This window comes from Sorghum bicolor, chromosome 3 (assembly GCF_000003195.3).
Source record: "Sorghum bicolor cultivar BTx623 chromosome 3, Sorghum_bicolor_NCBIv3, whole genome shotgun sequence".
In the NCBI taxonomy this organism is placed as follows: Eukaryota; Viridiplantae; Streptophyta; class Magnoliopsida; order Poales; family Poaceae; genus Sorghum; species Sorghum bicolor.
In genome coordinates this window covers 56,274,272-56,344,876 of record NC_012872.2, presented here as the reverse complement: position 1 = coordinate 56,344,876, position 70,605 = coordinate 56,274,272, and the positions used below count along the sequence as shown (strand labels likewise).

The 70,605-nt window shown below is 46.5% G+C and overlaps 5 protein-coding genes across 5 annotated transcripts in view; 2 read left to right on the top strand and 3 right to left on the bottom strand.

Annotated features, from left to right (window-relative positions):
* On the bottom strand, positions 20,884-24,923 carry LOC8054912 (kinesin-like protein KIN-13B). The gene is made up of 12 exons (XM_002455937.2): positions 24,690-24,923; positions 24,420-24,590; positions 23,684-23,869; positions 23,470-23,571; positions 23,319-23,396; positions 23,156-23,237; positions 22,921-23,080; positions 22,526-22,828; positions 22,205-22,423; positions 21,671-22,124; positions 21,531-21,596; positions 20,884-21,458 (listed from the first exon to the last, which is right to left on the bottom strand). Exons 1-12 carry the CDS (start codon positions 24,786-24,788, stop codon positions 21,279-21,281), a joined length of 2,100 nt encoding a protein of 699 aa, XP_002455982.1. The 5' UTR covers positions 24,789-24,923; the 3' UTR covers positions 20,884-21,278.
* LOC8084855 (probable WRKY transcription factor 27) lies at positions 49,443-52,132 on the top strand. Its single transcript, XM_002458145.2, has 3 exons — positions 49,443-50,345; positions 50,575-50,700; positions 51,162-52,132. Exons 1-3 carry the CDS (start codon positions 49,681-49,683, stop codon positions 51,610-51,612), a joined length of 1,242 nt encoding a protein of 413 aa, XP_002458190.1. The 5' UTR covers positions 49,443-49,680; the 3' UTR covers positions 51,613-52,132.
* Positions 52,003-57,647, bottom strand: LOC8084854 (protein SGT1 homolog). The gene is made up of 10 exons (XM_002455936.2): positions 57,376-57,647; positions 56,332-56,401; positions 56,095-56,219; positions 55,673-55,811; positions 55,351-55,447; positions 55,203-55,268; positions 54,154-54,292; positions 52,692-52,774; positions 52,488-52,592; positions 52,003-52,394 (listed from the first exon to the last, which is right to left on the bottom strand). Exons 1-10 carry the CDS (start codon positions 57,536-57,538, stop codon positions 52,287-52,289), a joined length of 1,095 nt encoding a protein of 364 aa, XP_002455981.1. The 5' UTR covers positions 57,539-57,647; the 3' UTR covers positions 52,003-52,286.
* Positions 61,535-62,478, bottom strand: LOC8054910 (late embryogenesis abundant protein Lea14-A). The gene is made up of 2 exons (XM_002455935.2): positions 62,153-62,478; positions 61,535-62,022 (listed from the first exon to the last, which is right to left on the bottom strand). Exons 1-2 carry the CDS (start codon positions 62,443-62,445, stop codon positions 61,770-61,772), a joined length of 546 nt encoding a protein of 181 aa, XP_002455980.1. The 5' UTR covers positions 62,446-62,478; the 3' UTR covers positions 61,535-61,769.
* The window catches only part of LOC8084853 (neutral ceramidase), a 3,741-nt gene continuing 1,664 nt past the window's right edge, over positions 68,529-70,605 (top strand). Inside the window, exons 1-5 of the mRNA XM_021455366.1 lie at positions 68,529-69,141; positions 69,253-69,461; positions 69,551-69,889; positions 69,995-70,253; positions 70,367-70,605. The exon at positions 70,367-70,605 is cut by the window's right edge and continues 35 nt beyond it. Coding sequence (XP_021311041.1) covers positions 68,744-69,141; positions 69,253-69,461; positions 69,551-69,889; positions 69,995-70,253; positions 70,367-70,605 — 1,444 coding nt within the window. The 5' untranslated portion in view covers positions 68,529-68,743. The remainder of the gene's footprint in view (positions 69,142-69,252; positions 69,462-69,550; positions 69,890-69,994; positions 70,254-70,366) is intronic.

Here is a 70,605-nt window from a genome sequence, read left to right as displayed (position 1 = left end):
AAACTACACAATTTGTTACAACTAGCACAAGCTAGGTACACAAAGTAATGCAAGAGAGTTGTAGAGTGATATACCACATCGTAGAGGAATAATCCAATCAATCACAATATGAGTGAATACCAAAGAAGACCAATCACCTCAGAATCAATGATGACACAAATATTCTTTACCGAGGTTCACTTGCTTGCGAGTGTTAACGGTCCTACTACCATAAAGCAACCCGTCAACTAATCATAATAAGGATCAATACAATATAATATCAACATAGCATAGGACGTTATCTAACAGAATTCTACAGTTTTGTAGAATCTGTGTTCTGCAAGGGTGTATCAGGAAATACGAAGGAGATATGAGAATATTGGGCTAAAAATAATATTTCCTGGCAAAACCAAATGGAGAAAAATCTAGAAAACACGAGAAGACACATCAGCGAAGGCGAGACCCCACCTAGAATAGGGCCAGATTGGCCGACCTAGCCCCTAGAGCGGCCGACCCAGGTGGGCCCCACTTGTCAACGCCCTTCTCTCACGATCCTTCACCGCCTCTAAGGATTGATCTCCTCCATCCATTCAAGTCAGTTTGATCCAAGGGCTATGGTTCACTCCACCGACCAATATAAATAGAGCCCCTCCCCTTGGAGAGAGAGACCAAGTCATTTGATTCGAGTCATTAGAACTAGAAACCCTAGTCTCCTTAGAGCTCCACCAATTCTAGAGCCTAGTTACATAGGACAGTAGTAAAGAGGAGGCACTTTCGTTGGATCCGAATCTATCGGGAGTGTTGCTTGGTAATACCTTATAATCTCTCTCTTGTATTACATTATATATATATATACTTTTAGACTATAGTTATGGCTTAGCTCTACTTTATTATATTCCCAATTATATTGTTCTTTGCTTGCTTTGGTTATGTGCTCAATATAGTTAGATTAGTATTATATTTATGTATATGTTCATATAGCGCTCATATAGACGTAGAATGGATGGGTGGTGGGTGCCATGTAGATATGGAGTCTAGATGGTATTTATCTGTGAATGCACCCTATATGCCGGTGTTGACAGTCAATAACATCAACTTTCATTAGAACTTTAGACCCGAAAGAAAACATGAAAACACATAGAGTTTTGCATATTTTGTATTTTCCAAGGTGTATTTCACAGAGAGCTGAAAAGAGGGGTTCTAGTGCATATTTACCATGAAACTCATCTACGACGGAAAACATCATGAGAAGACTCAGGAAGGGTCTAGAAGACACCCGAAGGAACGAGACCCGCAGAGGACAAAAGGTGGGGCCGGTCGGCCCCACCCTGGGGTCGGTCGGCGCCCTAGTTTGCCCGATGGCCGCCGCCTTCTGGAGTCTTCCTCTCACGCCTCCTTGGAAGCCAAGCAAAGTATCCCTCCATCGATTTTAAGTTGGTTTGATCCGACGGTGCACACAAGATGAAGACGTGGATCACTGACGTGGCAATTCCTTGCCCCCTACTCCACCTTGGCCTATATAATGACTCCCAAGGCTCCCCCGAAGAGGCATTCTACATCCTGGTGCTTCATATTCTCTATATAATTAGGGTTAGGGTCCCTCTAGTTGTTCTAGTTCTAGTTCATCTAGTTCTAGTTCATCTAGATGTAGCAATTAGGAGGGACTAATTCTTCTAGATCTAGTCTTGTTTAGAGATTAGAGAGATTAAGTAGAGGAGTAGAGATTCTGGAGGAGTTCCGGCATGTCGGCGCTTCTTCATGGCTGTATTCTTCTGGATTCAGTTCCCTCACTCGGAGCTGCGTTCTGAGGTACTTTTGTACTTACCCTTCTGATTTAAGTAAGAAACTTGGTCTTATTCGTTCTTTGGTTCACAACACATATTGAGTGCTTTGATCTTGGTCATTACTTGGTTGAAGTAGTATTTCGTAGTGTAGGCGTGGTGTCTAGGCTAGGTTTACTTGTGGATATCCCCTAATTAGCCAGGCAGTGGTAGTTCGCGTAGGTGACTTTATAGCTGCGTTGATTCCTCTACAGTCCACTTCCCGTTGATAGGACTCATAGGCTTATATGTGCCTGGTAGGAGATTACTCTGATTCTTCTCCTATTCGGGTTACTTGCCCGATAAGACGATATTATACAAAGTTTACGGCCGGAGTCAGAACCAGAGTGCATTAGCTATTTCCTTTTTCTTGATATGATCTAGCCTAATTGTAGGGTTAAGTCTATATACAAAGTTTAGCGATTTCATCAATTCACCAAAATCAAACTAGAGCTTTCACCATCAGCCACCAAGGAGGAGGCCTGCAAGGGCTAATACATTCGATCAATGTGGAGATCAAGGCAAACCAAGACAAATATATATGGATGATAGCTAGGATCAATATGTTGCTCATATCGTGTAACAAACTAGAAATCCATTCTTTTCATCTGATCGCCGTCACTGTAACCCTACCCTCTCTGCCTATATAAAGAGGGTAGGGACCTCAAGCACAGGATCCATTCTTCTATCGTTCCAATCTACCTCATAGCTAGGAGCAACAACCTTTGTAATTGAGCATACGAATACAAGAGCAGCAGCACCACTGGAGTAGGGTTTAGCATGCCACCGTGCCCCAAACTAGTATAAATCCTTGTGTTTTGTGTGTTACAATCCAATTATGTCTATGCAATCACGTTGCTTTATATTACCAGAGCAAAACAATCCGATACTAAGAATCGTGTGATTTTTGGTGGTTGAATAATACTCCCTCTGTTCTAAATTATAAGATATTCTGATATTTCTAGATATATAGATTTTGCTATGCACTTAAATATACCTTATATCTAGATACATAATAAAAAATAATATATCTAATAAAAGTTAAACGTCTTATAATTTGAAACCGGGGGACTACTAATATGCAAACGAGACTAACATTCTTTGGGAGCTGAAGCCGTAACTCTTCTTTTCTAATTATATAAAAAAACTTCTTGTAAAAAAAGGTCCTAGTAAATCTCAGACATATTAGTGGATAAGAGAAAACACTTGACTGCACTGCATGGTTACTGTTACTTGAGATGGACACGAGGTGCTTGATCTCTCTCTTTTTTTGTAGTTGTCGTTATTTTTTTTCTATCTCATCCTTTTTCATTAAGTTCTTGTTTGAATTTGCCTCTATTATCACAATATCCCACCTTTTAGGGATAAAGCTAGCAATGGTGAATCGAGCATTCACTATCCTTTTTTGTTAGCTTTTTCTAATTTGAATCGAAGAAAAATAATGAACAAGCACAAAATCATCAAACCTGGCGGCTGCTTGCTCTTGATCACTTATTTACCGGCCACTAGATCGATGAAGAATCTCTCAAAAATCCGCTTTTGATCGGTGGTTCACTAGCCACTACATTCTTGATCCCAACTAATCACTATCAATGCATAGTTTTATTCTTTTATTTCATAGACATTTAATTATATGATTCATCCATAGTTCAAAACTGAGCTCTACATGAAACTCATGTTCTCTCACTTCTTAGAAGTTGTGCTACATCATAAAAAATGCTCATGAGCAACCTACTAAATGCATATGAAACTCCCATTTATATTTTGATACAAATTTTTAACGCTTATATATCTTATATTATACTAGCAAACATGCTCATAAATTATGTGAACTGCTTGTTGTGCGGTCACCTAGACAACTTGTGCCTTGAGATTTATCCAATGACCACGTCATGCTTTTCAATTCATTTTTGAATCAGACTCTGTGCCGTGCTTAGACGCCCTGCTCTAACTTGTACATGCACCAAAGACAGTGATGGTGATGAGGACATCACTACTTTGGATAAGCACATCACTTGTTAAATTGCTATGCCAGGTTTAGAGGTCGAGCACAACAATTAAATCTTCAGGTGAACTCTGTTCCTATATATACCTTTTTGTGATTATGGGAACAAATTGCTACCTAATGATATTATTGTTCCCAATAACTATGGAGTGGATCAAGAATAACTTGGAAAGAGCCATGGAGGTAGATGAGACCAGCATGGCCATCCAAACTAAGTTGGAGGCCTAATCCATATCAAGTTCAAGTCCACACAAGACTTCAAGAGCAAGGTGCGCTAAAATAATCACGCATACCATATACAGACTCTATTTTTGATATTTCTATATATGCACAAAACACAAAGGAGATACTGATCACATGCCAAAATTCCTTACGAGTCTATGGTATTCATCAGAACAAGTGAGCATACATAATATAATTTATATATATGCCAAGGTATTATGTTACCGTCTTTTAGGTCATTAGACTATATATCATTTCACAGTTTGTTAGGGATGTATTGAATGGTCCTTGACTAAACTTAAGACATTATACTCTGTACCTATCACCTAAGTTATGGTTTGGATTTTGCTTATATTAATCTATTATTAAGCATATTTGTTGTTATCAGGCTATGAGACCCTAACTTCTCATGCTTTTTTTAGCAAATCTAATTACATTGTTGTTTTTCTTGCTTGTGTTCTTTGATTCATAGACAAGGGTTAGCCTTTGTGCGTGGTTGATAACGAGAAGACGAAGTGCTACAATTGTAGGGTTTGAGTCTTTTATAATGGAAGCTGGATCGCGCGTGTGTGTATTCTCTACCAAATCAACGGTTATCTTTCCACCTTGCGAAAGATTGGGCACCTCCGTTCGTATCAGACGGGCCACGAAAACACTATGCATTTCAATTCGTCTTGGTCGAACTCGCATTATGCCTAATACACTGGTCTAACTCGTATATGCACGAGAGAGTAAAGGATCATGGAAACTCTGTATTTTAATATTAGGGGAGTACTAACCCTAAATAATATAAATCATCTGTGGAGGTAGCTATGTGTCGAAGAAAAAGAATTTTCAATCGTTTTCAGTAGCATTGTTAAACTTTTGTATTTTTTTGATAGCAAAAGCTTGAATTGCTCCGCCTTGGCCAAGTATATGCGCGCATTCATAAAGGTAGTCCCGACACCTTTGCGCATATATGGTACTGCGGCGAGACAAAGATATAGTAGTAATTAATTAACAGTGACCACTAATTTGGGATGGACATGATCAGTAACAGTCGTTCCTTTATTTGGGCCCCTCTCCTCTATTCTCGCTCATGCAAAGTACTATCTTCAGTTTTATGGTCTCCTTCCAATTTTGGTAGGGTCGCATAGTAACAGCACGGCCAGATGTGTCCATGGCTCCATGCACGCGCACGGAATGAGTGCATTCACGTCGAACTGTGATGGCACAGTGGCAAAAGTCATGCCGTATACGTATATATATAGGTGCGAGAATGGGCTATCATTAATTTTTTTTTCTCTGACTTTACAGACAACTGCGTATATACTATATACGAGTAACATAACAGACAAGTGAATATAGATAACAGAGACTCAGAGAGTGCCGGGCAAAGATGAAAGGAGAGATCCGGCTAGCTAGCGGTCAAGGAAGCAAGTAAGAAGCAAGGAACACCTCGCCCGATCGCCATCCAAGAAAAGGATGAGGGAAGGCCCCTCTCACCCGCTAGCTATGTAGGCTGGTCTCCGGAGACATCGCCTCGCGCACGGTCGCCGTGACGAGGAATTGCTGGCCGCATATGCCCTTGTTACGGCTACGAGCCTACGATTCATCAGCGCCCACCGGGCGTTCGTTGCCCAAAAAATAACCAAATCATGAGCATCTTAAGAGATTCTCTGTATCTATACCTAATAATAAATTATGAAAATTTCAGTTCACCATATCTTTATATGTTCACCATATCTTTCATCAGATTTCAGTCTGTCCTAAATTTTTTCGGCCATCCGTACCCGAGTCGGCCCACGCATCCGTGCGAATCGCTTCAAACGCTGGTACCCGAGTTGGTCCCTCGTGGAACGTACCTGGATATGTCTCTGCTCTCTCCTTCCTCCTGTGCGTGGCCATACACCGTGTAGTAGACGATTTGCACACGTATGTGATGGTCAATGCTACTGCCGGCGGCGTGGCTCTTAACGACGACGTATCCCTGCACATGCAAATAAGGGAAACCACGTCCTTGGCCACGTCCACCCCAAAGACAGAGATAGATCCATGGTGTCTGATGTTGCCTGCGGCTGGCTCTGCCTCGCGTCTTTTGGGGTCAGCTGTGGAGGTATTAAGAGGTAATATTAGAGTAAGATAAGGTTTGACTAATTTCTATTATTATTATTATTATTAAATAAATATGTCTCCAAGCTATATATTATTGTAAATATTAACTATCTAATAATAAAATAAATTACGGACTTTAATGTTATAAAAAGATAAATATAAATGTATATGTAATATTATGTCATCACTTTTTATGATCATTTAATGTTTTTCTCCCGTTGCAACGCACGGGCATATTTACTAGTTCTTCCTAAATGTTAGAATAGAGATTTGATAAAAAAAATTACTCTTTAGTAGTTTCTCTAAATAGTCATCCAAATTTAGCTATTGTCTATTCTAGATTTTTCGCTAGCTAAATATAGAAAACGAAAATGACTTTCTAGAATACATATAAGATTTAGCAAAACTGTTATAGAGTAAAAAATATATAAAATAATGTTTATACAAATGACTTTTTAAAAAATAATTTAAAGAGTAAGATTTAAAAAATTTCTCGCACCATGCATGATCAGATTCTACCCCTGGACCTGGATACGGGTTCTGACTTTTTCGTGCCGTTGGGTCTCCGACTCCAGATTCCAGAGAGCTCGCGTACGTGATTGATCGCGTGTGATCCGTGTTTGACAGCGACGACTGACGACCGACCATCATAGATCACTTCGTGGTTTGGCACCGGAACATCAAGGAATCCGCGGCCCGATCCAGGCGGTAGATGGGCAGGCGGCCTACTGCCTGTCACTCGACCCGGAACGGCTGGCGATGGAAGGAAGCGCGGCCTTGCGTTCGCACTTGGAGCCTTCGAGCGTCGAGAAGAGGCAGCGGCACCGCGGGCGGTCGGCAAATCGCGCGCGGCGTGCACGGCGCGTGGGCCGGTACAGAAACACGCTAGACTGTGGGCGCTTTGGACTTTCGTGCTCTCTGAGGCCCATCATCTCCTTAATACGATTCGTGCATCAAAAAAGGCCAGCCAACGTGGCCACGTCATAGGTATTTCTCGGCCGTCGGATCGGGCTCAAGAACGGGGCAGATCGTGCTCTCCCTGGTCGTTTTGCAAAAATGCCCTCAAAATTCAGTGGAATCAAGCCGCAGTCCATGCCTCCTCTCAATTGTTTTAGAAACAGACCCTCAAACTTTATCGAAATCAACCTGCAATCCAGGCCTTATAAATGGGCCGGCCTGACTCCCGCTCAGGCCATACACCGTGAATCTGGGCCTTACTAGGCCGAAATTTGCCTAAAGACGTCATCCTATTTTCGTTCGAATTTATTCTTTATCTAAAATGATTAGAATTTTGTAGAAGACATAATAAAAACAAATAAAAAAATGCCAAACTAAGTTTGTTGAACTGTACACAACTACCACTGCACTGCAAACACATAACATCACATATTTCAATGATTTTTTTGCTATTAATGATAGCTTAACCATACCACTTATAAAATAAAATAATTGAAGATTTTACCAGCTTTATAGGCATAAAATATATAAATTAACTTTCTTCAACAAAATACCATTATGTTTATGTATTGCAAATTTCACGATTCGAGATTAAATTCTCCTCATGTCGCAATTATATTTAGCTTTCGGCTATCATGATCTTCCCTCTTTAATAAATACTTTTAATATTTCTTCCTCCATAATAAATTTAGCCAAAAAAAAGTGATACCTTCGTATCGATAACCAATAAAATATATTATGTCGCAATTACATTTAGCTTTCGGCTATCATGATCTTCCCTCTTTAATAAATACTTTTAATATTTCTTCCTCCATAATAAATTTAGCCAAAAAAGTGATACCTTATAACCAATAAAATATATTATGTCACAATTACATTTAGCTTTCGGCTATCATGATCTTCTCTCCTTAATAAATAGTTTTAATATTTCTTCCTCCATAATAAATTTAGCCAAAAAAGTGATACCTCCATATCCATAACTACACTTGAAAAAACAACTCATATGGAAAAAAAGGGTCCATCAAACATTGCAAATAGTGCACACACTGCATTTCTAGTGAAACATCGATTTCTTTCACAAGCTAACCACGTCCGGCCCTCCGGCGAATGTCCAGAGGTCCATCTGCGTATACAGGCACTCACTCGCTTCCACACGCTTTGGTAGGATCAAGGCGCTCGAATTTGTTTATGTCCTGTTTGCCAGTGATTTAACAGGGCTCACTGTTCAAAGTGTTCTCTTTCCATCTAAAGAAGGGTTTAACAGTGTTAGGTTTGCCACGTGTACTGTTAGACCAATCTCAATGGTAAATTTTACTTCTCAGTTTTCAAGATATAACATTCAAAATGAAACAGAAACAGAGCTTCTCACGTCAGTCTCAATGCATGTTTTATAAGAGTGTCATGTACATTAAATAGGATGCCACATAAGCAAAATTGCTGACTTGACAGGGTCATTAAATGAAGAAGTTTCATCAGATGAGAAAGGAGTTTCATCTCCATAAAACTCCTATGGCTCGGTTACCTAGTTTATAGTCTTGGTAACTATGTCACGAAACTATGCATTGAGACTGGCCTCAGTGCACAGTTTCATCTCACAATTTCATATAGTAGCTTTAGCATTTAATTCATGTATTATACTGTGATCTAATGTGGTATGCAAAATATGTGGCCGTTTTCTCATTTTATGCTGAAGTCAAGAGCTACTAACACTGAGCTTCAGCAATATTCACCAATAGATGGCTACTAACATTGAGCAACTACCGATGAAGTCAAGAGCTACCCAACACTACCTGTTGCTCAAATGAGCAGATACACAAAGCAAAACATGTAGAACGCCAAGGCTCCTGGTACTGTGAGTCTACGACTTGCTGGTGAGCGCGACAGCGCCCATGATCCTACCGTGCAAGCTCCTGCTGAACGCCAAGTGCTTGCAAAGAAGGCACTTTCATGAGCCATTTGGCCAGGTTCACCTACAACACCTCCACGAAGCTGAGAAAAAATGTCGGACGGAGAAATGTGTACAACACATGGTGAGCGTGGGAAACAGAAGGGGACCATGCCCGAAGATGATGCCCGTACGCGAAGACGACGCTCGTACTCGAAGACGGCGTGGGACTGCTTGTAGGTGTCGACGAGGATCCGCGCCTTGTCCTCCATGATGGCCCGGCTCATGGCCAAAAGCTCCCTTCTTCTAGCGCCTGGAGTTGCTCCGCTTGATCTGGCCGAGGCAGAGCCACGCCCGGTGGAGGTCGTGACTGTGGCATCCCTCGCGCCCGTGGCCAGCGGCGCTCTTGACCGCGGCTGCCGTCGCGCCGGCGGCCAGCAGAGCCGTACCCGACGGACCTCGTGACCATGGCTGCCCTCGCGACCGCAGCTGGTGAAGCCTGTCCGCGACTGCCATCGGGATCGAGGCCAGCAGAGCTCGCTTCCGTGGTGGGCAGAGCCGCGCCCAGCGAAGGTCGCGACAACAGCTACCCTCGTGCCGGTGGCGAGGAAAAACTGAAGCACGGGATCGATGAAACGCATCAAGCGCCTCAGTGCGGGATCGATGAAAACTTTTCTCTTCTTTCTCTTTCTAGTTTCGTGCAAAAAGCTGATGTGGTACCCTATTTAATGTGCATGAAACTCTTCATAAAACTTCATTAAAACTAGCCTTATTAGCCAAAACATTAAATAATGCAATTAAGATGTGTGAAAACCATTACATAAAGTAATGCCACATGTATACTAAAAACATTGAGTAATGCAATTATTTCATGATTCTCATAAAGTAATGATATTAATAAATGTACTTAAAAGCAAGGTCGTCGTCTCTAGATACCAAAACCATTACAAATTAAGATATGTGATCTCTTTTTTTCCAAGGGAATAGGAAATTATATTAAAATTCGGCACAACACATCCCTAAATTACATATGATAAAAAATAAAATAAATAATGTATAATAGGATATCTATATTGTTTTCATCGTCTTCTTCCCTAGTGGCTTTTTTCGACTTAGCCGATGCTCCAAATGAATATATTGTTGAACGCCGAAGCCATAGTGCAGTCCTTATGCTGGATCCAACGAACAACACCAAAACATTAGATATGCTACAAGATCCAACGTTCTAGAACTAGTCCAAAACACATCTCAATCGATAAAAGAATATTGACAGTTGCATCATTGGGTACAACATAAGATGTAAATTCATTACCTTCAATCCTTGATTTCCTCTCAATGACCATCGACGACAAGGTTGATGAAAGGTCCTTGTTTGGTTTTGGTAATTGAGTGACAACTTAGGTGGACTAATAGTGTTTATGTGAGATACACAGGAGATTAGTCCACAGGTGATGATATGATGGAGGAGCTCATTGCATATGAGACATGACATGGAGTCATGTGACCAAGGTGGAGAAGATCAAGATGAGGCTTGGCTCGATGGACCGGTTGCAAGAGTGAAGGGCAAGTTGGAGGCTTTGAAGCGAGGGACCGCGTGTGACGGTGAAGCTTGAGCAAGACTTGACGCCGATGGACCGAGGCAACGGTGAAGAGCAAGTGAGGTCAAGATCGATAAACCAATATGGTCACATGATGATATGAAGTGGATCATATCATTTGGTGATTGGTTGGTGCATGTGTTGCATCAACATTGGAGGAGATGGAATGGAAAGCGCAAGGCAAAGGTATAACCTAGGGCATTTCCATTTCACCGGTCATAGGTGTGTAGAGAAGTTTATGACCGGATTTAGGATAGATGGCCGTACTATCAAGAGGGGCAAACTTGTTTGCATATCGGTCATCTAGTGCCACTTGAGCGATCTAACTTTGCATACGTGTTAGGATCAAGTGGCGTGGCAAGTTTGAGAGGCTAACTCCTTTGGGAAAAATGTTTGTGAAAATACTAACACACTTGCACATGGTGGCGTACACTTGTTGGTGTTGGCACACTTTTCAAAGGAGGTGATTCAGCGCTTTTGAGAAAATTAAGTGCATATTTTCTATTGCGCCGGTGGGAAATTTTGGAGAAGTCGCGGGAGTGTTTCTCAGTAGGAAACACTCACCGGACGCTCTGCGCGGAGGCACCGGACGCTGGCCTTTAGCGTCCGGTGTGCTGTCGGGTGCAGCAGAGTGCACCGGACGCACCGGAGAGAGTCCGGTGCTCAGCGTCCGGTGTGCAGGCGGTTTGGCGACCCTCTCTGTGCATGAGTCCAGTGAGCACCGGACACTCAGGGTGCGTCCGGTGGCTTGCGTCCGGTGACCGTGCGAGGGTGCAGGACCTCTCTGCGCACGAGTCCGGTGTGCACCGGACGCGTCCGGTGTGACGCAGTAGAGCGTCCGGTGGTGCTGAGCAGGCGCGCGTGCGAAGTAGCCGTTGGCGGCAACGGCCGAGTTCAAACGGCTAGTGACACGTGGCTGATGCCTGAGCACCGGACGCTGGGGGTTGAGCGTCTGGTGGCTCCCTGTGAGCGTCCGGTGCCCACGTGTTTTGCCCAGTGAAGGGGCAACGACTAGTTTAGCACTTGGGGCTATAAATAGGAGTGGTGGCCGGCCTTGGCCAGTGCTGAGCACCCTTGGGACTTAGTGTCCATGCTTGGGGAGTGCTAGGAAAGTCTCTAACTCAATTGTGCTTGCAAGAGTGCGAATCAATGGCGAGTGAGTGATTCTAGTGCGTTGCATTGAGAGATTGCATCGAGTGGCACTAGGTGTTCGTGTTGCAAGCCGGTGGTGCTTGTTACTCTTGGAGGTTGCCACCTCCTAGACGGCTTGGTGGCTTGTGACTCCGTCGAAGCACGCAAGGAGATTGTGCGGTGCTCCGGAGAAGAGATTGTGAGGGGTACGGTGCTCACTCTGCGGGGATCGCGAAGAGCAACTCTATTGGATCGTGTGTGTCATTGAGCTACCTCACTTGTGGGTAGGTTCTTGCGGTGTCCTAGTGGGGACGAGGTTCGTGTAACACCTCTTAGCCGCCGAACCACCAAGTGTTGGTCGACACAACGGGGACGTAGCTTGGTGGCAACCAAGTGAACCTCGGGAGAAAATCATCGTGTCAACTTTGTTCTTCCCGTTGGTTTGCAAGTCCCTAACACAAGCTTGTTTTTACATTCATATATTTGTGCTTGTGTAGTTGCTCTTGTAACTAGTTAGCTTGTGTAGCTTGCTAGTTACCTTCTTGCTTATGTAGCTAGAAGTAGTTCCCTTGCGTGACTAATTTGGTTTGTGTAACCTTGTTAGTCACATTGCTTAGTTTGTGTAGCTAAGTAAGTTGAGCTCTCTAATTTGGCATTAGTTGCCTTGTTATTGAGCTTGCTAGTGAGCTTAGGCTTTGTGCGCTTTGCCTCACTAGTTTGTGTAGGAGCTCCCCCAGTTTGCAAAGTACTAGTGGCATAGGTTTGTGTGACCTTGCTCCTAGAATTGGTTAGGTGAGCTCTTGCTAAGGTAGCACCTTGCTTGCTTGTTTAGGATCTTTTCAAGGTGCTAGAGAACTTAGATAGAGTGGTGTAGTCTTGGCTAGACCGATAGTTTTAATTCCGCATTTGTTTCGGTTAGCCGGCGTAATAAGTTTTAGAAAGGACTATTCACCCCCCCCTCTAGTCCGCCATCTCGACCCTTCAAGTGGTATCAGAGCTAGGTCTCTCATTTGTGGTCTTTACCGACCCGAGAGGATGGCGTCTAGTGGGATAGATGATTGTGAGACACACATTTTTGATGGTACAAACTTTGCACTTTGGAAAAATCACATGCTTGATCATTTTCGTGCAAAGGGGCCTAAATTTTGGTGGATTGTCACTAATGGTCTCACACACAACTTGGACCATAAGAATCTAACCAAAGCTCAAAAGGTTCTCTTTGAACTTGATTGTGAAGCTTATTGTTATCTAATGAAATCGTTGAGCTTTGAGTTGTTTGATAGGATAAACTCCAAAGGAACCGCATATGAAATGTGGGAGTCTATCAAACACACCTTCGGTGATTCCTTCAATGGGATGATGGCAAGTTCAAAAATGAGGAACCAAAGGTGGAGATACATGAGGATGTTGAGTATGACCACACAAGGTGGTTGTGGAGGATTGCTCCACCTCATGGTCAAGTGAAGATGAAGATGATGGCTATGAGAGTGATGCTTCTACAAGCTCATCCACTTCATCACATTCCTCCATGTCTCACGGTGACGGCAAGGTATCTATTGGAGGTGTGATTGTTGATTGTGATGATCCAAATTTTGAGCTTGTATGTAGACTCACCAAAGCTTTAAGAAATGAGATGGCTAAAACAAGTAAATTGAAAAATGAAAACTCATTTCTAAAGACCACATGTGAACAACAAAAGCATCTACTTTATGTTACTACTTGTTCACATGAGGAGCTAAAATTGGTTCATGAAGAACTTTGTGTTGCTCATGACAACTTGGTTAAAGATCATGCTTTTCTCACTAAGAAGCTTTCTAATGAAGAAACTAAAACTAGTTAGCTTGTGTAGCTTGCTAGTTACCTTCTTGCTTGTGTAGCTAGAAGTAGTTCCCTTGCGTGACTAATTTGGTTTGTGTAACCTTGTTAGTCACATTGCTTTGTTTGTGTAGCTAAGTAAGTTGAGCTCTCTAATTTGGCATTAGTTGCCTTGTTATTGAGCTTGCTAGTGAGCTTAGGCTTTGTGCGCTTTGCCTCACTAGTTTGTGTAGGAGCTCCCCCAGTTTGCAAAATACTAGTGACATAGGTTTGTGTGACCTTGCTCCTAGAATTGGTTAGGTGAGCTCTTGCTAAGGTATCACCTTGCTAGCTTGTTTAGGATCTTTTCAAGGTGCTAGAGAACTTAGATAGAGGGGTGTAGTCTTGGCTAGACCGATAGTTTTAATTCCGCATTTGTTTCGGTTAGCCGGCGTAATAAGTTTTAGAAAGGACTATTCACCCCCCCTCTAGTCCGCCATCTCGACCCTTCAGTTGATGACCTGGAGGAAATGTCCTCGTTGGGAGTGCCTAGGAGCATCCCTTCACCTATAGAAATGGCATAAATTGGATGCCTTCAATGGCGATCTAGTCGTGTCAATCACTAAAGTCATCGTAGGCAACAAGATCCCAACAGAAAATCATTTGATTTCACCAAGTGGATTTATTTGGGATAAATCCTAAACAAACATAATATAAAAACCATGCAAAAAGATAATGAGTCCCCTCTTCTTCACCCTCAGCAGACGCACTAGAGAGGAAGAATGAGAGGGGCCCTAAGTGGAGGCACAGTGACGGTGAGGGCCTAGAAGCAAGGTGAGTGGTGGCATTTTCTTGTTGACGGAGGCTCTAAGATGTAGAACCTCTATTCGCATAGAATTATTAAAACTGAACAAGGTTACCTAAGAGTTCACAAGAAAACTACTTGTCATATCATGAAGAATCGCATACACAATACTGCTTCTTAATACTATCATCACTTCGATTAAAGATTACAAATAAGGTTTGGACGTCTACCATCATACATAATTGTGATCCTAACTCCCCTCCAAGATCCACTTCTAGCTACTTCTCCAACTTGGCATTTGTCGCACGCACCTTGCCTAGTAACCTCAGCCAAAGCAAGCGTTCTGAAACTAAAATCACATGGCCACATAGGGCACGAACATTGATGATGGACCTCCATTTGAAGCTCTTCATGGTGGCATGACAAGTGGCAAGAAATGGCTTGTGGTCGTAGCCATAGAGCTCCTGTGAAACCCTAGCTCGCTTGTGGTGCCATCTTCTTCCCCTACCCCTTCCCCTCCCCCCTGCTCGCCACACCATCGCCAACACCACCATGGACATGGCCATGGCAGCCTCACCCTAACCTAGTCCGACCACCTCCACTGTCGCTAGGGCCCCTAAACCGCATGGCCGGCCTCCCCACTGTGTGGCCAAGCTTCCTCCCAGTCCCAGCTGACAGTGATAATGTCATAATTTCACATAGTCAAAACTCCATCAACATGCCTCTGAATAAAAAAATGAGCATTGCATGCACATATTTTATCCAATAACTAGTTCAGTATGTCTATATAGATATAAGCTAAATGAAGAAGATGAGCAAGTGGACCAATGTAGGAGGGTCGACCGACCATCCCTATGGGCCCACCAACCTTTTAGCTCAGCCATGATCCACGTGAGGCACTCCTAAGGTGCCCTCCACCCTTGGATGCAATGTGTGCTTTCTCTGTATGGCTCACATGTGAAGCACATGTGGATTGGATGGACCACATGTCACCGAACCGACATCAACACATGGTCCTACCACTCCATACCCACACATGGTCAAGAGAAGAGGTTCCACACCAAGGGGAAGGCCCCACCTATCATAGGTGGCTTGGCTGACTGTGGCCCCTATGGTCGACTAACCACCTTTTTGTGATCCGCCACCCTTGTATGCTCTCATGCAAGAAACACAACTTTCTCACATCTCAACCCTTTATGCAATGGTGGTTTGGATCAATGGCTATGAAGGCATGTCACATGGATTGGTGACTGGCCCTTATCCTTCGTCTCAACTATAAATACACTCCTACCCCCTCACTCTCAACACATTGCATGAGAAAGCTCTCGACTCTCAAGATGTAGTACTAGTAGTAGTGTTAGTATAGTTGGGAGTTAGAGTGAGTCTCTAGTCTAGGATCACTTAGCGTCTCTCACCTTCTATGTGTGGATGACTCGCTAATTCCCATGAAAGCCATATTAGAAAATAATGTTACACATTTACAACATATCTGGTAGCTCTACGAGGAATGTTTGGATCAGAATCAATAAGGAGATATTTGCAATCATGTTTAGTAAAATTGGCCTATTGTGGATTGGGCTACTAAATGGCCTCGAGTTATATAAATGTGAAGCTAGATAGAGGGAAGCATGGGAGGAGGCATCAAATACGAACCTCAACTCTAAACTCATCATCTACCTTCGTCTAGTTCCAAGAAGCCCTTGCTATTCTTGTTATTTCTCTCTAATCCTAGCTATTTCTAGTCTAGATACCCTCCTATTCGTCCCAATTTATATCAAATACCCTTGTAATTGCTACTCATTAGTGAAGGATCATTACAAAAAGATTTAGAAAATCACAAAAAGGGGAAGAGGGAGGGTGGCACCTGAACAACCTGGCTACCACAAGAATTGGTATGGGAGGGGACAGACCATCATGGCTTTGTGAGGTAGTCTCAAACTGCTACGGTGACACACGGTGACACACGGTGGTGAGGCTGGTGCAAGCCCATCCAAAACTCAAGCACGCGCTGGTGCAACCTAGACTAGCCTCTGGATCTTGTAGATGCAAGAACAGCGACGAGTGCTGGTGGACACCCCTTTAGAGTACCCTAGCCTGGCATGGCATGCCTGACCAGGCGATGGCACTCGCTTGGGATAGGCAAAAGACATGTTCCCCAAAGGGCGAGTGTGCGAGCGCTAACCCGAGCGAAGCTGATTTAACTAACTGCTAAAGACAATTGCTTCGGGCACGACATCGGTGGGGAAATGATAAAGCCTCAGGCATATAGCGTGATTTGCCTAGGGTGTAGGTGTAGGGTGGATTTGTAGGGTCTAGAGAAAGCCCCTACACCATTTGTGTCATTCATATTACACGTCACTCTAGATTTGTCCCTCTCGTTGTATCTTGACATTTTTCTTAGACAAGAAAGGGTCCTATGGTTGTTCGGAGAAGAGACAAAAATGTGTGACCAAAGAAGGGAGAAGAATCCCTGTGCAACCAGAGAAGAAGCCCCAAGTGAAGGAGCAAAGGCAGCCCCTCCCTCCATGATGAGCTCTTTTGAGTATCAAAATCTAGGGCATATTTAATCCTCAGATTCACACCATATGACAGTCTGATCAACATTATGACTGAGTTTCCTAGTCAACCAAAGACTTGAGGGCTCCAACCGTCGTATACGCTTGCACATACACTCTAGCTCATCAGCGGATGGCTTGGTGGGCCTCCAAGGGCCCTCTCCGAAAGAAGCCCTTAGCACCAGGGAAATGAACAGAGAGGCTAAGTCCACATTCAAGGTATCTGTGCTCGAGGGCTCGACCAGGGCAAAGATCTCAAATCCCTGACTGACACCAAGAATATACCTAAAGAACTTGTTAGGCATTTAGAGCTTGTGAGCAGAGCTATAGGGTGCTAGGCCCTGCAGGCCTCTATTCCCACACTCCAGGGAGGCCACGTCAGCCACTTCCTGCCTAGTGTCATGCTTGGGCATGATGCATGTGACAAGGCCAACCAAGTGCTAGCTACACAAGTGAGCCTAGGCATGTGTGGTGCTGTTGATGGTCAACTAAAACCCATTTTGACCATCATAATTTCACTCAACTAAAGGAAAATCAACATTATCAATGTTAAGCTAGGTTTACAAATGACCTAGTTCCACTTGTACTTATAAAGTATTTGAATGCAAGATAATTTGGTCAAAGTTCATCAAAATCAAGCTTAGGCGACAAGTGGATTTTGCAGAGGGTCAGGCAATGGTGGAGGGAAGGGGGCACGAGGGGCATGGCACCCCCTGATGTGCTACTAATCCCTTAGTATATAGAAGTAGTATATAGTTAATATACATGTATATAATAGTTGTTTGGCGCCTCCCATCCATCACAAACATGAAGTGTATTTGAGGCCCAATAAGAAGAAGCCCATTTAAGCCTATACAGCCGCTCTCTTCACTACAGTTGTGAATATGAAACGTCGAAGCCTTCCTTTGTTTCTCACATGAATTGATCTATTTGTCTTCTCTTCTAATTTGCCAGTTTATCGGACGTTGGTACTATCGGACTAGGAGGCCGGACATGAGATGCCATGCCTCGTCGACGGCTGCCATCCCAAATTGATGCCATTGTCTACCGTCCAAATAGTCTGTTGTCTACTAATTAATCAGGCCACCACCAGCAGTAGTTAATCCCTAACCATCTAGATCTCTTATCTAATCATTAACTATAGTCCAAATTGACTAGAATATTCAACACACACTATCTATCATGTTTTTTATTTTCCAAGAAACCAATTGGAAAATTTGGATCAAATGCATTAATAAATATGTAATTTTTTGGGTTAGGACTTGTGAAACATACCAATATTATATATGTACTTTTTTGGGTTAGGATTGCGATGGACGCCATGGGAAGGTGAACCTAAAAAAGGCACAATGGTAGAAGACAACACTTGATGGTCAGCTCTAGGCGATTGTAGAGGATGTCAAAGGCAATTGGGCAGTGTCCGCGATCACTACAAGACAAAGGAGGGTGCTCGTTGCTGTCACAAAGAGAAGATTAGGACTCAAAGCCCTAGTAAGCCCCTTGAAACCGTGTAATTTCTAGTCATATTGCCCTTCGATATATAAGGCGGGGCATGGGCTCCTATAGAAGGAAACAGACAATCGAACACTCATATTGGATTAGATCCATCGAGCTCTAGGTCACTCAATGAACCCTAAGTTAGATCCAGAGACTAAGCAAACCCTAGAATGGTAGTATAGTGCTCCTCCTAAATCTTTCTCCATTATAAGAACTCGATTTATAGTTATAACAAGAAGAATAGCACCGTTAGATGTAGGGCTTAGATGCCCAAACTAGGATAAACCCTATGTGTTTTGAGTGCTTAAGCCATTGGAGACTCATGCATCAACCCACATCAAACAACTAAATTATTGTTCGGAATTGAACCCACGACAGTTGGTGCGCCAAGTAGGGGCAACATCATGTGTGATCCTCGCTCTTTGGTGGCCCAGGCTACCATCCTCACCCTGAGGGTGGCGTGCACTTCTTTGATGAGATCATCTCTGTCGTCAGCACCTTCACCCTTGGCCAGGCTATTAGCTTTAGGCCTCCTGCATGCCGACTTGGAGGTGCTCTCTGGACAAATCCACCTCGATTTGGGCCCAAGCCGCATCATGGTGGAACACCACCGGATGTTCTATACACTATCCAAAGTTCACCATGAGATCATCACCGAAGAGGGACTACCATCAGCTCCCTGTTTTTGGTGCACCTTTTTGAATCTTCCATGCAGGATATAGAACATTGTTGCCATATTCCTACTTGAGCTAGAGCAACTCACGAGGAGGCAGGTGCCCTGTGACATTTGTTGACTGTCACTAAGAGCTAAGAGCTACCCTTCCTTTGTTCCGGAGAGATTAGGTAACTGCTAATGTCACATATTTGCTTTTGTTTGGATTTTACAAGCTAGGAGATAAATTGAGAAACTTTCTCCCAAGGGTGATTCCTCTGAATTTAAAAGATTATGTCATCCTGAACCTAACACAGGATAGGCAAAATTTTATAATGAATGGTCCAATGGTCTAACTAATTTTTATTGTACAAGGAATATTGCATGCTCAGAGGTAAAATTTTTTATTTGCTAAGTCTGAAACTACTCATGGTGATGGACTCATAAGGACCTCATGCACGGGGAAATGGCTCCAGATCTAAGACTAAGGAAATGGCTGCAGATCTCAAATTGATTATCATCAAGCAATGGGAGGTAAATAAAAAACCAATCATTCTCTACATGATCTTTTGTCCTTTCATTTTTGGCAAAGGAAGACAAGACAAAGCATTGCCTAAAAATTCACACGTGATAGGAATTTTGATATACTGCAACCCTCATATTTCCTAATTAACTACTTCAAATGTTGTTATTTAATGTTTCAAGCCACATGAAACTACCTCCAGCGATAGTTATACCTTTTGATAAGGTTTTCTCTGCAGCTAGTTTTTTTCAGTTTTTGACTACATTGTAGCTTTTGTTTAGCTTTCCACTACAACTATGTTCATTTCCATGTATTACAGTTTCCACCTATCAAATGGATACAAATTATGCTTAGAACATGGACACATTGAGACTAAGATAGTGTTTGGTTGGTATGATGGGGTGGGATGGTTCCTCTTTTGAGTTGTTTGGTTCAAAGATGATGGAGCATGGGATGGTCCCTGCTAGGTATATTCGAAGCATATTTGCGTGACTCCCGAAGGGATAGGGTTGCCCTCAATACGTGAGCGAGAAGACAGGGACGAAGTCGTGTGGGCAAGGCAAGGAGTCAACAGCGAGCTGCACGAGCGAGGTAGGGTGTTGCTGGAGCGGCTTCGACAACAACGCTTGTTGCCATGGCTACTAGGCCACGGACCGCCTTCGGCTAGGCCAAGTCCATCTACGGCGTGGCCTGCCGCCGCTAGGCTGTGCTTCCACTCCCCATGCAGCCAGCGACCATCCCCCGACCGAATCGAGGCTACCTATATAGCCTCTGTTTTTGCCTCGTCCCCTGTCCGTAGGTTGAAGAAGGGTGAAAATGGATTGGAAAGTTTTCCAATTTTCAGATGCAAAACCTGTGACTCATATGAAGTGTCGCACAATATTTTAGGCCACCGTTTAGTTCCTTAAAACCCCAGGGTTCCTGGTGAAAAATGGTTTTCCTTTATGTTATCTTTTTCTTTTATGCAGAAAATAGGACAAAATTTCTAAAAAAAAATAAAATACCAAACTCAGTTTTGTTGAACTCATGACATCAAATTCACCGTCCATCTCATTCCTATTTATCCCTTCAACCAAATATAAAATGGGTCGATCCAATGTCATGTCAACCAAAGAAAATGAAGTGCTCCCATCCCGTCCGGTCCTAAAAATCAGAGAGACTGGACCGTCCCATTCTACTACTCCCAACCAAATGCTACCTAAATACTGCTCATCCGAAACGGTCTGGACATAAACTTTAGCAGTAACTCCCATGCCACTGAATCAAGTTATGGCCATTTATGTGGTTTATGGCTCCGTTTCATGGGCCCATCTATTGATGTATCCCCACTAATAAGTAAATGTTTTAATTTTTATATACAATACACTTTAGAAAGGGGATGATACCATTCACTCCGGAAAACTTCATACATCAGAAAGGGGAGAAAATTGTATTTGTTGAGCTACAAATAATATAGCATTCATGTGACACGGAAAAAAATATAAGATATACACAATGGATGGAGCGCGGGAACACAAGGATGGAGCAACTCTAGTAGAAAATAGGTTGCCCGGCCGGCCATGCCAAAGACCATGGCAACAGGCTGTGAACTAGCCATCTAGTTCTGCGTTTCACTGCCACCTATGGGTAACAATTGCAGCATCAAGGCCACAGCAAGCAACACCGCATAGGTTGCCGCCACCTGAGACTCTGGGTAGAAATCACCAGTGCCCACATTTTCCGGTGGCACCAAGGCAACAGATGAATCCGACGGAACTACGATCAAGGGCTCTGATCATATAGCAGCACGTTGTTCTCATTCAAAAGCCTCTGGAACTGCTCCAACCGAGCCTGTAGGTCCACAATTCCAGCCGCCTTCTGGGAGAGTATACTGCTTAGTCTTCCGAGGTAGTCGTCAAGTTGGAAGCCAGGCTGATCCGCTTCGCCTAATATGTTCATTTCCTGATCAAGGCAAAGCTGTTAGATCAAAATAATTCAACACAATGAGGCAATTTAGATCCATAGGGTACTAACCTCTTTGAGGATGTCTAGAGTCTCTTCAACCTGCTTCCTATGAGCACTAACCAAGTCTTCCTCTTCCTGCAGCAATTATTCCAAGTCAATGTTCACCTCAGTCATGTTGTGACAAGAAAATCTCATAAAGATAGCACTACCTGGAGAAGATTATTTAGATGCTCATCTTCATCTGGCTCAACCCTTCTAGTTGGGTAAGTAACGGAATTTCTCATATCCTTCCCAAAAGTGGTATCTCTAGCCTTCCTTGTTGGTTGCCTTCCCTGCTGGTACATTATATCTGGTACTTCAGCCATGTTTGGTGCCACAAAGCCCTTGCTTCTTTGTTGCTTCGAATAAGCACCATATGATGATGTGAACTCCACCGAATCCTTCACCTTGGGCATTCGTTCAGCGAATGTTGGAGCAGGCTGTTCTTTAACATACTGCTGCTTGGGCCAACCAAAATTACTTCTCTCGGTGATATCATTCATCACCTCAGATGCAGAGAATGAAGGTACAACTGAAGTCAGTGGGGAAGGACTCGACTCTCTCATAGGCACTGCCAAAGATACATCTTTCTTGGCATTGCTTCCCTTTGACAAACTCTTCACTCTGAAAAATGAGAATGTGTTGTGCATATTATGATAATATGAGCAGTTATAGCAACAGAAACAATGGAGGTAAGTAATCACCTATCAGCATATCTCAATGTGTTCAGAGTATGCTCGCAAGAGCCAGAACTAGGAGAAATGCATGATATCATGACAGTGCGTGAGTCTCCAATGAACGAGTCCCGCAAGACTTCAGTTAATTTGCTACCTCGGAAAGGAATGTGAGTCTGATCATTGTCGAGTGCTCTAATGCACTCCTTTAAGGCAAGCAAACTTTTATTGATCTCAGCACCCTCGATTCTGCATTGCGTTTCAGAAAGGACAGTTCGATAAACAAAATGCCAATACATTCAAAAGGTACTGCAAACTAGAATAAAGGGGGTGGAAATTGTGAAAGGTGACCTTGTTTGTTTATCATTGTCAGTTGTATCAGCACCACGCTCACTGCCAGCAAGGTCAATAAATGACAACTTGCCGACTGGTCTGGGTGGTTTGGAGTCATTGCCATCCACACGGCATTTAATAGCAAGCTGAAGAATGGCATGAGACCTCGATGACTCTTCATTTGCACCGGTTGTGCCAGTACTTCTGGTAGCACTGCCTTTTTCAATCAACTCCTTGATAGTCTCAACATCAGAGACTCTATACTCTTGCAAACCAACAATACAAACCTTTTGCTTGCCATCCTCTCTCATGCAAAGTTTGCTGCATGAAGAAATTCAGATTCAAAATGTGAGGTATAGCAGGCACATAGATATACACAATCTGTTAACATCACAGATTTTGTGGTAACTCACCTCCTATCATTGAGAAGGTCAAACAATTTACCACCATATATCTCAAAGAAGCTAACATACAACTGAAATCCTTGGTTTCGATACGTATGGTGCATTAACCTCAAGATATCTTGGGAAGCCTTGAGTGGAAGGGGACGCATGGTATACGTCTTTCCACTACCTGAGTGGAGAATATTAGTTCAAATGGTATCAAGTGTTCTGTGGATATAGGATCTAGAGAAGATTGGACGTGTACCAGTTTGTCCATAAGCAAAACAAGTTGCTTTTGTTCGATTAAAAATTGCAGGAACCACAGGCTCCACTGTTTCACGATAAACCTGTAGGTTGGATAGAAACAGGACTGAGAATAGATGTACAATATTACCACTAATAGCAAAGAGTTTTGAGTATGTACGCACCTCATCATTTGAAACATCTTCATCTAAGACAGCATCAAATACAAACTCATGCTTTTCGACATATTCAGTAAGGTCAACCTGTGAATAAATGTGTCAGATATTAAGATTCTCAAGATTGTCATAAGGAATGGCAGTAGAAGAAAATGCAAACCTTAAGTTTAGTCTCATGGACAGTCAGAGAGTTTTGTTCAATGTCTATGATATCTTCTTCCTTCTTTGACACTTCCTTTTTGTTAAGTGGTCTTTTGCGCACCTGCATTTTATATGTCACATCAAAACTATTAGAAATGGACAGATTATGACATAACACCTAAGGCAACAAGAACTATTTATCAGCAAGTGTGTGACAAAACGAAAGAACGTACCACCACTTTGATTTTTGCGACAGGTGCTGCCTTTTCTTTCTCAGTGAAGGCCTTCAGATAGTTACCATCAGGAAAAACAGTAGACTTGCTCATCAGCTTGTTTGCTGTGAATCTCATATCAGATTCATCTAAACCTCCTCCATAGCCAAACTTTTGGGCACCATCATACATCCCTGGTACTTGAAACTATATACATGAAATACGAATTTTAGATTAAGTTGTTAAGAACTGTCAGTGGGGAAATTATAATGTTCTTTTTCTACATCACCATATGTTCTGGGCACAAGATTAGGATTAAAGAAAGAATGAAGAATCATCAATGAATAAAAGTTGATGCATGTTCTGAACTAAAGGACCAGATTAAGTTTAACAATTCAAACAGACTGATAAATCAACATATGTACTAATGTGGTGTCCCCTCTCAACAACCGACCATGATTCCACCAACAAAATATAAGTTTAGCATTCCAGTTTCTGTACATAAAAATCAGCACGCCTAGAAGACCGAGAAGAATGTGTGTTATCGAAGCCGATGGCCAATTCAGAAACGAAACTAAAGCGACGTTTTCCCCGATCCCATGACCCTCCCCGTTCACTTCAGCAACATCAGATCCAGCACGCCGACAGCATTCTCGAACAATAAGATTTATCCCAAACAAGCGAGGTCAGCAAAACAGAAGCAGCAACTGATGATGAAAAAAAATAAAAAAAAAAGAGTGCAGATGACGGGCCTCACATCGGGGATTAGCTCGGTGTCGAACGCATGGAGATCGAGCAACCCGGGACTGAGCTGCTGCCTCTGTCCCGGCGAATCCCCAGCTGCAGCGTCCCCTCCGCGCAGCCGCGCCGGCGTCGCGGGCTCCACCGACACGAAGATCTCCCCGTCCCCGCGCCGCACCCCGCCGCGCTGCACACCACAAAGCGACCCTCCGATGAGCTCGTCCCAGACGAAACCGAAAAACCAGGACCCCGCGCAGATCTCGGTGCAGCGCTAAGCCGTCCGTACCTGCTGCGCCCACCGGGCGGCGGCACCGGCATTGGTGGGGACGTCGAAGAGGAGCTGCTCCGAGGAGTACCGCCGCCGCCCGCCGCCGCCTCCGTTCATCGTCGGCGCCGGCGAAAGAGGGGAGGGGAGCGGGCGACGCCGTGTGGAGGGGAGAAGGCCGAGGGGGACTGAGACAGTCAGGTGGAGGGAGGGGGACAACGGGAGGCGGAGGAGCGGCTCCTAGTGGACTAGAGTAAAAGACCTCTGTTCTGTTTCGGAGAGCCGGGGGGGGGGGGGGCGATTTTACAGGTTGCGCCCTGGGATTTGCGAGACGTTGCGTCGACGCCCTCGAGTTTGAATTTGGAGTGGAGTTCAAGACTGTGTGCTGCAGGTAGGGACGAAAAAAGTGGGGGTGCATTCGTTCGGTCGTCATTTTGAAGCGAGGGGACCTTTTGTTCAGCTGCTTTTTGGGGATTTTGTTAGGCAGCGCCTGTCTCGACCGCCGACCGGGCGGGGGGGCTGGTTGGTGGAGCGGGCATTTCGTTACCCCTTCTTTTCGAAAACTTTCATCAATTTTAGTATGGAGAGGTATCGTTGTCGTCCGTTTAAAATGTAGCCAATAAGGGACACGTCAAAAAGTGAACTCATTTTCAGTATCTACGAAATTCGAATCTCGTTAAGATGCATGGTTGGCTGGTACTATGCTGCTACTGACACCCACTGGTGGAAACCGGCAATTATGACTAAGGAGGTCGGAAAAATATGATGATAATTCTAAGTGTGATAAATATATACATAAGTTTATTTGTCAAAGAAAAAGCTAATGCTTTTATGTAGTTAATATTTATAACGAAAAATCACAAAAAAATATAATAAAAATGAGTGAATTGATATCTTGGTGTTCTGTAAATTAAAATGTTTAGATGGATATTAAAAAAATCAGTGCGTGGGGGGCATGGCCCCGGCTATCAAACAAGAACAAAAATAAACACCCTCTTTACCCCATGTTATCAAGATCAAGTTCATAATTGATAGTATCATTCATTAGTCTATTGCCACATTGGCCATAGACTGTTTTGACGACCATGGAACTTGCACCACATATTGTAGTTCTTCAATAGGTTTACGAACACGTCATCCGACATATTTTGATCCATCTGCAACAAGAATTTTTATTTGTAATGACTGAAATGGAAGCCTTCTATGGAAACAAAAAAGGAATATAAACAGGGACAATGTTAGATATGGTGCAGAAATAAACCTCAAGATAATTCCTTCGTATTTGCATATTAGCTAGGGCCTTGTTTAGTTCCCGAAGTGAAAAATTTCGTGACACTGTAGCACTTTCGTTTATTTGTGATAATTATTGTCCAACCATGAACTAACTAGGCTCAACAGATTCGTCTCGTCAATTTCGACCAAACTGTGCAATTAGTTTTTATTTTCGTTTATATTTAATACTGCATGCATGCGTCTAAAGATTCGATGTAACGGGGAATCTTGAAAAATTTTGGGTTTTTGGGTGGAAGTAAACAAAGCCCTAGTAAGATGATATGCTCCTGTTGATTCCGTACCTACGTACGTGCATGTCAAAAAGTTGACGAAATATTAAAGAAAAGGTCAACACTAACACTACAAAGGATAAGTTATACAATCACCTAAAATATATTTATATGGTGCCTTCCCTGTAAACCAAAAACTAATTGCAGCCAATAGAAGAGGTCGCCATTAATTGTTGGCTCCTCATTTCTAGGCCATGGATAGTGTTGGCGGTAAATCCCCATCGGGTATGAACTCCCCAGACCCATCCCCATGACAACAATATGACACCACGGGTATCTCCATATACAGTGATGGGTGGGGGAATTTCCCCAGACCCATACCCGGGTGGGTAAATTAGACCCGGGGGGTCACCCATACCCGCCAAACATCAACAATTCACAAGCACCAGTCATGTAGTAGCAATTCACAAGCATCGTCACATAACCATTCACAAGCATCGTCACATAGCCACCTCACCATATACCTAGCAAATAGCAACATAATAATTTCTGCTGCAACCACTAGTCACAACACCATAATAGTTCATTGTCCATACAAATCACGTAGTAGAGAGTAGTACTTTGCTAGCACTACATAGGGTTTCAGTGTATGGACTGCCGGTAGACTGGTGGCTGGTGGGCTTCTTTAGTTTTGGGCTGGGTATTTTTCACCCATGGGTAAATGGGTATGGGGCGCGTACCCAATGGGTGAAGGGTTTGCTCCGTTTGTGTACCCATGGGTACTAGTTTCACTCCATATTAGTACTCTAATAGAGTAAATACATATCGGATCGCGGGTCGTGGGCCCCATTGACATCTTTAGCCATGCAAGACCTCTCGTATTACGAAACACATAAGCAACAGTGAATTGATGCCTTGGTGTATTATAAATTGAAACATTATAGAAATTTTAAAAAATCACTATGGGGCGCACAACCCCTGCTAGCCCCTAGTTCCACCACTGTACTCCACGGGCATCATTTGAACAGTGGCGGCGCCATGTGTACTCACACAATTGGATTCACATGGGACTTAGGAGGTTGGGGACGTAACAAAGACAGGAGCGATAGAGCTACACATGGCCGCGTGGGGGATTTAACGTAGTATGGAGAAGTGCCTGCAGAGTGATACCGGTCATCTAAAAAAACTCTTAAACATGATTGTAATGGTAATATATCGAGTCACGGAAGAACAAGGAAACGTGATGTTTATAACAAGGAACTGAAAATTGTAGGCATTTGGTTTGCTGAATTGGTGAGGATGGATTGAAGTAGGTCCTAGATCAATTTTCATGTGGAAATAAAAAACAAGGGCTTCCAATCCAATTACCATGTTTGGTTAGCAAAGAAATTAAGAAATATCCCAATTGTTTGGTTGCCAGCTTTGAGAAATTGCAACAAAACCAAGCAAATAGAAAAAAAAAACGCGAGCCGCGGGGGAATGACATCTCCACCGGTTTTTCATTAAGAAGATGAACTTCTTACGTAGCTCACGGAAAACCTCTGAACCCCGGCCTCACCCATATACAGCGGCAACTGCAGGCATCCCCGTGAGACGGGTCTGAAATTCGCACCCATGAATCCATGAGGGATCGAACAAGGGGTGCCGCCGGAATCCTCTAACCAGTTCGGCTAGATGACCTTTGGCACAAAACCAAGCAAATAGAGATGAAATGGTTGGGAATAGTGGGAAAACTAAATTATTCTATGCATATTTTTTAAAAATGAAATTAAAAACAAATATTGTAGTGATACTACATAAATATAGAATACGGTTGCTATCGATCGATAATCATATTATATACAAGAGTATATTGTTTAAATGATCAAAATGTGATAAAACCTCGAAAACAAAGCTGTGATTAAATAGCATATTTCATTTCCGCTTTCATCCATAGAAGCTAGAAACAATGGCAGGGATGGCAAGTGGTGATCGAGAAAGGTTGAGATGGCCAAATGGGAACGGAAACCATCCTCTACACAATGTGAGGTACATCATCCTAGGTGGTCTGAATGCCACCTCTCCATCACGAGGGATGTGTCAGTTTCATGGTCTAGTTTAGATGCGAAAAGATTTTAGATTTTGATACTATAACATTTTTATTTGACAAACATTATTCAATCATTGAGTAATTAGGCTTAAAAGTTTCGTTTCGCGATTTACAGACAAACTGTGCAATTAGCTTTTGTTTCCGTCTATATTTAATACTCCATGCATGTACCGCAAGATTTGATGTGACGAAGAATCTTAAAAAAAATTTGGTTTTTGAAGTCAACTAAAAACAAGGCCATAGTAACCCGAGCATCCCCATGCTGGCCGCCGCGCGCTCTCAGACCCGCTAGGCACCCGATTCTTGTGCCTGGCTGCCTGCCCTATTGCTAAAGTCTTTGTTTAGGTCTTGTTTAGTTTTTTTTTTGCAAAATAGACACTACAGTACTTTTGTTTATATTTGACAAATATTGTCTACTTATAAATTAACTAGGCTCAAAAAATTTATCTCCCAAATAACAGGTAAACTGTGTAATTAGTTATTTTTTATCTGTATTTAATGCTCCATGCATGTGCTGCAAGATTTGATGTGACAGGGAATTTGAAAAAAATTTCAAAAATTTTGGGAACTAAACAAGGCCTTAGTTCACCCCCAAAAAACAAAAAAAATTCAAGATTTCCATCACATCGAATCTTGCGACACATACATTAAGCCTTAAACATAGACGAAAATAAAAACTAATTGCACAGTTTGCCTGTAAATCACGAGATGAATCTTTTGAGCTTAGTTAGTCCATGATTGGACAATAATTACCAAATAAAAATAAAAGTGCTACAGTACCCAAAACCAAAAAATTTTGGGATCTAAACAAGGCCTTAGTTCGTAAAATTAATTTTTTTTGTTGAAGTATATTTTTAGTTATAGCAATTAATATCTAATTATAGATTAATTAGACTTAAAAGATTTGTCTCCTAAATACATGTAAATTGTGCAATTAGTTACTTTTTAATATATATTTCATGCTCTATACATGTGTTCAAATATTCGATATGATGGCGTGAAAAGTTTTTATGTGAAAACTAAATAGGGCCTAACTCTGTTGTATTTTTTTGTCACACACACAAAGGCCTTGTCTAGTTTCTTTTTTTTTGCAAAATAGACATTGTAACACTTTCGTTTGTATTTGACAAATATTATCCAATCATGTACTAACTAGTCTCAAAAGATTCGTTACAGCAAATGGTGCAATTAGTTATTTTTTATCTATATTTAATACTCTATGCATGTATCGTAGATTTGGGCCTTGTTTACTTCCAAAATTTTTTGCAAAATATGAATAGTGACACTTTCGTTTGTATTTGACAAATATTGTCCAATCATGGACTAACTAGGATCAAAAGATTCGTCTCGTCAATTTTGACCAAACTGTGCAATTAGTTTTTATTTTTGTCTATATTTAATACTTCATGCATGCGTCTAAAGATTCGATGTGACAGGGAATTTGAAAAATTTTGCAAAATTTTTTGGAACTAAACAAGGCCGATGTGACGGAAAATATGAAAAAATTTGCAAAATTTTTTGGGCTAAACAGGGCCAAAAGAAAACTCTGTTGTCGAGCCTGCCCTCACTAAGAGATCGCATGGGCCACGGCTTCAACACGTGCACAAATTTTCTCGTGCACTTGGGAGCGGCTTCAATACAGAGAGCCCGTAACCTTTTTAAGCAAAGCCACGTAACTTTCTAAATAAGGCCTAATGGCGGCCGAGGGCCAAGGCTAATCTGATGGGCCACACAGTTTCGGCCCGGCCAGTAGAGTGACCGGACCCCTTTCTGTTTCTGGCTCATCCGCCGGTGCTCCGGCTTTTGGACCAGAGCTGCAGTGGCGGAGGATGAACTAGAAACAGGGAGGGCAATTTATGTGAACATATAGTTAAAGTGTACTAAAAAGAGCTTCAGAATTGTTAAGACCAGGAATATAAAACTAATGTAAGGAGAGAAAGGTGCACTTTGATCCTTGCATGTATGGAAACATACAGATACGTTGGTAAAATAACATGCATGTGTTGAAAAACTTCACTAGGCAAGAGGAGGTGGGGGCCAGAGGCCAGAGCCTAGTTTGCCCGCCACTAGGCTCCGCCCCTGCGGAGCTGTCTAACGTGTCGAGCACTAAATAAACCACACGAATAAAAGAGAAAAACTCAAGCACTAAGCACAACCATATATACCATACAAAAAGCGCTGCATTGTGTTACCTTTTTTTTTTTTGAGAATTACGAGAAAGAAAAAGAGCACGACGATGGAATAGACTTTGGCTTTATCCCTTCTCTCCGTACGCGCGCATACATGAGATCATCTACATATATTCCGTGTTCGCAACAAATTTAACACTTTCAGTTAATTCGAAACCTTTGCAAAAGTCCAAAGAGATATATAGTAGTCAGTGTAGGTCTTGTTTAGTTCCCAAAAAATTTTGCAAAATTTTTCACATTTTCCGTCACATCGAATTTTTAAACGCATATATAGAGTATTAAATATAGACAAAAATAAAAACTAATTGCACAGTTTGGTCGGAATTGACGAGACGAATCTTTTAAGTCTAGTTAGTCTATAATTAAACAATATTTGTCAAATATAAACGAAAGTGCTACAGTGTCGATTTTTTTAAAAAAATCGGTAGTTGGTGATGACGACGAAGACGACGTGAGGATTCCCGGGAAAGCGCGCGCGCGCGGGAGGCCGAGGTACAGGTTGACTGGAGCACGCCTGCATCAGTGATGCACGAGCATAAGATTCCGCCGCCACTCCATGCATGTCTGCATCGCGCCAGCGACTGACGACGATATGCAAACCTCGCCGCCGCGAGCAGCAAAACCCAGCTTGGCCGAGGCCCCTTGGCGACTCCATCAGGCGCCCGCGCCTGCACCGCAACGTCTCCTAGAATTCGCGCTCGGCACTCAGCAGCAGTAGGACTGCTGCACAACAGCGGCGATCGATCGAGTTCGTTCGGCCGTTCAAGAGCCGCCGCATCTCGGCAAGTTGCGAACTTGCAAGGGCGAGGAGCCGGGGAGCGGGCGGCCGGGGACCCTTCCTTTTTTTTTTTCTCACAGTGCAGGAGACACTCATCATTACACTGACAGGGAGAGAGAGCTATCGCTCGCCGTCGCCCATCCATCGATCGGCATCGCCGCAGCAGTTGCAGTCTGCGAACCCCACTCCGAGCATCGATGGTAAAGAGAATAAAACCTGGCAGGACAGATGCCTTTCGTCGTGCGTGTGCATCTATCGCGATCCAACAGTTACTGTTGGCAAAGCGGTACGGTTGGTTTACAGCGCGGACCGCATGAAGACAAAACTCGTAGGTCGTAGCTTCGGGTTTTCAATGCAAGAGGCGGAGACAAGGACGTAAACATGTTGTTTTCGATCATGAACCATTCATAATTTCAGATCAGGGGCTCCATAGTATGGGCACCGAGCCACTGACTGATAATCAAGTATATACATCTGATGATCTGAATTGATTTCCATAAAAAAAAACAGTGTTTGAATGAGTTGAAGCTCCAGCCAGACCATCCATTATTGCATTAAATTCAGTCGATGTCTTATGCATGTTTGATGGAACATCTGGCTGCAGCCTAGAAAAGACAGATTGTTTGGATTTTCTCTGTTAAGCTTTTGTGTTTTGCCTACCAGATCTAAAATGTTTGGTTTGAAGTAGATGCCTAATGATCCTCATTAATTATGAAGGAATCGTTCCCGTTCACTTATCTTATTAGCCATATTTTTTCTACCAGCCAGCAGTATTTTTCTCTCACAATAAATCAGTCAACAGTAATTTCAGCCATAACCAGACCAGCGAACTGGGACTACAAGCCTCAGCATCTAAAAACACTACATATGGTATGAAATTTGTGCTCAAACAAGAAAACTAGGACTACAAGAGTCAGCATCCAATAACACTACACATGCCAGGAAATTGGTGGAGAAGCTCCTTAGACAATCACAAGATTCACTGGTTACATTGGGAGAAACTCACACGTTCAAAGAGCCAAGGAGGCATTGGTTTCAGAGATTTCTTCCTCTTTTAATCAGACGATGTTGGGAAAACAAGGCTGAAGGTCGCTAATGCGTATGGATTCACTATGTGCTAGAGTTCTGAAGGGAAAGTATTATCCAACTAGTGATTTTCTCTCGGTGACCAAAAAAGGAGAAGCTCAGCGACGTGGACATCGATCTTCCATGGGAGGGTTGTGCTCAAACGGGGTCAAACGCGAGTAGGCCTGGGCATATCGATGCGTGGGAAGAAATTTGGATTCTCGGATTGGAGTCACTAAATCCCTAGGTGAGGATGCCAAAGGCAACTGCAGCGGAGAAGGTAAATGATCTGTTTGCCCCATGGACAAGAGTTTGGGATGAGGGGGCTGTGCATAAGTCCTTCATGCCACTAGAGGCGGCAGAAGTGCTGAATATCAAGCTTAGCATACGCCTGGAGGAGGACGTGCTGGCCTGGGCATTTGAGAAGAACGATTTCTATTCAGTCCCTTCAGCGTACGGGCTTCTCAAAGAGGACCAAATGGCAGCGGCGATGGCCGCTTCGAGTGAAATGACTGCATCAGGGGACTCTCGCTCTTGGAGTGCGATATGGGCACTGAATGTCCCACCAAAGGTTCGTGTTTTCTGGTGGCGTGTGCTACACAATTCCCTACCGTCAAATTCCACTACTAAAATGGTAGAATTCTCCTAGTCTTTTTAAGTAGTAGTAAAACACTAGCATTAGTCATAGCATATGGGAATATCACTAGGAGACATTTAGTAGGGGAAATTTATACTAAATTTTAAATGCTAAAACACTAGAAGAAGCCCACCTTACTAGGAGAATTGAAAAAAATCCAGTTGTGTTCAGAGCAGAAAAGGAGACATGTGGCAATGGAGAACTTTTGTGAGATGTGCGGTGATCCAGATGAATATTTATACTATGTGTTTTTTCAATGCCTGGTGACTAAAAGGTTTTGGGGTGAAGTCAAGAAGCTGTCGGGGGTGATGATTCCAAATCTACATCCATGGTCGTGGGCGACGGATGTCCTGTGTGGGGATGTTTGCACCCGCTCCATGACAGCTACGCTGGTTTGCGGTGCATAGACATTGTGGACTAGGAGGAACGCTCGTCGCCATGGTCGGAAACTCTGGGAACCAGGTGCGGCAACAAGGTATATATCCACCATGCTAGAGGACTTAGTCTCGCTGAAGATGCTGACCAAACCAGGGATGCTAGCACGGGTGCTGCAGTGGAAGCGAGCAGAGGATGGGTGGGTAAATGTTAATACTCATGCAGTCTTTGACTCCAACACTTGTACGGATTGTGCCAGGGTGGTCATCCGTGATCATTCAAGTCTGGTGTGATCGGTGGTGGCACGATGGTTTGATGGAATACCAGATACCCTGACCGCTAAGGCCTCAGCGGCGAAGGAGGGTCTAGAGCTAGCATCGGAGGTTGGCTACGACTGTGTTATCCTCGAGGTTGATTGCCAGAGCCTAAAGACCTTACGAAAGGACCCGTCGAGTATGGGATCATCGGTGGGAGGTCTTTGTTTCGATATTACAGAGCTAGCTAGGTAGGAGTTTTGCTGAGTTTAGACTTTAGAGTTGAGTAGGTGTATAGGGAAGCCAATTCGGTGGCCCATGTATGGTGCCGTCTATGGAGCGCTCTTTTTTCTGGCTTGACTATGTTCCATAAAAAAAATTATACTGTCTTGAATTAATGAAAGTGTCGGCGTCTAGACTCGTGGTCTAGGCACTAACGAGTGTAAGTCTGCGTGACTACCCAAGCTTGGATAGTGATGCAAGTGAGACACAGAGGGTTTATACTGGTTCGGGCCAAGAATGCCCTACGTCCAGTGTGATTGGGGGTTCTGTATAACCTTGCACCCAAAGGTGCTTGTAGTAGGGGGTACAAGCAGGTTGCGAGAGAGGGCTAAGTCCCAGGTCTCGGCTTAGTGGTGGACAGAGTGCTGATCGCTGCTCTGTGAAGGAGTGTGGTGGTCGTGTGTGTGAACCTTCTGAACTTGTCCTTAGTTGTGAGCCTTGGCTCCCCTTTTATAGCCTCAAGGGAAGACAGGTATTTACATGAGTAGATTTCTTCTGTTGAATGGTGAAGCCACAGTCCCGACCCTGTTGAAGCTGGTCCATCTCGTCCTTGAGGGATGGTTGACAGCATGGCTACTCCTGTAGAGGGTTACCAAGCCCTGTAAGAGTCAGGGGGGTCAGATCGTCCTGTTAATAGTGGGAGAAGACAGCAAACAGTGACGCTGGTTGACCATCCCCATCCCCTTTTTTACTGTGAGGCAGTACGCCATAGTGAAAGAGGTAAGATTGCATAGTGAAAGAGGTAAGGCCACAGTGACCAAGGTGGTTGGAACAGTCGGCACCCTGCCCTGCTGCGGTATGGGAGTCATCGCGCTTGTCACTTCGTGGGTACGGGCGCCGTATGGTGGAAGTCTTGTTGACCTGGTGGAGCGGGGTCCGGCGCCTAAGCCCAGAAGGGATCGGGCGAGACGGAACTTGCGTCTGAGACCCTGAGGGGTCGGGCGAGTCTGAACTTGCGTCTGAGGCCCTGAGGGGTCGGGCGAGTCGGAACTTGCGTCCGAGGCCCTGAGGGGTCGGGCGAGTCGGAACTTGCGTCCGAGGCCTTGAGGGGTCAAATGAGCTGGAGACCGTGCCCCAGTGATTATGGTTAATATGCTCTGTTTTTTGCGTTTTTTTATTATTCTGATTTGGGTATCCCTTTTTATGGTACCCAACAGTAGCCCCGAGCCTCTGAAGGGGTGAGGTCACCTCTTCAGAGGTTCCTTTTCCAAGGGACTAATGTTGACTGAGAGCTTTTTTACTTTTTTCCGGAGGGTGCGCGCGAGCGCACCCACCGGGTGTAGCCCCCGAGCCTTTTGGAGGAATGGTGTTATTCCTTCAAAGGCTTTTACCCCTGATAGTTAAAGTTTGGAGTATTTTGAGGGGTAGGTTGCGTGTTCTTTACACGTAGTGCCTGTTCCCATGGTGCGAGGGAGCCCCGAGCCCTTTCCCCACAAGGGTCGATCAGGTTCTTTCTCGTCTTTTCTTCCTTTTGCTCGGAGGAGGGGTGGGTCGTGCCGTACTACCCTCGTTGGGCGAGTGACGACGCTTCCCGGGAGCTGCAGGCAGGTAGATCCAAGTGGATGTCCGAATTCCGTTCGATAGGGGTCGGCTAGTGGCCCTATGGGCACATCTCAAAATACCCGAGGGCAGTCACGGTGGATGTCGGAACCGTTCGCTAGGTTCTGATGGCTCGATGCCTCCCTCGATGGGATCCCACTCACGCGACACCCGTATGGGTCTCGGACACGACTGGCAAAGATGCGCCGATCCTCTAGTGGGGTTGGACCATGGCCTCTATTGTGCTCATCCTCAGTCATCCCTCGCTCGGTTATCCTGAGGCGACTGTTCGAACCCAATTTGTGGGTCAGTCTCGCAACCTCTGGAACGTAGGCGTCCATGGCCTGGGGATTCTTGGCCTCGAAAGGCTTTTTTGAACTTGTTTTGTAGTGTCGCGGTCGGTCGGGACGGAATCTGAGCCCGTCGGGAACCGGCTTGCGATTTTAGCTCGGGGTTAGTATGGGGGTCGGGCGAGACATAGACTGCGTCCGACGGAGAGCTCCCTGCGACCTTGGTCAGCGGGGGGTCGAGCGTCGCTTGCCTTGGAAGGAACCGCCCTGACATGACTTTTCAAGGCGCACCTTTTGAGGCGCGGCGCGTGGGGACTCGAAACGGCCGTGCCGTTTCGCCCTGGCTGGATGGGACGCTTCGCCTACGAAATAAATGCGCGCGTGCGACGGTCGCGGGAATTGGAGGGAGTTGGTGCTTTGAGTTTTTCACCTGGTGGGGAGTGGGCGACGGTTGCTCTCCTTCCCACTTGGCCTTCTGCGCGGGCGGTGTGGTTGTGGCGCGCTCCTTCTATAAAAAGCAGCCGCAGGGGACTTGGTTTCTTTCCTCTCGCTCCTGCGCCAAAAAGCTCTTGCCTCCTGCCTTTTCTTCTGCCGCCATCTTCTCCACTTCCGTCGCGTAGACGTCCTTCTCCACCCTCAGCCATGGCCGGCGTTGAGGCGTGGCCTCCCTGCAATGTGACCAAGTCCGCGCTGGAGGCGCGTGTGAAGGCCGGGCTTCTCCGTCCTCTCAAGGATGTCGAGTTCCCGGAGTGGATCGTTCCTTCGGCGAACGATAGGGAGCCAAACCCGCCACCGGGCTATGTGGTTTGCTTCCTGTCGTTCTTAGACCGGGGGTTCGGGATTCCGGCCGGTCGTCTGATCAGGGCGATCCTCCGCTACTACGAGGTGGAGCTGCACAACCTGAACCCCAACTCGGTGATGCAGGCCGCCGTCTTCGCCACGGTCTGTGAGGGGTTCCTGGGGGTTCCTGTCAATTGGAACCTCTGGCTTCACCTCTTCAAGGCGGAGATGTCGGCCCATTACGTGGGGAAGGAAAAGTTTCCCCTGCGAGTCGGCGGCTGCACGCTGCAGCTTCGTCAGCAACGGGCCGGGCTATACATCTGGAGCTCGATGCCCTCGTCAAACCGGGGGTGGCAGAACGGGTGGTTCTACCTCCGGAATGACGGCGGTCTGCTGCCGAAGTACACCGAGAAGATGGTGACTGAGGCCCCCCAGAAGTGGGCGTGGGGCGCTCCGTCCGAGGAGCAGAAGAAGCTCGCCCCGCTTCTTGCGGGGCTTCAGAAGCTGCGGGATGCCCAGGTTACTGCGGCCACGGTGGCAATAGCGTTCCATAAGAGGAGCCTGCTTCCGCTAGCGCAGCGTCGGGTGCTCATGTTCGAGATGACTTGGGACGTCCCCTGGGCTGGGACGAGGATGCTAGCCGAGCCGGTATCGGCGTCGGATATCACCGCCCGGGTCGAGAAGACCACGCACTCGGAGTTGAAGAACTCCCGGTTGGTGCCGATGCGCCCTGAAAAGGGCTACATTTCCCTGGTAAGAAAGTGTCTTTTGTTTTGATTTCTTGTACCTGTTTTTTCTTTTGCCTGACTCCCTGTTTATCTGCTTGCTTCGCAGGGGATGGGGGCCGTCAGGGATTCCCTACCCCCAGTCCCTGAGGACAAGGAGATCCGGGCTAAGAACAGGGCCCGGAACGAGGAACAGAAAAAGGCCAAGGAAGACAAGAAGGCCAAAGCGGCACGGAAAGCGCAACAGCGGGAGATCTCCGCCAAGAATCACCGTGAAGCAGAGAAGGCGGGGGTCGCCCCGCCTCCCTCTCCCGAGACCTCGGTCTCGGAGATAGAGGGAGGGGGCGGTAACGCCGACTGGCTTGACGAGCTGATGGAGGAGGATGACATAGTCCCCCCTGCAAGCGGAGGAACTGAGATCCCAGAGGGGTCGAAGGCCCGGGTGGGGTCGAAGGCCCCTGAGGTGACCCAGGCGCCGGAGGCCGGATAGACCGTCCCCCACGTCATCGTGGATGACGAGGACAGCGCGCCTCGGGAGGGTTCAGCCCCCGCGGGTCCCCAGGAGGGGGAGAGGGCGTCTGGGGGCGAATCCGAGGCGCCCCTCCAACCGGTGGTGCCAGAGGGTGTAGCCGAACCTCGCCGAGCGCCTAGGGCGGGAACCGGCGTCTTGGTGGAGGCGACACAAACTGAGACCACCGTCGAGACCCCCGCGCCGTTAGCGGACGAGACGGGGGTTCAGCCAGCGGCCCCTGGCGATTCGGGAGGCCCCCAAGGAGTTCCGAGCTCCTAGAAGAAGGCTGCTCCTCGAGCGAGGTGTGTATAGGATTTCTGATCCTTTCACTGATTTTTTGTTTTTCTCTTTCTTCTGATTTGGTGTTGCTCCCCCAGCCGTAAGCAAAAGGCGCCTTCGGTGGCGCTGGCCCCCCTGAAGGCTGTGAAGAGGCGGGCTCAGTCGACTCCCGGGTCGGCTAGGCCCGTGTCGCCGCCACCTCCGAGCTGCGAGGTGGGAGAGCGCCACCAGGGGCAGGACACGGGAGCGCCGAAGCCCCAAGGACCGGAGGAGACGGCCCTTGCCCCCGAGGCTACGCCTCCTCTGGAGGATGCTGATTTGGGAGGTGCGGTCCGACCTGCGCATGCTGAGGAAGGCCGAGCCATCGTGGCGTCCAGTGCGGCGCCTGAGGCACCCACGGCGGGAGGGGAGGGTGATGCCCGATGCGATAAGAGCCCCGTATTCTGGCCCAACCTCGATGGTGCAGAGGGAGGGGCCAGGTTCGTTCTGGACGACCCGTCGGAGAATTATCTCTGGCAGGGTCTAGACGCATGCGGGCGTGCCAGCATCGAGGCCACCAACCGAGCTTCTCAGCTCGTGAGCCGAGACATGTTCAATTTGGCACAAGTAAGGCTTCCTCCCACGTTGAAGTATTTTTTTGCTCTGTTTTGTGATACTGACTCCCTGCACGACTTCTGACTCTACAGGCGCTCAAGGCCACATCCCTGGAGAAGTCAGTTTTTCTCCGCCGGGAAAGGGATGCATGGGCGACTTGTGAGAACGAGAGGGCTGCCAGGGAGGCGGCTGAGGGGGAGCTCGCGAAGGAGTGCGAGATTTCTGCCGAGCTTCGGCAGAAGTGCTCGGCACTGGCCACCGAGGCTCGGGAGGCCCGGGACAAGGTCGCCCCCCTGGAGGAGAGGATTGGGGTCCTTACCCAGGAATCCGAGGTGCAGAAGGCGGTGGCTGATAGGTATAAGGGCGAGGTGGCTCGGCTTGAGGCTTTGCTCGTCGAAAAAGACCTTGCCCTGAACCAGACTCAGGCCGACCTTGCTGCCGCCCAGAGTCAGGTGGCCCGCTGGCATCGGAGCTCGGCGGAGCATGAGAAGCGAGCTGAGGGTAAGACTTGCGCCTTCCACTTTGGCCCCCTTTGTACTTTGAGTTAGTCTTCCTGACTTTTTGTTTCTTGTTCTGCTTTTCAACAGGGTTGGAGAGGAAGGTGGTCGAGGCGACCTCTACTGCCGAGGCCCTGCAGGAGTCCCTTGACGCTGAGGCTTTGGACCGCTCGGCTCTTGAAGCCACGGTCACCTCGGCGTGTGAGGAGCTCGGGGTGTCGGCGTCGGGATCGTCGCTACGGAGTCGGGTCGAAGCCCTTTACTCCCGAGCCGGGGAGAGGATGAGGGAGGCGCTCCACGCCGGGGTGAAGAAAGCCCTGGCGGTGGTGAGCTCTCACTATGCCGGCATTGACTTGCCGGCGGTCTGTGAGGGCTATGTTCTCCAAGATGATGAGACGGAGGCCTAGGAGGAGGTGCAGAGGCTTGAAGACGCCGCGGCTGCCCCCGGAGATGCCTTGGCCGCCTTCTTCGACGACGAGGTGGAGCTTCCCCCCCCCTTGGGGCTCAAGGACCTGGGCAGACAGGGCAGCAGGACCCTTAGATTTCTTTTTTCTTTGTGTGGGTATTAAGGCTAGTGGGCCTTGTATTATATATACAATGTTAATGTCGAATGTGGATGTTTGTATAACTGCTCTTTTTTAGGCTTTTTTTTCCTAAGTGTGTTATTTTCTTTTTCCTTATGCCGATCCGACCTCGGCAGCGCGAGGTCGGGTGAGCTAGTTAGAGTTTTGCGCTAGCCAGAGTCCCCGAGCCTAAGTCTTTTTCCTTTTTCCTTAGTGACTTTCAGAAGTCCGAATCCGTCCCCCGAATCTAAGGTGAGTAGAGGCGGTCTTTGCTCGTGAGCGCAGATCTTTCCTCGGGCTCATGCCTTAAGATTTAGGGGATGAGTTTTTGGTTTCTTAAATCTTTCTAGGAGAGAGGAGGAAGACCTTGGGTCGGGGTTCCTTTGACTTGAGCGAAAAAAGGAAAAAGATTGGAGTCGCCACAGGGGGTTCACCCCTTGTTAGCCCCCGAGGGAGGCTCGGACTCTGCTAGGCAGGTCCGAGTCTCTCAGATAAGAAAAAAGGCTATATAATTTGAACTTTCATTTATTCTTCCAAGGTGATGAATAAACGAAGAAATTTTTACAAAGTCCTAAGGGTAGAAGCGACGTAGCTGTTCCATGTTCCATGCATTTTTGAAGACCTCCCCTGTCTCGTTGGCGAGCTTGTAGGTGCCGGGTCGGAGGACTTCCGCGATGACGAAGGGTCCTTCCTAGGGGGGTGTAAACTTGTGACGACCCTTGTTGCTTTGTCTGAGCCTTAGCACCAAGTCGCCGACTTGAAAGGCTCGACCTTGGATTCGTCGCGCATGGTATCAGCGGAGGGCCTACTGGTACTTGGTGGAGTGTAGGAGGGCTACGTCTCTGGCTTCATCCAGCTGGTCCAGCGCGTCTTCTTGGAATGTTTTGCAGCTGTTCTCGTCGTAGGTTTGTACCCTTGGGGATCCGTACTCCAGATCTGTGGGGAGGACGGCTTCCGACCCATAGACCATGAAGAACGGGGTGAAGCCTGTGGCTCGACTTCGGGAGGTTCTCAGACTCCAGACCACGGCCGGTAGCTCTTTGAGCCATCTTTTTCCAAATTTGTTCAAACGGTTGAAGATCCTGGGCTTCAGACCCTGGAGGATCATGCCATTGGCACGTTCCACCTGACCATTGGTCTTGGGGTGAGCCACTGCTGCCCAGTCCACACGTATGTGGTGTCTGTCGCAGAATTGCAGGAACTTTCGTCCGGTGAACTGTGTGCCGTTATCGGTGATTATGGAGTTTGGTACTCCAAATCGATGCATGATATCTGTGAAGAACAGCACTTCTTGTTCGGCCTTGATCCTTGTGATGGGTCGGACTTCGATCCACTTGGAGAACTTGTCGATTGCGACAAGCACGTGGGTGAAGCCTCCAGGCGCTTTTTGCAAAGGCCCAACCAGGTCGAGGCCCCAGACGGCAAAAGGCCAGGTGATGGGGATAGTCTGCAAGGCCTGAGCGGGGAGATGAATCTGCCGAGCGTAAAACTGGCATCCCTCACAGGTCCGCACGATCTCAGTGGCGTCGGCCACAGCTGTGGGCCAGTAGAAGCCTTATCGGAAGGCATTTCCTACCAGCGTCCGAGGCGCGGCATGGTGGCCACAAGCCCCCGAGTGTACGTCCTGCAGGAGCTTGATTCCCTCCTGTCGTGGGATGCAACGCATAAGGACGCCCGAGGGGCTGCGCTTATACATCTCCCCGTCAAGGAGGACAAAGGTCTTGCCGCGACGTGCCACGCGCCTTGCCTCAGCCAGGTCTGGGGGCAAAGTGCCGTTGACGAGGCGTTGAAGCAAGGGGTAGCGCCAGTCAGGCGAGTCGTCAGACGCAGGTGGTTCTGGTTCGATGTCCATGGCCTCCTGCTCTGGAGCGGCGGAATCCCTGGGGTCAGAACTTGGTTCGTTCGGGAGTTCGTCCGACCCCCCATCGCCCTTGTAGTCGACGGAAGGCTTGTAGAGGTCGCTGACAAAAACATCCGGGGGACTGTGGCCCGCTCGGATGCCATCTTGGCAAGCGCGTCGGCGGCCTCATTACATTTCCTTAACACGTGGTTGAGTTCGAGGCCGTCGAACTTTTCCTCCAGGCGTCGGACCGCTTTGCAGTACGTGTCCATTTTGGGATCGTGGCAGCTAGACTCCTTCATGACTTGGTCGATGATGAGTCTAGAATCACCTCGGACTTCGAGCCGTTTGATCCCGAGCTCGATTGCGATGTGGAGTCCATTGACGAGGGCCTCGTACTCGGCTGTGTTGTTTGAGGCGGTGAAATGGAGTCGGATCGTATACCGCATCTTTACCCCGAGGGGTGAGATGAAAACGAGGCCCGCGCCGGCCCCGGTTTTCATCAAAGACCTGTCGAAGTACAAGGTCCAGCACTCGTGCTGGATCTGTGGTGGGGGGAGCTGAGTCCCGGTCCATTCTGCCACGAAATCCGCCAGGACTTGGGATTTTATGGCCTTCTGAGGCTCGTAGGTGATTCCATCACCCATGAGCTCTATGGCCCACTTAGCAATTCTTCCGTTGGCCTCTCGGTTCTGAATTACTTCTCCCAGGGGGAAAGATGATATCACCGAGACTGGATGAGACTCAAAGTAATGGCGGAGCTTGCGCCGGGTCAAAACTACAGCGTAGAGTAGTTTTTGGATCTGGGGGTATCGGGTCTTTGTGTCGGATAGAACTTCGCTGACGAAGTACACCGGTCTTTGGACCGGCAGGGCGTGCCCTTTTTCCTTCCTTTCGACCACGACAGCCGCACTGGCCACCTGATCGGTAGCTGCGACATAGAGAAGAAGTGGTTCCCCCTCGGTGGGGGGCACCAGGACGGGAGGGTTTGTGAGCAGAGCTTTGAGCTTGTCGAGGGCTTCCTGGGCCTCGGGGGTCCTGGAAAAATGCTCGGATTTCCTTAATAACCTATACAGAGGTAGCCCTTTTTCCCCGAGACGAGAGATAAAACGGCTTAGGGAGGCTAGACATCCCATGACCCTCTGTACTCCCTTTAGGTTGCGAATCTGGCCCATGTTTGCGATGGCCGAAACTTTTTCTGGATTGGCCTCGATCCCTCGCTCGGACACGATAAACCCGAGGAGCATGCCTCGGGGGACCCCAAAAACACATTTTTTGGGGTTGAGCCTGATCCCCTTTGCCCTGAGGCATTGGAACGTTTCTTCCAGGTCGGCAACCAGGCCGCTTGCTTTCCTGGACTTGACGACAATGTCGTCTACGTAAGCTTCCACTGTTTTGCCTATAAGGTTCCCAAAGACCTGGAGCATATATCGTTGATATGTAGCCCCTGCGTTCTTGAGGCCGAAAGGCATGGTTACGTAGCAATACATTCCAAAAGGGGTGATGAAAGAAGTCACGAGCTGGTCGGACTCTTTCATCTTGATTTGGTGGTAACCAGAATATGCATCAAGAAAAGATAAAATTTCGCATCCCGCGGTGGAGTCAACTATCTGATCAATACGAGGTAATGGAAAGGGGTTTTTTGGACATGCTTTATTTAAACTAGTATAGTCTACACACATCCTCCACTTCCCATTTTTCTTTTTGACTAGTACGGGATTAGCTAACCACTCAGGATGGAATACCTCCTTGATGAATCCGGCCGCCAGCAGCTTGTGGATCTCTTCCCCGATGGCCCGACGCTTCTCCTCGTCAAATCGGCGCAGGCGTTGCTTCACGGGCTTGGAGCCGGCTCGGATGTCCAAGGAGTGCTCGGCGACTTCCCTCGGTATGCCAGGCATGTCCGAGGGGCTCCATGCAAATATGTCAGCGTTTGCGCGGAGAAAGTCGACGAGCACCACTTCCTATTTGGGGTCGAGGCTGGAGCTAATCCTCAACGCCCTGCCCTCAGAGGTTTCGGGGTCGAGGAAGACTAGCTTGGTTTCCTCCGCCGGCTCGAAGCTCCCGGCGTGACGCTTGGGGTCGGGGACGTCCTGGTCGCAGTCGCCGAGGCCGGTAAGGATGGCCAGAGACTCAGCCAGAGCCTCGGCTTGCTCAATGCACTCGACGTCGCACTAATAAGCGTGCTGACTGGTCGTGCTGACGGTGATGATGCCCTTTGGCCCCGGCATCTTGAGCTTGAGATAGGTGTAGTTGGGGACGGCCATGAACTTGGCGTAGCATGGTCGTCCCAGGATTGCGTGGTAGGTCCCTGGGAATCCGACCACATTGAAAGTGAGGACCTCCCTCCTGAAGTTGTCAGGGTTCCGAAGCAAATGGACAGATCGATCTGTCCGAGAGGATGGGCACGATGTCCCGGCACCACTCCATGGAATGATGCTGTGTCGTTCCTTAGCCGGGACTTACTGATCCCCATGAGGGCCAGAGTCTCGGCATAAAGGATGTTGAGGCCGCTGCCTCCGTCCATCAGCACCTTGGTGAGACGGGTCTCGGCGATGATTGGGTCGACGATCAGAGGATAGCTCCCGGGGTTGGGGATCCGATCCGGGTGATCCTGTCGGTCGAACGTGATTGCGCTCTCGGACCACTTAAGGTACGAGGGCGTGGCCGCGGTGACTGCGCAAACCTCTCGGAGTTCTCGCTTCCTCTGACTCGCAGTGAGGCGAGCCGCACGTCCCCCAAAGATCAAGAGACAGTTCTTGATTTTGGGAAAACCTTCCCCCTGAGGGTCGTCGTCCTTGGGGGGCTCTTCAGCGCTTTCCTTGGTGATGATGTCGGTGTAGTACCGACGGAGGACAGTGCATTCCTCAAGGGTGTGCTTGGTTGGTCCTCTGTGATAGGGGCACGGTTTCTTCAACATCTCGTCGAAGAGACCGGGGCCAGCAGGAGCCCACTTGGGGTTCTTGCGATCGGCGGCGGCGACTAAGTTGTCGTCCGGCTGACCCTGTCTCCCCTTGCGTCCCTTCTTTTTCTTCTTGGGGTCGCGTGATCCTGAGGCCTCGGTGGCCTCGGCCTTCTGTTTCCCCTTTGTTGAAACGTCGGAGAAGATGGCGCCCACTGCCTCTTCGCCCGAGGCAAAGTTTGTGGCGATGTCGAGCAGTTGGCTAGTGCTTGTGGGGGTCTTGCGACCGAGCTCGTGTACGAGCTCTTTGCAAGTGGTGCCGGAAATAAAGGCTCCGATGACGTCGGAGTCCGTGATGTTGGGGACCTCGGTGCATTGTTTAGAGAATCGCCGGATGAAATCTCGGAGGGACTCGTCTGGCTTCTGCCGGCAGCTCTTGAGATCCTAGGAGTTCCCAGGGCGCACGTATGTGCCCTGGAAGTTCCCGACAAAGATCCTGACCAGGTCAGCCCAGTCGTGGATCATGCGCTCAGGGAGGTTCTCGAGCCATGCCCTAGCCGTATCGGCTAGATGCAGCGGGAGGTTGCGGATGATGAGCAGGTCGTCGTCCGCTCCACCTAGCTGGCACGCTAGGCATTAATCTGCCAGCCAGAGCTCAGGGTTGGTTTCCCCTGAGTACTTGGCGAGGTTGGCGGGCTGTCGGAATCGCACCGGGAACTTAGCCCTGCGTATGGCCTCGCTGAAGACGCGGGGACCCGGAGGCTCTGGAGACGTGCTGCGGTCGTGATCGGGGTCGTACCTTCCACCTTGGCGCGGTCGATAGCGTCGAGACTCGGCTTCGTTCCTGTCACGCCGCCTGGCCTCAAGGGTGGCCCGAACGTCTGCGTCAGCCCCGACGCGTTCGTGGACTGATGGGGCCCTGTTGCCCCCCTGCGGATTAGGGGGCGGCGGACCCTGCACCGTTGGTGCCTTGTTAGGAGGGGGTCGGTCCTCTTGGCGTCTCGAGCCGTGGGATTGTGATGCAGAACTCTCCGCGTTTTGTACCACAGCCTGCACCAGGAGACCACGTAGTCCCTGGCGCACTCTCCTTCCTTCAGGAGTCGACGGCTCGGGCATGGCCCTGAGGAGGAGTGCAGCGGCCATCACATTCTGGCTGGCCGTGCTGAAGACCGGGGCGTCACCCCCTGTATCCTCGACGATACGACGATTGACGTCTCGGGCGCGGCGTCTAGCTTCGCCTCCGTCTCCGCGGCCAGTCGGGTCTCGGACCAGGGCTTCGCGGAGTTGGCGGAGGCGTGTGCGTTCTTCATCGAGCCTGGCCTCCAGCTCATCGAGCTGCTCGAGGTCAGGGCGGTGTCCTCCTACGGGGGCTGATGCTGCCCTTCGGGCTCCAGGATCGGTCCCGGGAGTAGGGTTGGGAGGTGGGGTTGCATTCCCCTGCCTAGAGGGCCCTGCGCCCCCCTGGGCGTTATGCGACGTCCCCCTACTTCCAGGTTGAAACATTCTCGCGACGGGTCATAGCTCCCGTCGTCGGAGTCGGAGTAGCCGAGACAGTAGTTGCTGGCCTCCAAGAAGCGCATGAAGGTCTCCGGGTCGCCACACCCGGAAAAGTCAGCGCCGGTCCATTCGTCATCGCCTGTGGTGGGATCTTCTGGGTACGACGAAACGGGCGGCGTGGAGATGAGGTCCAGGGCAGACCTCAAGTGGTGCCCTAGAAGGCCTGTGTATGCACTTAACGAAGTGCTCACGGTAGAGGCGTAGGTGGCGGCTGTGTTCCTGAGCCCAAAAGAAAACTCGGGTGGTGCCGCTGTTTGCCCTCTATCCACAGGCTGCGGAGGGCGGAATGCTGAGGCCCCTTTGTCCCCCTTGCGGGGGACGGGCGCGGGCCGTGCCTTCCCCTTTGACCGGGGCGGGACGGGAGGCCGCGATGATCCTCTGTTGGTCCTGGGAGCGGAGCTTGATGCCCCGCGAGTCCTTCCTCTAGCGCCCGTCGGGCCGGAGGAACGGGCGACCTGATGAGGAATATGCGGGGGGAGGGCCGGACAGGTCCTGGCCTCAGTGGTAGGGTCGGAGATCCTGGATCTCTGACGCCCCCGCCGGGTGCCCCCCGCACGGTGTCCCGAACGGCTCCCACGCACTGACTGTGGTGGGATCGGCTCGGGACTAGGCTCGACTTCACCACATGGCGGGAGGAGGACCATGTCGTAGCCGGAACCGAGAGACATGAACTCCAAACTCCCAAACGTCATGATGGTGCCGCGGCGGAGCGGGTGAAATCCGTCTGCCATCCAAGCCTTCCCAGTAGGGACAGGTGAGCGTCACGCGGAAGGCCCCTACCTGGCGCGCCAACTGTCGGCGTCTATACTCGTGGTCTAGGCAATAACGAGTGTAAGTCTGCGTGACTACCCAAACTTGGATGGTGATGCAAGTGAGACACAGAGGGTTTATACTGGTTCGGGCCAAGAATGCCCTACGTCCAGTGTGATTGGGGGTTCTGTATAACCTTGCACCCAAAGGTGCTTGTAGTAGGGGGTACAAGCAGGTTGCGAGAGAGGGCTAAGTCCCAGGTCTCGGCTTAGTGGTGGACAGAGTGCTGATCGCTGCTCTGTGAAGGAGTGTGGTGGTCGTGTGTGTGAACCTTCTGAACTTGTCCTTAGTTGTGAGCCCTGGCTCCCCTTTTATAGCCTCAAGGGAAGACAAGTATTTACATGAGTAGATTTCTTCTGTTGAATGGTGAAGCCACAGTCCCGACCCTGTTGAAGCTGGTCCATCTCGTCCTTGAGGGATGGTTGACAGCATGGCTGCTCCTGTAGAGGGTTACCGAGCCCTGTAAGAGTCAGGGGGTCGGATCGGTGATACTGCTGATCGTCCTGTTAATAGTGGGAGAAGACAGCAGACAGTGACGCTGGTTGACCTTCCCCATCCCCTTTTTTACTGTAAGGCAGTACGCCACAGTGAAAGAGGTAAGATTGCATAGTGAAAGAGGTAAGGCCAAAGTGACCAGGGTGGTTGGAACAGTCGGCACCCTACCCTGTTGCGGTATGGGAGTCATCGCGCTTGTCACTTCGTGGGTACGGGCGCTGTATGGTGGAAGTCTTGTTGACCTGGTGGAGCGGGGTCCGGCGCCTGAGCCCAGAAGGGATCGGGCGAGACGGAACTTGCGTCCGAGACCCTGAGGGGTCGGGCGAGTCGGAACTTGCGTCCGAGGCCCTGAGGGGTCAAATGAGCTGGAGACCGTGCCCCGGTGATTATGGTTAATATGCTCTGTTTTTTACGTTTTTTTATTATTCTGATTTGGGTATCTTTTTTATGGTATCCAACAGAAAGCTTTGTGACGCTAAAAGAACAGCCCCATATCCTAGGAAGAAGAAAAAGAAAACGTCGCAACTTGCAAAGAAGAAGAATACAGATACCGGGAGATCGAAGCCTGGCACCTACGTGCAGTGTGTCACGAACTAGCCAGCCATTTGAAAAGTGCAGATGGACCGGACCTACTGCTGCCGCCAGTTGCTTCAATCAAAGTCAGGTAGGCGATCGCGACACGACTTTTTTTTTTTAAAAAAAACGCAGTCACGTGTCAACCATCCATCATCGATGGGTTGCAGTGCCGCCGCTGCGGTTGAGCTTGAGCACGCGCCCAAACCTAACAAACAAGCTGGGAGGTGCGGTGGTGGTGGTGGTGGCCATCCATCCATCCGCCGGGAGCCAGCGATAGATAACGCGGACAGACAGACCGACCGGACCATACGCACCGGCTTAGCTAATGCATTCGGCACACCAAACTTTAACCAAAAACCCGCCGCACTCGCCTGTCTCCTGCTCTGCCTATTTGCATGCATGCGTGCGTGCGTGGCTCCCGCAACGTAGGAGCCCCGGCACCGGCAGGCGGCAGACTACTATACGCCGCGCGAGATCCTCCTCCCCGCTGCTGCTGTCCATGGCATGGGGCACCTGCAGTGGACCGTTCGAGAAAAGCGGCCGGGCCGGCCGGGCGGCCGGGGAGATCGGGCGTCGTCGTCGTCGGGGCCGGCACAAATAATGCGTGCAGACTCCAGGCCCCTGCCCCGGCCCCGCGCGCACTCGACGACGGCCGCGCACGGCGGCAACAATGCTCGATCTAGCCTCTAGCGGCCGGCGCGCGCGTGTCGTTTTCGTGTCCAAAAGCGCCTCACTCCCGCGGCACTTTACCACTCATCGCCGCGGCTATTGGCCTGGCTGCTCGTCTGCCTGCCCTGCTCCGCACCGCGACCCCACACGCGCGCGCGCGCGATAATTTACAGGATCCACGTAGCAGGACAGATCCCTCCTCGTCTCTGCCCTTTGACATTTGCGCAGGGTCAGTGAGATCGGAACGAGAATAACTGACGCCTGCCTATAGTAGTAGTCAAGCGCGACCAATAATGGGGACCGAAGTATATATACGGAGTGTAGTATAAAAATAATTAATAAAAAGAGGGTGGGTGCAAGTAACTGTAAAAACGATTCATCATCATATTATAATTTCCTGTTTATTATTCCCACGCCTCACTCAGCCTGCAGCAGGCTTCTTTATGATGATACACGGGTGAGACTGGGCTCAAATCTTCCAGTCCAGCACCATGTCTCTCTCTCCTCTCCCTTTTGACATTTGGAGCAGAGTCAAAGAGAACAACACGAAAAAGCCTAGCCAAGCACGACGACGACGACGTCGACCACCGGGGCTGCGGGCCCCGGACCGCCCCCCTTTTGACAAGTGTACTTGCCCACACAGCAGCAGCAGCAGCATCCCTTCCACTGGCCTTGTTTAGTTCCGAAATTATTTCGGATTTTGGTACCGTAGCATTTTCGTTTTTATTTGATAAATATTATCCAATCATGGACTAACTAGGCTCAAAAGATTCATTTCGTCATTTACAGTCAAACTGTGTGATTAGTTTTTATTTTTGTCTATATTTAATGCTTCATGCATGTGCCGCAAGATTCGATGTGACAGGAAATTTTGAAAACTTTTTGGATTTCAGGGTGAACTAAACAAGGCCAAAGGCAGAAACCAGCCGCAACGCGCTCGCCTAGGGGCTACTAGGGATGCAAATCCTGGCGCGATCTCTCCTTTTTTTTTTTATCCCTGCCGCTGCTGCTCTGCCGCCGTGCCCACCACTTGCTGGCAGCGGGTTGACTTCGCATCGCATCCCAATCCCATCGCAGAAGATCGGGCCTGCCGCCTGCGGGTAGAAGAGTCCCCCGCGCCGTCCCGTGCCGCGTCTCTGCAGACCGACGGCGGCCCCCCACCGGCCTGCGCGTCCGAATACTCCTACACATACGTATACGCGTATGGAGTATATATGCGCGCGTGCGGGGGGAGGGCCCTGCTGGACTGTCAGTGCCAAAAGTCAACCCACCCCTTCCTCCTTCTCCAGTCCCCCGCATACGGGCAGGAGAGGAGCAGCACGCACGCGTCCCCTCTGTGCTCGTCAAAGGCTCCAGCGCGGAGAGCCCGGTCGTGGTTCATGCGCGGCGTGCTGCTGCGCATGGCGGAGCACTTCAACGACTGGGACCTGCAGGCCGTCGTCAGGAGCTGCGGCAGCGTCGCCGCGCACCCGGACCCCGCGGCGCCGAGGGCGGAGCCAGACGCAGCGCCGCCGGAGCCGACGACGACCACGCCCGTGGCGGCGCCGCCGGAGCGTCCGCCCGGCGCGCGTGCCACGCCGCCGACGCCGGTGGCTGTGCCTGTGCCTGTGCCTGTCCGGGGACAGGAGCAGCGGGCGCCGCCGCCCGTGGCGGCCAAGGCCGCGGCGCTCCTGTACGACCTCGAGTACCTGGATTTGGATCACAAGCCGTTCCTGATGCCGGTCGTCGCGCCGTCGCCGCGCGCGGGGGACAACGGGCGCGGCGAGCGCGAGGTGATGATCTCCTTCCCAGCGGGGGCCGCGTCCACGTCCGGGATGCAGCAGAGGGCGTCGCCGCCAGGCCGGAAGCCAGGCGCGCGCACGCCGCGGCCGAAAAGAAGGTACCGTACCGATGCTGTTGCTGTGGCTCAAACTCCATCCATCATCGTGTGTACTAGCTAGCATAGAACCATACCGTGAAGATGCCGACACAGATTTAGTGCAAGATTCCTTTTTTAGGCTTAATTTTGCGTGCATGATTTGGTTAGAGAACTAGAATGAAGTGCTGCACGACTGCGATGGCTTATTGCTTTCCTTTTTGTCTTCTCCATGGTTGTGGTATGATGACAGCAAGAAGAGCCAGCTGAAGAAGGTGGTGCGCGAGATGCCGGTGGCCGACGGCGGCTCGTCGTCGTCGGACCCGTGGGCGTGGCGCAAGTATGGCCAAAAGCCCATCAAGGGCTCGCCTTATCCACGGTAACTGCCTTTGACCCTCGCCTTGCATACTTTCCACGCGTTGCACTCACTGCTTGCTCGCCCGGTATAGCTAGCTAGCCTTATCGTCGATCGTTGACTGTCTGCAGAGCACTCAACTTGGTAGGATCCCAACACCTTAATTATTGCCACCTTTTTTAAAAAAAAAATTATTATAGCAAAGAAGAAAAAGGGGGGAAACGCCATCCTTGAGGCTTCACATAGATGTCCTAGTTGGGAGCTTTGATGATAGTTCAGCCACAAGAATAAAACGCCATGCCACTTGGGCATCATCAAGCAGCTTTGGTCGCACTGCACGTCACGTGTACATTTTGTAGTACTACAAGACAATTCGGTAGCCGTACTGCGTGCTCGCAGTTGACCTTGTGGCTGCTGCTGCTGACCCGCAGGCTCAACGAAGAACGAACTAATGCCCTGTTGCGATGGGATATCTGTGACCGCAGGGGGTACTACAAGTGCAGCAGCATGAAGGGGTGCATGGCGCGGAAGCTGGTGGAGCGCAGCCCGGCCAAGCCCGGGGTCCTCATCGTCACGTACATGGCCGAGCACTGCCACCCCGTGCCCACGCAGCTCAACGCGCTCGCGGGCACTACTCGCCACAAGACGTCGTCGTCCGGCGCGGCCTCCTCTCCCAAGAGCCACGAGCAGGGCCAGGCGGTCGAGAAAGCGGCCGGCCGTGGCGCCGGCGACCGCGAGCATGGTAACAACGAGACGTCGTCATCAATGGCCGGGGAGTTTGGCGGCGAGGAGATAGCGGTAGCCATCGACGACGACGAGTTCTGGCCTGCGGGGATGGACCTGGACGAGCTCTTGGCGCCCGTGGACGACGACTTCGATTTCGAGCACGTCGTGGAGGAGGAAGATGGCGTGCTGGGACGGCGGCTCTCCCTCTAGGTCGGCGCCGTAACTTCAGAACCTTGAATTGCAATAGAGGACGAAAAGATCTCGCCTCGAAGAGAAGCTATGTATAGGCGTCTTTTTTGTGCGCGTTTCTGACAAACAGGATCCCGAAAACTAACGGGCTCAATTTCCGTTGTACTTGCGTAATCTCCGAGAAGTCGGTGCGCATTGATTTTTGTACTCCTAAAATTCAGGCGCACCTTGGCTGTACCGAGCACATGGACCAGGCAACAGACCTGGAACCAAGTAAAACGCCGACACATTAATACCATATCCCATAGATTCAATTCATCCACCACAGACGCAAATGCGACTATTCCAACGGTAAACCAATGTAACATAAGTCACTGCAGAGTACTATATTCAGTTGTGAAGATCACAATATGGCTTTGCTAACAAGAAAAACATCTTTAGACCAAAAAGAATAGGCATTCCACAGATTATAGTTTTACTGTCTTTGTTACCACAGATGTTGATACCACAGAATAGCATACCATGATATGTCCATCAAAAACTACGGCAAGCAGCACTCAGACACGCTAGACTGTCATACAGAAAGCTTACAAAAAGCAGAAGACTTTAACCAAGCTCAGCACCCAAATGGGTGGACGTTACTAGATCATAATTTCCAAAGACCTGGATTTACAAAAGACGGGCAAGTCCGAACTTTAGTATTCCCACTTCTTGAGCTCCATACCATCAGGAGGGCTCCCTTCCACCTTCTTTGATCCAACATCTTTCCAATTGGTTGAGAGAACAGTGCCATTAGATTCCACCTGCAGGAACAGGCAAAAGGATACGTGAGTATATATAGACATAAAATATAGCTGGATCCAAATCTAGTAGTAGCTGGGCCAAAGATCACGTACGAATGACTTCATCATGGCCCTCCGCATATCTTCATCAGCATCCTTGTAGATGTCACGGAAGAATTTGTTCAATGCAGCATCACCATCAAGTTTTTCTTCCTTCTCCTGATGCAGACAAGTCATGCAACCCCATTCATATTCGAGAAAGCTAAGTTGCAGCAATAAGATTGGTACATATATACTAAGTGGGAATCTTGATCAAACCTCCTTTTTGACTTCAGCTTCCAGTTTATCCCAGTCTTTTTTTGCCTTTGAAGATGGGTATGAAGGTCTTGGGGCTGTTTCAGCTGCAGAACATATACACAAATAAAATGTCTCTGTAAGAAAATACAAGACAGTTCAAGAAACAGAATGATCCAGATTGTTAATTGGCCAACATTTTATTATCTACAGAAATCTGTTCACCTCAAACTGTAGATCATGTACAGACCATCCATGAACCATGAAATGGACACTACAAAACTAACATGTGCACAAATCCATCACACTCAAATTAGTAGCCTCACCGTACGGTTACTTGCACAACAATCCAGATTGTTTAGCTAACTAATATAATCTAGATAAGGCTGTTCATCTCAAACTATCTATCATGTACACAGTTCCCGATAACTTAAGCTTAACCATTGACCATCCATGAACCATGAAATGGGAAACTGTAAAAGTAAATTGTGCAAAACTCCATATATCTTAACTTGGTAGTTCATTTAACGAATACATAAAAAGTAAATTCTTGCTAAGGAAAGCAAAGATGAGGTCACCTCAACAGATGGTCTCTAAGAGTATTCGTTAATATTGCTGCATAACTACAAGCACAATACTTCTGGTTGGCAGTATTATAGTGATGCTAACATAGTTTTAGAAGTTTTCATTTTTCATAAATGATAAGCAGCAACATGCCTATGCTTCTTCTGTCGGAACCAATACTTCAAATAGCTGAATTAGGGCAAAGGATATGAACAGTCTATGATACACATTGACCATAATTTCCCTAATATGCCATAGTAATGAATATCACATATGTTGAATATCAAAGTCCTTTTGAATGACAATATGATACACCATTAACCATAATTTCCCTAATATGCCATAGTAATGAATATCATGTATGTCAACATTCGTGCAACATGCAGGTTTTCATTCCATTCATCTAATTGCACAATAATTCTAATATCCAGTATTATAAACTTCAGGCATGAAACTAGTTTCAGGGGGCAGTGTGCAAACTAATGTAAGGTAGGGGAATGATATGGAACTGAGCAATAGAAGGGTATAGAGGTAGAAAAATACCCATATAAAAGCATCCAGCAACCACAAGATGGTCAAAGAAACAAAAGCAAATTCAGAACTCTGGCCTACCCACAACTCAGAGTTAGCACTGAAAAGGTGCCTGACTATATATCACTGTAGCTGCCAAAAAAAAGGCTCTGGCTCTGGCACAAATGAACAGGGAATGATTAGGAGCTGCCAGAGCCACGTTTTTGGTGCTCTACTGGGTATGCCACAGTACCCCTACAGTTGCGGAGCCGGAGCCGGCGGGAGCTCCACCGAACGTGCTCTAAATCATGACCACAGTTTCCTAACTATAGAGACTCACCTTCCAAAAAAACAAAAAAAAAAAACTATAGACTCGGACATGATGAGTGGCAATAGTTCAAAGATATATTACCTGGCGTGCTTATCTTCTGGGGAACAGCCTTTGGTCTTCCGCTATAATCCAGGGTTGTCCATGTCACCTGCTCAGCTTTTGCAAGGCGTATTTCGACCTTGGTGGACAAGACTTGATATTTGCATTTCTCAGGGATAATCTGATTTCCAACAATATAAAAACATTTATTCACACATAAATAAAGGATATTCAGTAAGCTAATCAGATAACTACAAATAGTCCACAAACATAACTGGATTGACAAGCAATGCTTTGCGGAATTTAAACAACAGGCCCCCATGTCAACAGACCAAAAGAAAATGGCTCCATTACCAGGTCTTATTTGGTTTTGTAGGTCACTCCAAAGGAAAAAAGAGAGAACAAAAATGCAACATCAATTTAGTTTCCACAAACTAACAAACAATCATTCTGAAACCTAATATACATGAATTTTATACTAGCATTCAAAATTATTTACCAAGAGCAGATCCAAAAACAAACCTAATATGCTGCTGAAGCAATTTTTGGAATTCACAAATTCAAGTCATTCTATGCTTATCAAAACAATTGTATCGACTGCATTATATATGATGAAGAAAAAAGAAAGGCAGTGCTGTGTATAAACCCAAATCTTTGAATGAAACACTATTATGTCTTATAGCTAACCATTTTTGCTAAATCACAAAAAATTTAGGTGGTTGAACTTCACAGGGGTTAATGTTAACCACAAACATCCACAGTTGAGCACATGACCTCCTAAATACTTCTTTAAAAAATAACACAAAGCAACATCTTAATTTGAAACCCCATTGCCTGTGTTTATACAGTCGAAAAAAGGTAAAGTGAAGCTTATATGTGTGTTTTTATTTGTTTCCCTAAAGTTGTTTAAATTTTCCACTCTTCACCTTTTGATTGAGAATCAGCGCCTAGAAGTCGTAAATAAATTTATATTCAGTAATCAGTATCTGACCCTTGTCTTGAAGGGAAGGTGCTAGCTATAGGTTACACGGTGTAACTTACACCTTAGTAAGAATGAAAAGCAACATCAACATAGAATGGAGAGTGATTACCTTAGCAAACAGACGGGGCTGAAAATGGTATGGTTCTTCACCAGGGACTTCAATGGACACACTTAACTAAAATGAGAAACAAGATCAGTGAATACAGTAAAAAAGACAAAAGAACTATAATAATAATAATAACATGAGCAGAACACACCATCTGTTCACCAAAATCAATGACTACACTATCAGCGGGAACACCCTTAGCAAATATTGTCAAAACCACTTCTGTGGCACTGTTGTAGTAGTCATGCCTGCAGCACAATTATTTAAGAGAAAATTTTAGCAAAAAACTAGCTACTCATGCTTGACATTAATTTCAGTAAGGGAGAAGCATTTTGCTTTCCTCCTTGTATGGCCCCCGAATTAGAATAAGCTTAGTAAAAAATCTGTACTGGAAAAAGGTAAAGTGGTTTGATTACATAGCATTCAGTATGAGCTAGGTGGTTCAAAGAGTTCTAGGAATTTACACTAGCTACCTGTATTTAGGTTTGCTTGGGGGTTCTACCACTGGCGGTGTATTCTCCATATTTGCGACATCCTCCTTGTCCTCAACAGTAGCAGCAGCAGCAGCCACAGGAGGCTCAACATTCTTTGCTGGAGCCTGGCTAGATTCCTCTGGACACATAAATCAAATAACAGGGCAGATACTATGAGATGATTGAACTGAAACATAATTTTTCTCCAGTACACAAGTCTGCTGCAAACATTTCTCAGGCAAGGCAGCTAAGTGGACACATATCATCAGGAAGTAGCATGCGCCACACTGCATTCCCAATTTACCGCCCCCCCCCCCCCCAACACACACACACAGACACACACAAACCACCACCACCCACACAGACACACAGCTATATACAGTTATACACAGACACACACTACTGAATTTAATTTTGCCCACCAGCAATGCGCTCTTCACATTCTTTCAATAGACGAGTAAACCTTGAATCGCCTGATGCATAGGAAGAACCCAACTCAAGAGCAGCCTTTGCAGTTTGGTATTCTTCAAGCTTAATGCATGCAGCACTGTAAATAAGAAATAAATTATAACTTAGTATATAGATAAAAATGTAGCAGAGGGAATTATGGGAGTGTTCATGTATAACTTTTATTGAAAAAAATGAAGAGTGCCACTAACCCTTTCCGGTAGTAGGCTTTATGCATCGTAGGATCAAGTTCAATTGCTTTGTTAGCATCCGCCACAGCCTCTGCAAGTTTAGTTAATTCCTTTAGTGCTATAAATTTATTGTGTTTAAAAAATATATATATACAAGCCAATGGTGGTAGCATCAATAACACTACAAACAGAAAATAAACCTCATGTGCACTTTGTTGTTACACAAACAAAGGAGGTTGCAATGAATGACAACACCATGTAGTTTATTATTTTAGTAATTAGGTTACAATGATTCACACGTAACTGAAGCCAAACTTTACACACCACTTCTTATCACAGCCACACCATGCGTTTCTTATGGTTCCTACTGATTCAGATGAAACAGGAGACAAACTTTGCATTCCATTTCTTAGTGTGAACAAATACTGCATTCCTAAATACATGCACAGCACCACGACAGTAGCAAACTAGGGACATACCTTACAACAAACATCCCGACACAGCAATTAGGGAACTTGAGTTAAACCAGGAACTTGAGATAAACTGTATCACACGCACAGCCAGGCAACAAGTAGGGCACTAGGAATATACCTTGCAACACACAAGTCAAAGCTATACCCCAAACATCATAATTAGCTCTGGACATTTGAAGTAATCTGAATCTTCATACTCTACTGGCCACACAACAGCCAACAACGAGCCCAACTCTGGCTAATCATATACTTAACTCTACCCGACCATTTCTGAAACCCCAATTCATATAGTGCCTCTTTAAAATTCGAATCACATGATTCATCGCCAGGTCTACACCAAAGGCTGACGTTAACCTCCCACACCCTACCCTAGAATTGCCACGAGTTCAGTCGTCACAACAACAAAACAGCGAATCAAACGCCTTCTAAAAAACGCGCGGCGCTATACCAAACCCTTGCGGTTACATTCACACGCGCGCCGAACTAGTGTCCCCACACGTAAGCGCACAAGCAATCGAATCAAACCCTATCGGAGTAGTAGGAGAGAGCAAGGAAGGATGAGGGGGTGTGGGGGGAAGAGCACTGCCCGCACCAGTGTAGTTGCCGAGCTTGATGTGCGCCTGGGCGCGGTCGGCGTAGAGTTCGGCGGTGGCGGGCCCCGCGTCGATGGCCTGGGTGTAGAGCTCGGCGGCCAGCTCGAAGTCGTCGTCGACGAAGGCCTCCTTGGCCTTGCTCTCCAGATCCGACGCGGCCATGGCGGCCCCCCGGGCGTCTGCGGGCGACGACCAGACGATGACTTGGGCGAGAGCGAACAGAATAATCGAGGTCACTCGAAGGTGGGCAGGCAGGGCAGGCGAAGGGATGGATGGGGTTAACGACGCGGCCTTTTGAAGGGCCCGTGGCGCGATTCTAGAAAGTTCGATGCGGTAAAGGCCGGAGAGGCCGAGGCCAGGGCCGGGCCTGAGTTTTGCATGGGTTAATTGCGGGGGAAGTTCTGCGGGTGCTCTCTTTGGGCCTGTTCTGCTTTTTTCTTTTTTTCTTTTTGCTCTTTTGTGCGGATCAAGGCATCAAGTGCTTAGTCGGTCGTATGATGATTTTGGTACTAGGAAGGTTCGAGATCCGCTCATTGATTGGTTAGATTTGATTAGTTGCTGACTGGCTTGTCAAGTGGCCTTACTCCAACTTGTTTAACCTCTTCCGCTGGCCGCTGCTTCTGTTTATATAGCAGTAATTTGATTTGATCCATCACGAATTGGGAACAGGTTCGTGATTTTGTGCTGTGGTTAAGGTGACTAGCTAGATTAGATCTCATGGTCATGGTGTTGCTTGGAACTGTGGCTAGGAATGTGCCATGGGATGGGATCCTCGCTGTTATCTTTTCTTTAGTGAGCATCAAACCTCGCTGGTTGCGGGCATGTACGGGCAACCAGAGATTCCCAATCGAGCTTACACACAGTAAACGTGTCGTTTTTTAAGAAATTAATTTTTAAGTTTGACTATATTTTTTTAAAAAATATAACATTTATATATTTTAATATATTTACTATGATAAATTTTTCAATGTTAATCTAATAATACTTATTAACATCATAAATATTATCAATATATATATATATTTATATATTTGATTAAATTTAAAAGAAATGACTCTCGCTAAGCAATACCCGTTCAGCTAGCTGAAAAAGGCTTCTGCTGATGTTAATTTATTATGAGAAAAAATATTATTACATGACTGAAAAGTAGTGCTAATAGGTTCAAACGAACAGGGAAGCTAAGATTAATGCTACATAGATGTCGCTATAAATGCAGAAGCTAGCCCTTAGATAGCCAGAATAGCAAAAACAGTTACGACAAATGACATGTAATAGATTTTAAGCTTTAGCAATTTAAAAATGGCGAGAAGCAATTGTAAGGCACAGTGGTATTGACGTATTGTGAGAAATATGTTGGATATCAAGTGAACTATACTTTTCGAGCTTTCTTCAAAACTAACATAATCTTATTTATCATGGAATCATGATTGCCTGAGATTCAACTTTAAATCGAGTCAAGCCGAAGTCAAAAGTCACTCAAAATCATCTTATTTTTATTTTTAAAGAAAAATAAGCTTAATTAGAACATTTTGGAACAAGTCATCGAGCTGGCACAACAAGTTTTTTGTCCAACCCCCACATGTACCTAACAAGAGTATAGTTATTTTAATGCTCCAATAACAACATAATCATTAGAACTAACAATGTTTGCTAGTGTACAAGGTACTTAGAGCACAGAGCTCTAAAAACCTTAGAGCACTTTAGTTCATTTTTGAGATCTAAAGTTGTAATGTGAGGTGGACTAAAGTTTAGAGCTAACTTTTAACTCTCTATTTGAAGACTTTAGCTCTAAAGTTTAGAGAGCATATCCAAACATGCCCTTAGTCTTATAAACATAAGAGAAGGACTTGAGCTAGCTAAGGCAAAAATAAAGGAATCAACATCTCAAATAAAGATTGAAGATAAGTATTGAAAAACCCTAGATGACAATCACGAAGCTTAAGGCATAATACAAGAGAAGCTTGGACAAATTGGAGAGAAGAAACACACTTAGATGAGCTCTCCGGTGAGGTGGTGAAGGCATTAAAGAAATGGAGTGAACCATGTTCGAGGTAAATTTGGAAGTAGTGCATACTTCTTATGTGGACACCAGATTTTAACACTAGAGATTTAGTATAAAACTTTGCACAGGCATAGTGGAGAAAGAAGAGAGCATCAAAGCTCTCTAGTGATGCACCAAATAGTAAAGGTTGAGAGTCATGTTTAGGTTTTGGTAAGTAATAAAAATATTTGCGGACTAATGGTTTCTGATAAAAGGTCAAGTGTAGTCCACAGGCAAGACTGTTGGCTACATGAAGCCCAAGGTGGAGATGGCGTGATCATGAAGGTGCAAAAGCTCAACAAGTTTAAGATATGTAAGCAAAAAGGAGAAACAATGAAGTGGAAGATACTATGAAGGCAAAGGTATATGCATAGGTCTTTGTCATTCACCGGCCACATGGTGACTAGTGGAGTGAAGTGGCTAGATTTTTAGTTTAGATAGTCATAATATGAAAAGGGGCAAATCAAGTTGCAAAAATGGTTATCTAGTGCCACTCTATGAGATCTAACTTTGCACATGCATTAGGATTGAGTGAAGAGGTGGCTTCAAGTGAAGGTTTGTAAGATGCTAACTTGGGGTTCAAATGTGTTGCTTGGAGTTAGTGCTTTGAAAAGGTTTGAGAAAAATGAACTTGGTGGAGTGTTTTGACACTCATAGGAGCTCTCTGATGTGCACTAGAGCTTTGAAACAATGTTCCTCCCAAGGATTATTTTTTAGCACATAGACTTAAACTTCTAGTGTAGAGAGGGGGCGGAGAAGCTCAGGAACTATGCAAGAGGAGGGATTGCCATGTTTAAATTCACTCACTAGAGCTCTTTGGTGTGCCACTGGAGAGATGCACCAGAGAGTAGCTTTAGAGAGGGTTGTTTTTGTGTTCTTTGGGGCGTTACACGCATTGAAGCTCTCCAGTGGTGCATTGAAGAACTCAACGGAGTTTAACTGATATAGTTTCTGCATAGTGCATCACACAAGTCACCATTAGAGGTAGCCTATGGTGCTCACTAAAGCTCATTGGTGCTTTTATTTTTAGCCCAGTAAAAATATAGCGCTCTTTTGGTGTGTGAGACTATCTATAAAGGGCTTGGCTAGGCATGACACAACTCTTGGACCCCCTAGCTAATATCCACACACATTAGAGCTCAACCTAACCCTACACTCTCATTTGCTTGCTTGTGATTGCATATTTGAAGAGATTTGTGTGATTCAAGTGCATTTGCTTTGAGAGATTACATTCAGTGGCACTAGCATACAGATTGAACATTGTTTGATGCTCCAAAGGAGGACTTTTGAGGAGCTTTGCATTCTTCCTTGCTAGAGAAGGCAAATAGTGACTCTAGTGGATAGAGGCGTTGAGAGCACTTTCTGATAGAGGAGAGGTGATCCTTGAGCTTACTCAACATGGATGTAGGTGACCGACAAGTTACTAAACCATGGAATAAATCATTGTGGCATCACTTGTTTGGCATTCGTTTCTAGCTCTTCCATTACTTTCCTTTTGATTCTAGCAACCTAGCATAGACTGCTTTGATACTTGGCTTATTTAGGTTGCTGATCACCATATGATTGCAAAACTATAGCTAGTGCACGTAGAATTATTAGGACCTCATTTGTTTCTACTCAAGCTTTTCTAGTGTCTTTGGTTTTAAAAATTGAAATTGGCTATTTACCTCTCCCTCTCTAGACATCACCTTGGGGAATTAGAGAAACCACCAAATAAAAGGAACTTCTAATGGTTAGCACTTTGGTGTGGTCACCAAAATTATACAATGCTCATGGCTTTTGAAGTTCATGTTTCCAACAACTAGTTGATGAGTTCGTTGGGGATATATCCAATTGTGCTCTTAACAAAGGGTCATGGCTATGCAAATGCACATGAGAAGGTCAGAATCCCCAATTAGGTGGTGCACAGAAGCTGGGCGCAAATATGCTCGGACTTTGGGCTAGCATAAATATATTGGGATCAAAAATTATTCTTTTGTGTATCGCTGGACTCAGTATTATCTTCATCTTGGCCAAAATCTATTTTTGGAAACGGATTGTGGGAATTGCTGGAGATGCTCTAGATGAACTTTTCTCATACATCTTGACACACATGTTAGTTGTATTGATCACGTATGTATATCGTTCCAATAAAAATAATCATGTCATAGGGGCCATATATGTTCGCTATACATCAGGTTAGAATTTTTTTAATGGTCAAGCTTAAACTCACATCGTTGTGAGATAGTTTTAAATCTCTAAATACTTGTATATAAAAGCCCAAATATTACTAATCGACCATCATTGCTTTGAACAACACTAATTATGATATGAAATAAACAAATCGATTCATTTTCCAAACATCTGAATTGCTTAAAACAATAAGTCCCGGAAGGTGGGGAGCTTGATCTCGCCTTCAGTGGTGAGCGGGATAGTGAAGGCGCCGATGATGGGGAGGTCGATGGTGAGCCCCACCTCCAACAGATAATCAATGTCCCAGTCCCCTCCCACATCCTTCATCAGCGTCACAATGAAGTCGTACGGCACCTTCACCGGCAGCTCCAGTTTGGTGCTGCCGCTCGCCGCGATCCACCCGGGGTCGGGCATCGTGCCCGACGCAATCACCCTAGGATTCATACAGGAACAAACCACCATGGGTGAGAGAGATCAAGTATGAGTGTATGGCATATGAAATTAAACAAAATCAGAATGCGGCCATTTGTGGTATGAGAGAGGGACATGCATGCATGACGTACTTGCCAGCGCTCTTGAAGGTGTAGGTGATCTCGCAGATAGGGATGCGGTGCGAGTAGGGATTGCTGACATCGACGTGGCTGTGCAGCTCGACGCCCTCGCGGCTGATGCTCCGGAAGGAGACGCGATCTAGCGCTGCCTCGGGCTTGGGGATCTGTGTCACCTTCTCCACCACGAAGCCCTTGGCCTTGTCTACCAGGCCGGCCATCAGGCCGACGCTCTTCTCCCGTCTCTCCTCCTCCCCTCCCGCATCCATGACGGCACCGCTGGATCGCACCTCCTCTTCCTTGCTCATTTTTGGGGAATAGGGACGATCTTGCTACGAGCGTCCGCAGGTAGTGTGTCCCTCGACGTGGACGGAGGCAAAAATGGGAAGTGGAACCGCATGTGTGAGGAAAAATAGGAGAGGAAAGCGCCAGCCTTTATGTGAGGCGGAGAACGCGAGCCGTGCATTCTGTGCCTGCCTGGCCATGTTGCATGCACCACCGTCACATGCATGGTGTGTCGACTACGCGCGGAACATACAGACTCACATCACATGCGTGATCCCATACACCGTTGGATCACTTGGTATCTTCAAATTTAAAGGTGTACGTCAATTTGATTTTGATGGCATACACCATTAGATCACTTGGTATTTAGAAATCCTAGAAAAGGGAGTTTTGTGCATACGTAAAAGTTTTATATAAAGCGGAAAATCCAAATATGTATAAATAGTGTCTTCAGTCTTCACTGAGTCACAGTTGAGACAAACTTTAGAAAGCGAATATGAAAGAAACAACTCTTAAGTTAAGAAATCGTTTCATACTCAAATCATTGGGTTGTCCCTCGTCCAGCTCAAAGGCAGCACGGAACTGCCGGAGAAGGATCTCACTGTCGCACCTCCGCTCACAGTCCACTGGTCAGGCATGACACATGTACGCTAATTGCTCATCTTAGCTGTACCCTCTCCCCCTTTGCCTTTGCCTCCATTGTTTTCTTTGGATCCCCAAATGTAGTAACGTTTGGTTCTTATTTTGGTTGTTTATTGCAAGTATCCAAATCTTAATGAACTAGTAGTAGTATTTATTAAATTTTGGTATTCTTATGTATAAAGGGAAGGGACCAAGCCCCCCATTAACCGTGTAAAGGAGTACCATCAGTTTTTATTAAGGGCATCTTATGGTGATTATAGTTGATATTTCATAGATCAAAGATGACAAATCATGGTTGTCTAGCTCTTTGAAATTACTAATTGAAGGGACACTGGGATAGTGCTCAAAAGACTTTATATTGCACAAGTATGCATTATCTTAGCAAAAACAGAAATATCCATATAATCCAACCATGGGCATAACAAGAATCGTTGTTTCGCTTTTGCATGTTTTGTTCTGCATTCTTATACATATAATTGACATTATGAGAAACCATACGTGCTAGCCATGTCTCGTTTAAATTTACCAGAGCTTTGTTTTCTTTATTATATCCAGTTCAATCTACTAATGTTTGCTTTGGGTTTAGAAATCTGTCACATAGAAGCTGCTTTCACCTGTAAAAGTTATATTTGAGCTTTGAGATTGGGCAGGCCTCCCAGATGGCCTGGTGCACTCCATTGTTGCATTGTTGGGCTCGTTCCTTGACCTTCTTGCCTTTGCAGCTTCTTGCCACCCTTGGCGCTCTGTTTTCTTCTCTTACCCATCCAAATCTACCTTGTATACATGGTTTCTGCCTCTTCTCCTTGATCCTAATGTCTCATTCTGCTCCGCTTGCCCTTTTCCAAATGTTGCCACAAACAACTCTCTTCTCTCTACCCAAATGTCGATGTTATGTCACTAATCTAGCCAACCAACATACTTTGTTGTATTCTCAGATTCCTTTGCTTTCTATCAATCTCTCTACCCAAATGCCCATGTTATGTCACTGATCTAGCTAGCCAAGATACTTTGTTGTGTTCTCATATTCCTTTGCTTTCTATCTGTTATGGAAATAACTGTCCACCAGGTGCTTTGGATAAGTTTGCATTTAGAGGTGCTTCCTTTGGTCATATGATCTTCTCTAGCAATAGAACATGTTTCCATTTTGATGTGTTCACTGATATTGATGTTTCCCCTCCACTACTTCCAGTTGATGAATACACTAAGATCTACTACGGTGTTGTCCTCACATGTCCTCTATCATCTCCCGACTCACATGTCATTATCTCCACTGCCTCCTCCAACTTCTTGTGACATGTTGGTAATAACTCTTGGTTGAAACACTCTCCTCGCAAATGGGATACTCACCCAATTTGTAGTGGTCAAGGGCCACGTCTTTGGCATGGGTTTTGATCATTGGTTGTTCATGGTGCAGTTGACTCCTTAGATCCGCTTATAGAAAATTACAGTTTCCTAGGGTAGAAGAAATGGCATGACCAAATGGCATCTTAACAACCCTTGCCTCATGGTGTGTGGCGACATGCTTCTCATGGTTGGCTGCCAGAGTGATTTCCCAGGAACATGGAATGTATTTGAAGCTTGCCGTCTTGACACTTTGACTGAACTTGCAAAGTGGGTGAATGTGGAGAGGTTGGATAACTCGGCGATATTCATCAGCAATGGTCAGCGAGTCCAGCCGCTATCATGCCTGAACCCAGAGAGGTGGGGAGGGAGGAGCAACTATGTACATTGATATGATTCTAGCCATTTGGTTGCATTCGAGTTGGTCAAACCACTGCATGGAGATAATGTCTTTATTTTCCTATGTAGCAACGGCATAGTGCAACCTATATGGGTTATTCCCAGTATATTCTCTTTGTGCTGTGACGGCCAATGATTTTCGTTGTAAGAGTTACCATTGGGTTTTCTTGGAGATCTATCTGTAGCTGTTAGAACTTAGAACCTAGGTATGTGCAATTATGTAATTGGAGTTCGACAACTTTAGGTTTAATTTGTAACCCACTATGTTCTCGTTGTGCTTTGATGATCATTGATTTCTGTTATATTAATTTGCCGCTAGTTTTTTTTAGAGATCTATCTGTAATGTTCCGAGCCAGCTTTTATGCTTGTGCATTTTTATGAACTAAGTACTAGAAGCATTGTTATTTCAATGCTGCAGCTAGGTGACTTAGCACTTATTTGTTGGGCACTGATGTGGAAGCGAAGCCATCTTAAGCTTGAAGGTCCCAAGGTTTGAACATTCTGTTGCACAAGATGTAAAACTTATGCACCAACATCATCACCATGCCCCAGCGCATCTCGGTCATTAACAACACAGTTAACTTTTCCTTCCCTTCCTCTATGTGAAGTCTATTATTATTATTATTCAAAATTTGCCAATGCTTAGCGAATTGTTTGTTTTTTAGTAAAGGAAATATTATTATTATTAAAATAATTTAATTAATCATAGGCTATAAAGTGTGTTTGTTGCATTCACATTGTTTACATATTGTGTTTTCTAAATTCACGCAGTACAGTGTAGACATCCACAACACGCACACACTCACCCCCTATGAACACATATATGCAAACCCTATCCCTGTGAGCACATTCGAAAGACTTAATGGTGACTTCATGAGTCTCGACATATGTGCTTTATGAGTGCCAAAATATAATTTCAATATGTTTAGATACTATGTAATCTTCCTTGAGAATATTCTAGATTTTTTTTGACAAATATCCTATTTTTCTAGAGCAAGATCTAATTTTGGTATGCTCTAAAAGTCCTTTTATGAACTCCAAATATTTTATTTGAGTTCCTTATCCTTCAAATCTGTTTGTCCCCAATATTTTCTTTTGGAGATTTTTAGAGTTTCAAACTATTTTTCATGACTTATACAATAACAATTCTACAATCTAAAATCCTCATTTTAGGAAATACAAAATATTCAATAAAATATACAATGAGTTTCAACTTAACTTAAGAATAAAAACTCTACAACAATTAATAAAATTAAATTTTAGATTCATGTCATCATAAGGTATAAGCTACACAAGAGCCACCAATATTAAGTTAAGGTTCAATTAAATTCATATCCAAGTTACATAGAGGTGTTGTATAAAGAAAAACTATAAGTACGGATAAAAACATATAGATCAATCTTTGATAAATTTATCATACTTAATAAAACTTCTATTAATTCATTGTGTTAAAAAATGAAAAGGGAGAATATATATTTTAATATAAGTATTTTTTCTATTAGATATAGTAACCATTATCTAATTTTAAGATATATCTTGCAAATTACAGGAAAAGAGATCCTACATGAGATGTACTGGAGCAACAGAATCATCTTCTATATTACAAGATTTTAGAGATAGAAGAGGAAATAAGAGATCCGATGGAGATCAAAATGTCAACGGAGAACCAATCCCCGATTCCCCGCGGGGAATTCCCCTATTTGGTGATGGGTTTGGGGCAAAATCTCTCCCCACGGGGAGCTAAATGGGGCAAAATCTGTCCCGTCGGGTTTCGCGGGGGCGGGTCTGGTGTGCCTCCTCCCGTCCCCGTTCCCCGTGCAGACCCGATAATAATAAACCTATGCTCGATGTTTGGATTCTTAGTTGCTATTTCTAGTTGATGAATCACTTGTGGTGAATGTATGAACAATGTGATTGTTTCTGTGTTGTTATGAACTATGCAGTAGGCAATTATGGACAAATGGTTATTATTTGCATGTGAATTATTGGATATTTGCTGCTGTTTATGTAAGTGATTTGCTGTTGTTTATATAATTGACTAATCCCCGAGCAGGGACGGAGATGGGGCAGAAGTTCTCCCCGTGACCCTTCACGGGGACGGGGATGGGGGAGAATTTGCCCCCGCGGGGACGGGTTTGGGACAGTAACCTCCGACGGAGAATTCCCCGTTGACACTCCTAGATGGAGATGGTCTAAGCTAGTAAACGTAAAGGGGGGAGACAATAATAAGTCATATCGTGTTGTGTGTACGAGAGAGACATTGTTAAATGTTTAGGACTGTCTCTTAGCTCCACGCTAACCTATTGTTTTTTGCACTAATTTTTTTGTGACCGGGTTTGTGCCCTTTTTCATTAAGAGGAAGAGAAATAGAAGGTACACAAGCCTGTCACGAGGAGGATGAAGACGAGCAGCCTAACACCCGCAAGGAGGACCTACTGCTACTGGGTACAAGAAAGTGGATTGCATAAGACTCTGATTTTGCGACCACAATGCCTATAGAGCCAGCAGCTGCGCATAGCCCGCATCCGCCCACTCTTCACCCTCAGTGGTGATCACGGCGACGACGTCGTGCGCCGATGATGGCGTGTGCCCAAAAACCCTTGCGTTGCGTCCCCTTCCACAACAGCCAGAAAATTAGTAATAGCAAGTTGTCAAACAGCAGCTGTGAAGCCTCGTCGATCCGCTTCCGCTAGTCGATCCACCAAATACCTAGATCATGGTCACCGGACGATATTAGATCGACCATTTGAAGGCGAGCTAGCACGTCGAGCCAAACCTGACGAGCAAAGACACATGCCAGAAACAAATGGCTCGCCGTCTCCACATGTTGATCACAAAGCGCATAGACGTCATTGATTTGCAGACCATGCGTTTGCGACGCTCAGCGGTCTAGAGCCTCCGATGGACCACGTCCAAATGAAGCGATCCGATCGATGAGTCTGGAGCTCGACTGAGCGCAGGAGTTTCCATACCTTTAGGTAGTCACGCACAACCTGAACAGTAAGAGCACCAGTGACATCGTGTGCCCATTGGTTGTTGATCATGACTGTCCCTGAGCATTCTCTTCCTCCCTGTGCGCGACGTCGCTGCAAATAGGGACGCCGCAAATCTGTTTAGTGGTCCTACCGTTGTCCAATTGTCGGTCCACATTTGCACCAATTGATTCACCAACCTCTAACTATCTCCAACAATCGTCACCCAAAATAAAAGACCCATTTGTCCTTTGGGTAGCGCTACAGGTAAAAGGTTCCATACCTATTTTTAGTCTTCTCCAAAGACTTAAAAGAAAACACTCTCTGCAAATGGGTCTCGAGGAGAGAGGATATCCAAATTTGGGTTATGCCTCTCCTGATACCCAAAGTGGGTCTTCTATATGGGTATACTTTGTTGGAGGCTATAGGTATTGTGTTGGAGACCCATTTTAGGTTTGAGTTCCCAAATAGGTCTCCTGTTGGAGATAGCCTGTTATACTATTAATATGTTATTAGAAGATCAACTAGCTAGAAAAGCTCGATGTTTGACCATCCTATTTTCTTGCTGCCCTCAAGGAAAAGAAAATTACATCCCCTTCTAAAAATCACTACTCACCGACAGCACCGTCGGGTCGAACGCGCGGTGGACGCCACGCCACCGGCCCACGGCTACGGTGTGCCGTCACTTGTCAGTCTCGAGAAGGTTCCTATCTGATCTCCGGCTCTTAAATCCACGTGACGACGACGTGAAGCACAAACTCCGGCCATCTTTGGTTCACACTTCACATGGAGAATTTGTTATCCACCTACCTGTCTCCGATCCCCCCTTGCATTCTTCTGCTTCTTCTGCTTCTTCCACTGTCTCCACTACACTCTGCCGCAAGCCCACAAGGCCCCATCCGCAACTCACCATTTCAGACCCTTTTATCGTCGCACCACGCGGGCCAGCTCCCTAGCTAGCTTCCTGATGGAGGCATCATCGTCTTCCTCCCGCCGCAGCAGACGCGGCCCTGATTCTCCCTCTCCCACGACGCGACGTCTGTGTCTCCTTCTGCTCTTTGTTCTTCAGACCTGCATCCGCCCGGCGTCCCCGGCGGTATCAGCAGCGGCGGCGGCGGCCTCGCCGTCGCCGTACCTGGTGGGGGTAGGGAGCTACGACATAACGGGGCCTGCGGCGGACGTCAACATGATGGGGTACGCGAACGCCGAGCAGGTCGCGTCAGGGATCCACTTCAGGCTCAAGGCGCGCGCGTTTATCGTCGCTGAGCCTGGTGGGAATGGGAAGCGCGCCGTGTTCGTCAATCTCGATGCCTGCATGGCGTCGCAGCTCGTCACTATCAAGGTGCTCGAAAGGCTGAAAGCAAGGTAACACACTCCCTCGCCATGCTGCTTGTTGCTTCAACAATCTATCTAGCTTCATGCTCATGGCATTGGCGATGGTGGAGCTGACTGTCAGGACCTTGACTGCGTTGCCAGGTACGGTGACCTTTATAACGAGAAGAATGTGGCTATCAGTGGAATCCACACTCATGCTGGGCCAGGAGGTTACCTGCAGTACGTGGTTTATATTGTCACATCTCTCGGGTTTGTTCGCCAATCATTTGATGTCATTGTCAACGGCATTGAGCAGAGTATTGTTGAAGCTCACAGTAATCTCCGTCCTGGTAAAATATATGTAAACAAAGGTATCTGCAATTATCTGTGTCTTCCAGGACTAACTAGGCTCTTTTTTTTTCAAGTAGAGTATTGTTGATGCTAAGCATATGATTTTCAGGTGAACTCCTTGATGCTGGTGTGAACCGCAGCCCGAGCGCACACCTAAACAACCCAGCTGATGAGAGAAGCAAATATCAGTACAATGTTGATAAAGAAATGACACTTGTTAAGTTTGTAGATGATGAAATTGGCCCAATTGGGAGTTTCAATTGGTTTGCAACCCATGGGACATCAATGAGCCGTACAAACTCTTTGATTAGCGGCGATAACAAAGGTGCGGCTGCACGTTTCATGGAAGATTGGGCAGAACAGAATGTTGTTCCAAAGCAGGCAGTTCATGTGAGTTCTGAGCATCCGCGAAGAGTCTCCGCGCTAATTCCTGAACCAAATGAGATAAGTATGTTGCTTTACTAGTGGTGGATGAGATTATGTATCAGATTAAATATCCTATATATAGGTTCTGGCTAAACTAGTTTTTCTCTATTGCCTTTTTGTTTTTCAGCTGATGACGACTTAATACGATTGGCATCATCCTACAAAGCCTCAGGTGGTAGGCAAATATCAAGTTCAAGTATGGCCAAGCGCATTAGAAGTGCTGAACAAAACAAGCTTAAATTTGTTTCTGCATTCTGCCAGTCAAACTGTGGAGATGTTAGTCCAAATGTCTTGGGAGCATTTTGTACAGACACCAACCGTCCTTGTGACTTTAATCACAGTACGTGTAACGGGCAGAATGAATTATGCTACGGACGAGGCCCGGGGTATTCTTCCACATGCATACAGATTATTATAGTTGAAGCTTTCATATTCTTATTCACATCTGGAAGAACTCATTATAGATTGGTCCTTTAATTTAAAATTTTGGTTGCTGCAGATATCCTGACGAATTTGAAAGTACCCGTATCATTGGCAATAGGCAATTCCTCAAGGCTGTTGATCTTTTCAATTCAGCTTCTGAAGAAATACAAGGCAAAGTTGACTACAGGCATACCTACCTAGATTTCTCGCAACTCGAAGTGAATGTTTCTTCAAGCACAGGAGGTCAGCATCAGACGGTGAAAACATGCCCAGCGGCCATGGGGTTTGCCTTTGCTGCTGGAACCACAGATGGTC

Bases quoted from the DNA above. Each gene is read 5' to 3' on its own strand.
- LOC8054912 (XM_002455937.2), bottom strand. From the start codon at position 24,788: ATGAACGGAGGCGGCGGCGGGCGGCGGCGGTACTCCTCGGAGCAGCTC. The intron at 23,572-23,683 runs GTACGTTCTTTC...TATAAAATGCAG, and splicing joins TCGCAAAAATCAAAGTGGTG to GTGCGCAAAAGACCACTTAA. The intron at 22,829-22,920 runs GTGAGTTACCAC...TTCTTCATGCAG, and splicing joins GACCTTCTCAATGATAGGAG to CAAACTTTGCATGAGAGAGG.
- LOC8084855 (XM_002458145.2), top strand. From the start codon at position 49,681: ATGCGCGCGTGCGGGGGGAGGGCCCTGCTGGACTGTCAGTGCCAAAAG. The intron at 50,346-50,574 runs GTACCGTACCGA...GTATGATGACAG, and splicing joins ACGCCGCGGCCGAAAAGAAG to CAAGAAGAGCCAGCTGAAGA. The intron at 50,701-51,161 runs GTAACTGCCTTT...CTGTGACCGCAG, and splicing joins AAGGGCTCGCCTTATCCACG to GGGGTACTACAAGTGCAGCA.
- LOC8084854 (XM_002455936.2), bottom strand. From the start codon at position 57,538: ATGGCCGCGTCGGATCTGGAGAGCAAGGCCAAGGAGGCCTTCGTCGAC. The intron at 55,812-56,094 runs GTGGGCAAAATT...TTATGTGTCCAG, and splicing joins ATGTGAAGAGCGCATTGCTG to AGGAATCTAGCCAGGCTCCA. The intron at 55,269-55,350 runs GTGTGTTCTGCT...TTCTCATTTTAG, and splicing joins TTGATTTTGGTGAACAGATG to TTAAGTGTGTCCATTGAAGT.
- LOC8054910 (XM_002455935.2), bottom strand. From the start codon at position 62,445: ATGAGCAAGGAAGAGGAGGTGCGATCCAGCGGTGCCGTCATGGATGCG. The intron at 62,023-62,152 runs GTACGTCATGCA...TATGAATCCTAG, and splicing joins ACCTTCAAGAGCGCTGGCAA to GGTGATTGCGTCGGGCACGA.